Source organism: Nansenia antarctica, assembly GCF_963989245.1.
Source record: "Nansenia antarctica genome assembly, chromosome: 12".
Taxonomy (NCBI): Eukaryota; Metazoa; Chordata; class Actinopteri; order Argentiniformes; family Microstomatidae; genus Nansenia; species Nansenia antarctica.
This window is the reverse complement of record NC_137682.1, coordinates 10,355,536-10,427,624: the sequence shown is the minus strand read 5'-3', so window position 1 is coordinate 10,427,624 and position 72,089 is coordinate 10,355,536. Positions and strand designations below refer to the sequence as shown.

General features: G+C 41.7%; 3 protein-coding genes across 3 annotated transcripts in view; all 3 read right to left on the bottom strand.

Annotated features, from left to right (window-relative positions):
• The window catches only part of LOC308168848 (ropporin-1-like protein), a gene marked incomplete at both ends in the record, with an annotated part of 8,375 nt that extends 2,468 nt beyond the window's left edge, over positions 1 to 5,907 (bottom strand). Inside the window, 4 exons of the mRNA XM_080543492.1 lie at positions 3,759 to 3,934; positions 4,527 to 4,688; positions 5,368 to 5,491; positions 5,777 to 5,907. Coding sequence (XP_080399618.1) covers positions 3,759 to 3,934; positions 4,527 to 4,688; positions 5,368 to 5,491; positions 5,777 to 5,907 — 593 coding nt within the window. The remainder of the gene's footprint in view (positions 1 to 3,758; positions 3,935 to 4,526; positions 4,689 to 5,367; positions 5,492 to 5,776) is intronic.
• A 14,269-nt stretch (positions 5,908 to 20,176) lies between these two features.
• LOC308168847 (ropporin-1-like protein) lies at positions 20,177 to 28,524 on the bottom strand (the record flags this gene model as incomplete). The annotated part of the gene is made up of 5 exons (XM_080543491.1): positions 20,177 to 20,294; positions 26,380 to 26,555; positions 27,132 to 27,293; positions 27,973 to 28,096; positions 28,394 to 28,524. The coding sequence occupies 5 exons, from the start codon at positions 28,522 to 28,524 to the stop codon at positions 20,177 to 20,179; spliced, it is 711 nt and encodes a 236-aa protein (XP_080399617.1).
• A 22,646-nt stretch (positions 28,525 to 51,170) lies between these two features.
• On the bottom strand, positions 51,171 to 54,496 carry LOC308168846 (ropporin-1-like protein; the record flags this gene model as incomplete). Its single annotated transcript, XM_080543490.1, has 5 exons — positions 51,171 to 51,225; positions 52,356 to 52,531; positions 53,117 to 53,278; positions 53,957 to 54,080; positions 54,366 to 54,496. 5 exons carry the CDS (start codon positions 54,494 to 54,496, stop codon positions 51,171 to 51,173), a joined length of 648 nt encoding a protein of 215 aa, XP_080399616.1.
• Between the last annotated feature and the right edge of the window lie 17,593 nt (positions 54,497 to 72,089).

The window sequence follows — 72,089 nt, the reverse complement described above, 5'->3', positions numbered from 1 at the left end:
GAATGTTAAAGACTGCGTCTACCTTACTGCGGTTCATTTGTGGGACTGTCCAATCCCCATGTTTAATAAGACAGACCACGAGGAAAACCCCTCACTCTACTAAGCTCTTCTGCTCTAATCATTGTCCTTGAGAGAAAGAGAGAGAGAGAGAGAGAGAGAGAGAGAGAGAGAGAGAGAGAGAGAGAGAGAGAGAGAGAGAGAGAGAGAGGGAGGGAGTGTGTTAGGGATTTAGAGCTCTTCTCCACTCTCTTTGAGTTGGCTGCGGTTCAGGTTATTGTGATGCCTTGTGTTCACGCATCCCCCCCCCATTCCCTAACCCTAGAATCTGTTTCCTTCATCCCCCCCTAACCACAGATCAGATCTAGGATCAGATTGCCATACCACGAATCCTTGCCTTCAACATTAAAAACACATGAAAACATACCTGACCCTGTGGTATCACTTATTAGTGGTAACGGTAACTACATGACTTATTCTCTAAAATCACAGGCCTGCTTAACCGGACCGTTCGCTCAGTGTGTCATTATGTGATCATTAAGTCAGGGTGAACTGTCAAACTAAGGATTGTCAAATCAGTCATTGATCAAATTGATTAGGTTTAGAGTGAGGGTTATTTAAGGTTTTCAGAAAGGGTTGATCAGAAGAAGCATTGTGATTGATGTATTCAAAGCTGTGCTTTATTCGAATGAATGAATGAATGAATGGACTTTATTGTCATTGCTACAGTACAGGTACCAAACAACGAAATTTAGGAGGGGTGGCTCCCCTGGTGTTAGGAAAGGGAAGGAAAAAAAACTTTTAAAAAAAATCACAAGAAGGGAAGGAGCTGGTTTACATAAATAAAGGCTATGTACACTATCCACTGTACTATACTGTACAGATAGACGACTAGGGTTGATAAAGTAACAACAGCTCAGACACATTTTTCCTGTTTACCATATGTTGCACTAATATCCCTGCGCAAACACTGAAATTACAAAGATGTGTTTGTTATGTTACCTTGGCAACAGTGGTCGTTTTGAGAACAATATTTGTGCAGGGTAGAAATCACTAAGATATATTACGCAATAAATACTTACTGTAAGGCATTGTTTTGTTATTACTGTCCCAATTCTGTTTTGTTTTGTAACCGCTGTATAAAAGCAATAAGGCGATTGAGTCTGTGCTTTATCAGTTGCCTAACAACAGCCCTCAGCTGACTTTATTCACGATAAAGGATGGCCTCTTGTGCCTTATTGTTAATTTAAGGCCACCTTTTACGCTTCTAAGGCACCTTTGAGCATAACATTAAATGTTCATTAAATATCCATTTGTGATGAGTATTTGGATTATAGTTCTGATTCTTACAGTTCTGTTTGCTAGCTTTAATTAAAACATTTTTTCAAATCTGTGAATTGCTGTTGGTCAAAATACTCCATGAGGAGCTGAACTATGCAGTATCATAAATGCATCATTATGCTTCTGGTTATCAACCTCAATGGTCAAACTCTGTATTATGGCTCTTATGTATTATGGCTATTATGGCTCTGAGGGATATAACTTATATCTCGATTTCCACCAAAAGGTTAACGGTCAATAAAATAATAGATTGAGTGTGTATAATTGTGTCCTAATGTGTGTTAGTTGTGTAGTGTGTGTGTGTTTTCTGGGCCCTGGGCCTCTGTTCTGTTCTATCTCACTCATTAGCCAGGTGCGTGCGAACGGACCAGAGAGATACTGCCACTTTATCTCCATTTCACAAAAGTTGACAATGAATATGAGTGAATGTCACTGAGGTACGGAAAGAGAATACAACAAAGGCCTCCATTGGTATAATGCGAGCACGACAAAGAACACTCACTAACCTGTCGAGTGTGGGCTTCATTTAGAAAAGGAACACTAGCCTGTACACCTAGGCCAGTATTTCACACAATTTGTGTCTCTAATAACCAGACACGGTTATAAGTCGCCTGCCCAATCACGTCTCTTCACTACACTGGCTCCCCGCTGGTGGAATGTGCTTCCCACGGCTGTCAGAACTGCAGAGTCAGTCACTACTCATCTTCCGTCGGAGACTGAAGACCCATCTCTTCAGGCTACACCTTAACTGCTCCTCCTGAGACATCTACTACCCCCCAGCACGGGGTCTCCTGAGACACCCGCTTTTCCCCTATACGGTGTCCCCTAAGACTTCTACTGCCCTCCTTGTACTGTTTCACTGTTTCTCCAGTGTCTATATAAAAGTATTTTATTTAGTTTTTTCCTTCTATCATGGAGACTGCCAATGGCCCCGGGCCTGAGCTAGATTACTCTTCCTGTTACGACTGGTGGATTGATGATTCACTTGCTTAGTCGAATGTATTGATTGTAAGTCGCTTTGGAATAAGGCGTCTGCTAAATGCCAAAAATGTAAATGACATATCAACAGTCACATTGCTCTGTCTGAAAATGTAAAACTAACTTGACATCAACTGGCTGTGCAAATCTTTAATAAAGTTTTAAAGAAGCAATACAAAACACAACCTGGTTACACAGTATTTTACTGACGACAATTTATTTGTTGGATAAGTATGGTCTTTTTTCTTTCTGATACTCTCCCTACTTTTTGCGGTTGTAGAAATTGGCCACCTGGATCATACCATTCTGTTTAGTGCTGTAAATCACAAAAACAATCACATTAGGCATAATAATAAAACAGTATTTTACATACAATTCATTCATTCTGATGACAACTATCATCTGAGACTGGCCCTAAAATGACGAGCACTTGTTTACAATTGTTCTATACAGTGTTTGATTACTAAGTTGATCAACTCACAACTGGCCATAGAATTAGGCCATTCAGGGTGACATTGAGCACCTTTTATAACGTAATTGTAGTGGTGTAGTTATCCCCTGTCATGCCCTATATGGTGCAGATAATGTATGCTCTCTCTATCCGTGAACGTGTGGATCTGAGGGGATTACATTCTGCCTCTCTCCCAGCCCCTCCCCTAACGCGTCATGGTTCCGTCTGACCACCAGAGGGCAGCAGAGACTGCCCAAGAGAACGGCACTCAGGTCAGGTTTTATAATTGGTGTGTTTTCAGTTGTCTCTTTGCTGTCTAATGATCACAAGGTTGGCAGATCAGCGGTTCGAGCCCCGGCTGGCCACATGTCAAAGTGTCCTCACACTGAACCCCGAAATTGCTCCCAGTGAGCGGGCCAGTGCCTTGCATGGCAGCTTGCCGCCATTGGTGTGTGAATGTGTGTGTGAATGGGTGAATCAATGGGAGGCTGTTGTAAAGCGCTTTGGAGCAGCAAAAAAGGCGCTATATAAGTGCAGTCCATTTACCGTTTACTAGAATGTCAGAGGTACGTAAAGCAGACGTCTCCTCTCAGAGCACATGGTATATAGAATACTAGAATAGTAGAATTGTGATAGTGGCAAATCGGCGGTTCGAGCCCCGGCTGGCCACATGTCGAAGTGTCCTTGGGCAAGACACTGAAGTCAGTGACTGAACCCCAAATTGCTCCCAGCGAGCGGGGTGGCCGGCGCCTTGCATGGTAGCTTGCCGCCATTGGTGTGTGAATGTGTGTGTGAATGGGTGAATGAGAGGCCTTTGTAAAGCGCTTTGGATAAAGGCGCTATATAAGTGCAGTCCATTTACCATTTAGAAGGTCAAATATGGACAGACAAATATAGCGACAGATAGATGGATGGCTGGATGGATGGATGGGTCGGTGGATGTAGACAGACAGACAGAAACAAAGTAGATACAGAGTAGATCTACACTCACGCTGGCTCCTGCAGGTTGTGTAGGAAGTTGTCTATCTGGTCCTGGGGAATGTCTCCGTCCAGGTGTGCTAGGTAGGTGTAGAGACCCACAAAGGTGTCCAAGGGGATTCGGGCCGCACCCCCCTCCTCGTCCTCTGTCAGGATCTCACACGCAAACTTCAGGGCGCTGACGATTGTCTGAACGACACAAGCATATGGCACACACACACACGCATGCACGCACACACACACACACACACACACACACACACACACACACACACACACACACACACAAAGAGAAAAGCCCAGGGCATCAAGACAGTGCATGACTGCCATCATGCGGTGAATAGTAGAACTACACCACAGTCACTAGTCCAGTGTTCTCAAAGTCCTTGAGCTTTGTCTTAAGACAGACAGCGTATGTACTGTATGTTGACAGAGAGTTAATGCACCGCAGGTCACACTAGAATAATAATATAGCTGTTATAGGCTAACACAATAGCCCCTTCTCAATAGTTAGACAATCTGTCCTCGCCTCGATTCCTCTGTACTCAATTCCTCTGTGACCCAGAAACCAATAAGTGGTGTTCACCATATTTAAGATCATATCAATTGTCCTACAGGGCACCAAAGAAACTGTAAACTCAAGTGTTGCTCTCAGACCTTGACGATGACCTCTTGGCTTATTGGTAGATGCTTAGGTCATCCTTGTGGGAGACCTGGGTTCACAACCCCCCCCCCCCCCCCCCCCAACCCAAACCCATAATTATTTTCCTGAGCGACTCACCCCTCCCAGTGCACTGCAGCCCAGAGCGAAGAACTGCATCCAGTCGATGTTAGCGCTGAAGTTCCCCAGAATCAGCAGAGTGTCCAGCTGCTCCACGGGCAAACACAGCCCTCGCCACTTCTGCTGCAGTTCCTCCTTGGTGGTCGTCTCTTTAAGGGCAAGCTGCCCGGAGAATAGAATGGAATGGAATGGAATGATAAGACTGGGACTTTGTGGAAATGTTGTGCATTTAACTTTACATTGAAGACTCTTTATGGATCTAAAACTTGTTTAAAAGTTTAGCTATGAAAATGTCATCGCCAATGTTTATGGAAATGTTGATTATTGTAATGTAGTGTTGCAGTGGATGCCATCAGCTCAGAAAGAAAGATCATGGCCGACCCCTTCCACCCCGGCCACGGCCTCCTCACCCTGCTTCCCTCTGGAAGAAGGTTGCGGCTGCCTAAGGCACTGAAGGCCCGCCACAGGCTCAGTTTCTTCCCCTCAGCCGCCAGGCTGCTAAATGACTCTGGCTTCCCCCTCCCCCCCGCCTCCAAGTCTTCCCAGGACTGAACATGCACTAGACCTTGTATAACTCTGCACTGCACTTTATTTACAGCACTATCCATGCACTGTCTGTCCTGTGTTGTCCTGTTTTTGCCTGTTTTTGCATTTGTATTGTACTTGTTTTGTTCATATATATGTGAAAAAAGCATAAATGCACCTTCTGTAATGCCAAAGCAAATTCCTATATGTGTCAAGCATAATGGCAATAAACGTTATCTGAATCTGAATCTGAATCAGCTCAACACAAAAAAAGTTGATTCTTTTTTTTTTCTATGTGTGTTCTGTTAGTCAGTACCTGTTTGTGTAGGACTTTGAGCAGGCCTGGGGTCAGTCCTGTGTCTGTCTTCTGTGTGGCAATGGGCATTTCCAGCCTCTCCTTGGCAGGGAGAGTGTCTCCATTGGACAGTGCAGTGAAGTATCTGAGGGTGCAGAGACACGTAAGTCTTCTAACATCTTCCCCTATACAGTACCAGCTTGTCAGCAAACCCAATCATCTCACATCTTTCCCTTTACCTGCTTGTCAGCAAACCCAATCATCTCACATCTTTCCCTTTACCTGCTTGTCAGCCACCCAATCATCTCACCCCCCCCTATAAATGCTTGGTAGCCACCCAATCATCTATAGCTGACACATATTTAGTCACCTCTCAGGCCTGTTAATGTAAGCTGTCCTCCGGGGAGGAAGGACCACAGTGGGTACTTACGCAGCTGACCACTGCAGCACGTCCTTGGGCTGCGTTCTGATAGCTGCTTTGGTGAACTGTTTCAGGATGTCTGGCAGCTCTGGGGGAATGTTGATTTGCTGGGCACAATACATAGTGTCTGGAGGGGGCATTGCTGTAGTTCAAAGTAAACAATAATACATAGTAAATGGTCTGCACTTTCATAGTGCCTTTATCTAAAGCGCTTTACAACGGCTTCTCATTCACCCGTTGACACACACATTCACACACACATTCACGGCAAGCTACCATGCAAGGTGCCACTCACTGGGAGCAATTTGGGGTTCAGTGTCTTGCCCAAGGACACTTCGATATGTGGCCAGCCAGATTGAACCGCCAATCTGCCAACCTTGTGATCATTAGACCGCAGCTCTACCTCCTGAGCCACAGCCGCCCCCTCTTTGTTCAGTGCTCATTCTGGTGGCAGGCAGCATTGAGATGTCCTTCTGGTCTCTCCAGGCTAGTTGAAAGCGTTAGTTCGCCATTAGTTAACATTAGTGTACGTTATTTGCATAGATTCGCATATTATTTCCTATTGGTTGATTCGGATACTCTCCGTGTGGGAAAGTCCTCTTATAATCTTTCTACAACAACTTTCCAAGTCGGAAATGTCCAAGTTTCGTAGTTCCAAGATGTCATGGACGCCACCATAAATTCCAACTCTTGAGCCTCAAACCGTCCTTGAGTGGACAAGATGTTTCCACTTCAGAATACATTCAACATTTATTTTGCAGACGCTTTTAATCCAAAGCGACTTACTTTTACAGATTACAGGGACATCATTCCCCCTGGAGTAACTGAGTGCTAAGTGCCTTACACAAGGGCACACTAGTGGTGGTGTTTCAGGCGGGATTTGAACTCACAACCTTCCGATCACCAGTCCAACTCACTATCCACTAGTAAGTCAGTAAATCTTGGGCAGATCCTTTTTTCCCCCAAACATTCCTATTGCAGTCACTCTGGTACATGATATTCATCTCTACAGGTGTCTAATAGGTACTTTTTAGCTAACTGTAACCTGACCATCCTTTTTAAGGATAACTAGTTATTTGCACATTGCAGTGAAGTGTCTGTAGTTTGACTGGTGACATTCTGCAGATGGTAGTCTCTCTGACACATTCACTCCTACCTGCTGGAGAGTGTTCCTGATTCCTGAATCCTGATTGATTTTGGCTATGGTTTTGGCTATGTTTCTGATAGTTGACAGGGTTCGACGTTAAGGTTTTTTCCTACTTGCCCTGTTTTCCCTACTTGCCCTGCAGGGCAAGTACTTCTCAAATCTACTTGCCCCATCTACATTTTGACTTGCCCTGCCTACCGTTGCCGGCTGTGCGGCGCATAGATTTCTCTCACAACATACTTCTAACTAAGATCCGTTGCCTGTTGATTGTGTGTAAATCGCTACAGAACACACGTTTCTTTAAAAATGTTGTTCATTAGCTATATTACATCAATCATTATATTTAATAGTAGATGACAATTGGTTCCAACTATTAACTTATTTGTAGCATTGGACGGGTAAAAGCAATGTGGCAGAAATGTAACCTGTCAATCAGTAGTCATTTCAGATCAGTGAAATGATAAGTGCTATTTCAGAGTATTCAGACAGGGCCAATTACACCCTCCATGCCCTCTCTGTACAGGTGAGCCACATGTTGAATGCCGGGTCACAGTTCACATTAGGGGTGGGTAACTCACGATACAATAATAACCGTATGATATTTTGCGCCCCGATACCGATGGTATCACGATATAGCGATGCGATATTCGATACATTGTTAGACTAGTCATCAACGATACATCACAATATCTGTGTTGACTGAAGAAAAAATACCATTATAAAGGCAAAAAGCAGGAATTATGTTTTTTATTAATTCACTTTGTTGTTGCTGGTAAACAATAAATTGTTGTTGTTGCTGGCAAACAATAAATTAGGCCTAGCCTACATCTTTCTTACTCGTCTCTACACAAACACTGACTGCCACTTGTCCATGTGTGACTGCCATTATACAAAATAAAGTGCCAAAAGGCCAAACTGCCCAGAAAGCTGGAGTTAAAATGTTTAAGGAAGGACTATTATCTATTGTATCTATGTGAAGACTAATGTACATGTCCTATTTAGAAAAGAGGCTACAGAGCAGCTATGTATGCTATACATACTGATAATATTAAATTATGCATTTTACTTATTAAAATATATTTTCTGTTGTCTCATTAAAGAGATGAAGAGTAGCGTCATAATATAATTACCAAATTACCATATAATAAACCAATGGGGGACTTATTCTGAAATTTAAAAACAAATCGGACTTTTATTCTGAAAATATTTTGGGGGGACTTTTATTCTGAAACATTTTGGGGGGGACTTTTATTCTGAAATAAAAATGTTCAGACTTTTATTCTGAAATCAAAAGAATGTCATACTTTTATTCTGAAATATTTTGGGGGGGGACTTTTATTCTGAAATATTTTGGGGGGGACTTGATTTGTCAGAAACACAAGCCAATTGTCCCATTACTCTTGGGTACCCTAAAATATGCATAGAAGTGTTATAATTTTGTAATAGCCTAAATGACAATTCTTGCACTTTGTATGACATTCCTCGAGATTGAAACTCACTTTGTATTCTAGAAGTGTTGCTGAATACAGAGGTAGAGATTTCGGTAGAGTCCATTATATGTCCCCTATGCAGCAGGATTTCATTATGGCTATTAACACACAATACATTGAGAGGCAGTTAAGCAGTCTAAGCAGTTAGAGGAGTGTCCGCCGGGAGGTCGTGGGTTCGATCCCCGGCCATGACTATAACAATGCTACCCGATGCCTCCCTGCTTGGCACTGTCGGCATTACGGGTTGGATTGGGGTCAGATTTGGATGGGGGGTAACATGGGGGTAACATCCCAGCGTCATGTCCAGGGTGTGCACTTGTACATCAATCCGCCTCAGGCTAGGGCAAACAGGAGATAGCCTCCTGCCCTATGAGCCATCAGGCTCGAGAACCATCGGTTCTCTTACTTGACTTATTTAGTATGTCTAAATGCTTAAACAGCTTTAACGTGGACGTTGAACAACAGAATAGCAAACGTTAAATGACACAGATTAAATAAGGTATGCATTTCCATATCTTGGCTGAAGACGTAATGTAAGTGGAGAGGAGATTGATCGGGACTGCGGGAGTTTCCAATGACGTCATAATCACAACAGTCGAGATGACATAATAACGTCACAATCAAATGTGGGTTTATAAAAGGCAATCGAGCCAGTTTGATGTCAGTATCACAAGGATATCACAAGGTAAGCGCCTGTGGACGTTAGCTTACTGTGTGTGTGTGTGTGTGTGTGTGTGTGTGTGTGTGTGTGTGTGTGTGTGTGTTTTATTTGGAAGAAATCCTCATTTACATACAACCGAGCTAAGTGGCCGGAGCCACAACTTCACTATACTCACAACTGCACTATACTTCCGAGGATGCGGGAGATCTTAAAAAACAACAAGAATCGTCTTACGATTTCTAAGTTCATTTATAATGGGGCGGCTGTGGCGCAGGAGGTAGAGTGGCCGTCTAATGATCACAAGGTTGGCAGATCGGTGGTTCGAGCCCCAGCTGGCCACATGTCGAAGTGTCCTTGGGCAAGACACTGAACCCCAAAATTGCTCCCAGTGAGCGGGCCAGCGCCTTGCGTGGTAGCTTTCCGCCATTGGTGTGTGAATGTGTGGATGGGTGAATGAGAGGCCGTTGTAAAGCGTTTTGGAGCATTCTTGGAGCAGCAAAAAGGCGCTATATACATGTAAGTGCAGTCCATTTACCATTTATACCATAGTTTAGGCAAAGCAGCGTCGCGCTACTATCATGACATACCTGATGGTCCCAACTTAGGGTTGTAGCGATCTTGTTTTATAACAAGCAACACGTTTGTTGTGTGTATACTGTAGCCTACAGTCGTCAATTTAGACCAAATGAAACACCATTACCTGCTGCAGACATGTCGATCGTCGCTGGAACAAAAATAAATCCGTCTTTACAACGTGTTCTGCGAGGGAGCTGGTGAGCGACAGGCTGGACGACTCACCTCATCGTTACATAGCAACCTAATGTTTGGATGCGAATACCTACGTCGCTTAGCAACAGTGAGCACGCTGGTGGTCTCGTGTCTGTGTTCATAAAAGCATCTACGTGCATTGACATCGCAGGTCGAAGTGACACAATGTCGTGACGTTAGAATTCTAAGGTTCTATCTCCATTTTTGTCAAAATTGAGTTTTTTTTACATAATCTGATCCATTAGGTGTTTATTAATGCCTGTGTGGTGTTATTTTTTAAAATGTTGACATTTTTTAGTTAGTAATTCATAAAATACAAAGGTTCCATCTCTCAAAACGTAATGGAATGTAAAAACTTTGACGCTCTGAACTACCCTAAACGGAGATAGAACCTTATCATTCTAAACCAGGGCTGGACTGGGACAACAATTAGGCCCTGCCATGTGGCTCAGACCGGCCCAACACAATCGGTCCGACACCGCCGATCAACATGCTGGCAGTCTGTTGAATATACCATTTGTAAAACCCCTTATGTAGCTCAAGCCCCTCTTGCCTATCACCTTCACCACATCCACAACACACTCCAAAACCTGGCGTTTCTTTCTTACTTGCTGCCTATGAGCAGACATCTGACTGCCAGCAAACTTGCTCTGGATATCTCCTTTTCTACTTCTTAGAAAATAGGCTTCAGCACACTTTCGGTGTGTAGCACTCTTTTCATGCTCCTCCACATTCTGTTGCGCACGTCTCCATCCTGTCATTCCAGTAATAAATGTTCTGGGGTCAGTGCTATTGCCAAATGCCATACAGACAAAACAAAACAATGTATGCTGTTCTTCACAATATGTGAGCCACTTCCTACTGGTGCCATCTGCACATGTGAAATACTTTTGTGCCGCTGTATTTTTGGTTCTCTGCTGAGGGTGGTCATCTAAAAAGTGATCTAGCATGGAAGGCTCAGGACAGGCAAAGTAATTGAAGTCCTGAACGTGGCACTCTGTTTCCTCTGTTTCCTCTGTTTCCTCTGTTTCATCTTTTTCTCTCTCCTTTTCCTCTCTTTCCCTGACACTCTGCTTTTCTGGGGAGGGCAGCAGCAGCGCAACCTGGTTCAACAAGACATGGACAGAGAAGTAAACTAACTGGTTGTCAAAATCAGCAAAGTTCTCATTTACATGTACACACAGGTTGCATGATTGCATTATGTTACACCAGAAGCCCAGTCATTTCAAATGGAAGGTTGCAAGACAACATTATTGGGTTGCAGACTGCATGAGTTTTATTTCTCCATGCAATAAAAAGCATTCATTAGTTCTGAACTATTTTCAAATAAAAAGTATTATTAACACCCATTGTTGGTATTGCATTTATGTCAGTGACAGTGATACCTCAACTTGCTAGCTAGCAACAAAATAGAAAGTCACAAAATGCAGAACACCCCCATCTAACGTTAGCTATAGAGTCCACAGCCAAGCAGCACTAACGTTACACCACGAGAGAGATCATTGTGTGTGCATGAATTCCAGCCAAGTCCTGGTGAAGCGCAATGCAATCATGCTGCCTGTACGGGTTAGCATAAGTCATAAGACATTCTCTGCTGCTGCTCCCTTAATCTGGCCAATGCAAGCGACTAACATAACTTTGCTTTTGTAAAACCAAGTAACAACATTGCTTACCTCTCTAGCTGTGTCCTCTGTCTCCTCCTCAATTGCTAACGGCACATCAGTGCTAACGTTAGTTAGCGGTAAATATTTTGCTGTGGCAGCCGCAGCTGTAGTAGGCCTAGCCCCCACAGTCGATGCAGAGAACATCTGTCAGTTTCTGACATTTTGAGGCATCCTCTGCTAGCTTCTTACTTTTTTTCTCCCTAATTTTCTGGGCACCCCCTTTCACTATCTTATCTACGGACATGACACTGTACTTGGGTTGTCGGCCGAGGGATCAGAGTGGGGGAGGGGGCCGATGGACAGCAGGGCCTAAGCATGTGATTGGGCCAGCCCATGTGTTAGTATAAACGGGGGCCGCCGCTTGATTCAGCGCTAGTTGATGCCGCGCTATTTTGGGCCGCGCTAGTTTGGGCTCGGCCGCGCTAGTTATTATTATTATTATTTTTATTTTATTATTTTTTTGGGGGGGGGGGGGTCAGGCGGCCCGACCGGCCCAAAACTAGCGCGGCCCATCTGCCAGCGGGCAGAAAGATTGTATGGCCAGTCCAGCGGTGTTCTAAACTCACAATGTGTTAATGTGTGGAGGGATCTTTGACATCATGGCAACACTTTGATTGAAGTATGTGTGCGCATTGGCATTCATTCATTCATATTAGGCTACTAACAAATTGTAATAAACGTGGATCCACCCAAATAGGGTGGAAGACCAATGTCAGCGAATAAACCAACGCCACGCTTATTTAAAACATGTTTTATTATTATTATTAAGTGCAGTACGTTAAAATTCATAGGGTGACAATAATTGAAGCGATGAAGAACCCACGCAATATCATAACCAACAGTTTTACACTCACTAAATACCTACAGTTTGTTAGAACACTTGGGTGGGGGGTCGTTAACATTTAACATTTTTGGCATTTGGCAGACACCTTTATCCAAAGCGACTTACAACAAATACAAATATATTTTACAAAAAATGTGTCCAAGTAAGTGAATCATCTATCCATCAGTCAAGTAATCTCTGCTTAATGGGGCAGGTTTGAGAGCAACTGGATTGTCTAATAATGTGATTAGTCCCATGTGTAATGGTTTTTAGGCCAGGCACCACACACTAATATGCTTTGTTTAACTTTACTAATATCAGAATTAAATTTGACATTTGACACAATACAGATGACTTTTAGAATTATACGTTTATTTTTTGACGTTTGCATATCACGAGAATCACACCAATCTTTCTGATAACACACTGTTAGACATACTGAGAACAGGTTCTCAAAATATTGTTATGTCATGGATTTTCTTTTCTTCATAATTTCACACATATATTTGATGCATATTTTGCATAGATTTACAGATAAAATGCCACATCAAATAAAAATAACACAAGTTATAAAAAGAAAAAAAAAGAAGCCTCTGGACAAGTCCTAGGAGACAGTTATAATAATGTAAATGTGCCTCCTTTGAAGGCTAAGACAAATTACTTGTGCCTCCAATTAAAGCTACAGGCGTGTCGTTGATCCACTGCACTTGAAGTACCTAATTGAAGCTCCACCATGTTCCTCCTCAAATTTCTTCTTCACCTCCTCCAGTTTCTTAAGATATACTTCGCTTCCTATGTCCCTCATGCTCTCAATCAGGAAGTCCAGATGCTCTGCAGTGGACAGTGAAATACCCAAGCCAGTCGTTTCCAGTTCAAGAATAAGCTTGTAGCATTCCATCAGCAGTTTGGCTTTCTTCTCTTTGTCAACCTCCAACTTGTTCTCCTGTTCCTGAATCAGTGCTTCTTTTTCAGCAATTCCATAGTTTTGGGCCAAATCTTCACCTGTCACGGTAACAGTCTTTTTCTTGATTACCCATATAGAATCGGCTTTGACATGATTAGAATAGTGACACTTCTTTGAACAAACAGTGCAGTAAAATCCTGTCATCGCACTACACCATGAGAGATCTTTTACCCACCAGCATCCTGGGTAATGACAGTTCTCCGTACAAATATTGCAAATGGTGGCAAGACTGGTTATTTGTTGTTTCTCCTTCACATATATTTCAGACGACATTGTAAATGTTTTCAAGTCATCCTGATGGGCCTTCAAGGCTATTTGAATCTTCTCATGTTCTTTCTGCGTCAGATCCATCAAGTTGACACGTTCCACTAGGTTGTTGACACAAGACGTCAGCAGTTTGTGGTGCCTCATTACACCTTCAGTCATCTTCACGCTCTGGGGTTCTATGTTACTTAGGAATTCTGAGAACTCTTTCATACCATCCATCGACGTATCCCAGTTATTCTTCAAGGCCTTTTCTTTTGTTGTTGTCTCCTGAACATTTGTGCAGGCATCTCTACAGTTGTTGAACTGGAAGAAAACGGCTTTATTGGAATGGTCTTTAGCCAATGGTATTTTAGCATCTGTCAAGGCCTGCAGAGCATCAGTTGGTTGCAGGCCAGAAGAATATGTCAAAAGGGCTACAATGTTATTCTCCATGTCTTTACCAAACAAAGATACAACTGCTGCAACTATGTACTTCTGTCTGTCACTGAGTCGATTAGTACTCTCCTTCATCACAAAGGCAACTGCATCAATTTCTCTAACTCCATTCTCAGATTTAAACAGCTGATACAATTGTTCCTCAACTACTTTGTCTTCGTTGATCCCACGGGTGTCTCCGTACCCCGGAGTGTCAATGATGGTGAGAGAGTACGGGACTCTACCGCCCTCAAATCCAAAGATCTCATAAACAGTGACTGCTGATGTTTGGCTTTCAGATGGACTTGTTTTCTCGTCTTCGATGACCTCAAACCAGACATCGTCGTCCCACTCTACTCCCAAGACATAGTTGACCATGGCATTGATCAGAGTCGACTTCCCTGTTCCTGTTTCTCCCACTATCAGTACGGTTTTGTTAATCTTACTGGGATCCTTCTCTCCAATGGTCCTTCTTCTTAGTTTGGACTCTGATTCAGGTTTACCATCTAGACAATCCTTCTTTGGTAAGAGCTGATATCGAGCAGGAGGTCCTTCTTGCACTAGCTTGCTCTTCAAAAGAATGTCTCTAAATTTGCCTGATATGCCACTAATCCTGTGTAACAAAATGAAGATAAGTTATCAAAGCAAATACATTGATTGATTATCGATGAAGTCATCAATTACATGTCAACATTTGGAATAACAGTGCAATGTGCTGACTGCCACTCACATGTTTGCCATGTTGATCTCTGGTCGTGACCCACAGGAGATGCTGTTGACTAGAGGCTGGGTGCTGTGAAATTAGAACAGATACAGTCAGAGATATAAACTACGGTAACATTTTAGAATGTCTAGGTTATTTACCAATTGTCAATCGTGTGACTTGACAGGGTTAGATAAATCAACGCAATGCAGAGTACCAGGCAGTTTCAGTTAGCTCTCAGACATTGGATTTTTAAGAGACCGCCAATCAACATTGACCAATGAAAAGTATGGGTAGGAATGAATATATCATATACGTGTTGCAGCTAAGGTTGTGCTATGACCATGTCTAAAGCCAGATTGGTGCACATTTAGAATGAGACTAGCCTAATACTTTGGAAAGGCAAGGTAGCATGGATATTGGGCAATAGGCTAGGTGCACGATCTCCACTACTTCCTGAAAGGCACCTTGCATGAACATATCCTGTCTCACTCTATTGGTTTAATTGATTAATCAGCTGTGCAGTAAACTGTTGGAACACACAGTGCACAGCTGATTAATCAATTAAACCAATAGAGTGAGACAGGATATGTTCATGCAAGGTGCCTTTCAGGAAGTAGTGGAGATCGTGCACCTAGCCTATTGTATGTAGCATCTACTACATCACAAGTCGAAAATGTTTGAAATTAAATCAAAGATTTGTTAGGAGGTGACCAATCATCTCTCATCGATCCAGCTGAGGACTGGGAGAGGGGAGGGTAGTCTGACCATGCTCCGCCAAACCACCATTTCTCTCAAATAAATATCCTGCTGAAATAAAATGGTGGTTAATGGCATTGGACTTACCTACCTGTGCTCCAGGTGTGTGATCAGTCAGTCAGTGCTGCAATCAGTCAAAGAGGGAGTGAGAGAGGTGATGATCGGTGATGGTGAGATATATAGTGTCCAGAAACTGCCCATCTCAGCAGGAGAAGATCCCACCCACCCTGGAACTACAGTCCCTCCTCCCACCAAGCCAGCTGACTTCAGAGATAAGACAGATGTTTCTTCAGCAGAATGTGGAGGTGATATCATTGTATGCTGTAGCATTACGATTTCATTTCATTACAGGGCCTAGCCCAAACCAAGAAAACACAGACCCAGAGCATAAGTGTCCACATAGTTTTGGCTAATGGTGCATTCAAGTACTCCTCTGAAACTCTGATGTACATGAATTGTCTTAATTTAGGTGTTCCTAAGAGCAAATGATCGCAGCATGTGATGTCCACTGTAGCTTTGGGAACAAACAGGAGTGCTTGTGTGCTTCATTGTGTCCTTTGTCCGATTAGCGTTACCTGATTGCTGTGTAAGCATTCTAATCATGTTGTTGAAAATGTAATCATGATACCAGTCAACCGTGACTGTGTTTAGGCCCTAATTAAATCAGTTGTAGACAGTGGGTTGACAAGATAATGCAAACATAAGCATGTTATTGTGTGGCAATAATCTATATAGAGTTAGAGTCGTTTGCACATTGTCATAAATCTATATCTTAGACTTCTCTTAATGTTACTTGTTACAACGCTGTTGTAATATTTAACCCCTATAGGTATTTCTTTTGATTTAATCATAAAAAAACTAAAATAGAACGGGAGACAATTATCGATTTATTATTAGTATTATGATGATGATGATGATTATTATTATTAGCAGTATTGGAGTAGTGATAGTAGTAGTAATAATAATAATAATAATAATGGTCCAATTCGGTTGTTAAGTCGTGACGTGTTTCCGGGTCCAACGTTGGCTGAGGCGCTCTCTTCGAAATGCCGCAGTAATAATAATAATTCATTATATTTGTATACCGATTTTCCAAGGCTCAAAGACACTGACAATATGGGAAAAACGGGAAAGTGCTGTGTCCCTTGTTGTGTGAATAGATTAGAGTCTAAAAAACGATTGAACTGTCATTCTACAGCTTTAGTACACTGGTACTCTGGTGCAGGGAATTTTTGTTTTGGACCCGGAAATTGCTAAACGTCACGCGTGACGTCAGACTTAATCAGAAACTGCCCATCTCAGCAGGAGAATATCCCACCCACCCTGGAACTACAGTCCCTCCTCCCACCAAGCCAGCTGACTTCAGAGACAAGACAGATGTTTCTTCAGCAGAATGTGGAGGTGATATCATTGTATGCTGTAGCATTACGATTTCATTTCATTACAGGGCCTAGCCCAAACCAAGAAAACACAGACCCAGAGCATAAGTGTCCACATAGTTTTGGCTAATGGTGCATTCAAGTACTCCTCTGAAACTCTGATGTACATGAATTGTCTTAATTTAGGTGTTCCTAAGAGCAAATGATCGCAGCATGTGATGTCCACTGTAGCTTTGGGAACAAACAGGAGTGCTTGTGTGCTTCATTGTGTCCTTTATCCGATTAGCGTTACCTGATTGCTGTGTAAGCATTCTAATCATGTTGTTGAAAATGTAATCATGATACCAGTCAACCGTGACTGTGTTTAGGCCCTAATTAAATCAGTTGTAGACAGTGGGTTGACAAGATAATGCAAACATAAGCATGTTATTGTGTGGCAATAATCTATATAGAGTTAGAGTCGTTTGCACATTGTCATAAATCTATATCTTAGACTTCTCTAAATGTTACTTGTTACAACGCTGTTGTAATATTTAACCCCTATAGGTATTTCTTTTGATTTAATCATAAAAAAACTAAAATAGAACGGGAGACAATTATCGATTTATTATTAGTATTATGATGATGATGATGATTATTATTATTAGCAGTATTGGAGTAGTGATAGTAGTAGTAATAATAATAATAATAATAATAATAATAATAATAATAATGGTCCAATTCGGTTGTTAAGTCGTGACGTGTTTCCGGGTCCAACGTTGGCTGAGGCGCTCTCTTCGAAATGCCGCAGTAATAATAATAATTCATTATATTTGTATACCGCTTTTCCGAGGCTCAAAGACACTGACAATATGGGGAAAACGGGAAAGTGCTGTGTCCCTTGTTGTATGAATAGATTAGAGTCTAAAAAACGATTGAACTGTCATTCTACAGCTTTAGTACACTGGTACTCTGGTGCAGGGAATTTTTGTTTTGGACCCGGAAATTGCTAAACGTCACGCGTGACGTCAGACTTAACCAGAAACTGCCCATCTCAGCAGGAGAAGATCCCACCCACCCTGGAACTACAGTCCCTCCTCCCACCAAGCCAGCTGACTTCAGAGATAAGACAGATGTTTCTTCAGCAGAATGTGGAGGTGATATCATTGTATGCTGTAGCATTACGATTTCATTTCATTACAGGGCCTAGCCCAAACCAAGAAAACACAGACCCAGAGCATAAGTGTCCACATAGTTTTGGCTAATGGTGCATTCAAGTACTCCTCTGAAACTCTGATGTACATGAATTGTCTTAATTTAGGTGTTCCTAAGAGCAAATGATCGCAGCATGTGATGTCCACTGTAGCTTTGGGAACAAACAGGAGTGCTTGTGTGCTTCATTGTGTCCTTTATCCGATTAGCGTTACCTGATTGCTGTGTAAGCCTTCTAATCATGTTGTTGAAAATGTAATCATGATACCAGTCAACCGTGACTGTGTTTAGGCCCTAATTAAATCAGTTGTAGACAGTGGGTTGACAAGATAACGCAAACATAAGCATGTTATTGTGTGGCAATAATCTATATAGAGTTAGAGTCGTTTGCACATTGTCATAAATCTATATCTTAGACTTCTCTTAATGTTACTTGTTACAACGCTGTTGTAATATTTAACCCCTATAGGTATTTATTTTTATTTAATCATAAAAAATAAATAAAAAATAGAACAATTATCGGGAGACAATTATCGATTTATTATTACAGTTTTTTTCAATTGCTAAAACACATTTCACAAAACTTTCCTCCATTTTCACAAAACTCTAAACACAACACACTTTTCTAAAGCTACATAAACAAAACCACACCTTCTCTCTTCAAAACTCAAACTTTCACACCAAAACAGCTGCTCAAAGCCTTCAAAAATGTAAACACTATAAGCATCATTACAGACTACAACAAAACAACTGAAAACACAATGTTCAGTGTGTGAGAATGTTCTTTTTTTTTCACAACTGCCAAAGCACATTTTTAGAAACCTTACAGTATCTGTTCTCAGAATATATCACTGTAGAGTATTGGGCATTCATAGATTTGTGTGTTTCATATGAACAGTATGTAAATCTACAGAAAATACAGTATGTATGTTACGGTACATGTGGGAAAACTAGGGTTAGGTTAGGTGCTAGGGTGACTTGGTACATGCTGGCATGTCTAACCCTAACCCTAACCTTAACCCTAACCCTAACCCTACCCCTAATCTTAACCCTAGCACCCTAGCACCTAACCCTAACCCTAGTTTTCCCACATGTACCGTATTCCCACATGTACCGTAACATGTACACTACTGTACTGTATCACAACTCAATGCAAACACTACAGAGGATCCATTACACACAACAATACTCACTGAAAACAATGTTCAGGGTGTGATGTTTTTTTATTTTATTTATGGAACTATACCACACACACACACACACACACACACACACCGTTTCCTGGGACACATCATACGGGATGACCTGGCCTGGAAGGACAACACTAAAGGCACCATCAAGAGGGCACAACAGCGGCTATACACCCTGAGATGCCTCAAGAAACAACACAGCAAGCAGGAGATGCTGGTGGCCTTCTACCACGGCGCAGTGGAGAGCATCCTCACCTTCGGCATCTCCAACTGGTACCACAGCTGCACGGCAGCGGAGAGAAACGATCTACAGAGAGTCGTGAGAACAGCACAGGGGATCACCGGCGCCACCCTCCCCTCTCTGAAGGAGCTGTACGAAACACGCTGTCTCAGGAGGGCCTCCAAGATCTCCAAGGACCCGACCCACCCTGGGCACGAACACTTTGTCAAGCTGCCCTCGAACAGGAGGTACAGGACCCCGGCCGCTAGGACAAACAGACTGAAGGACAGCTTCTACCACAGGGCCGTCAAGGCCCTGAACACAGAAAAGGCCTAAGTTCTGGGTCCAGGACAAGTCCGGACGGATTGTAATGGCAGCTAGTGCTGAGGCACAAACATGTACATTTTCGTAGTATTTACTGTTGTCCCAGTACCCGTGTCAAATGGATATCTAGTAAATGCATATGTATCTATCACACACATTCCCTTGGTTGACTGGTCTTGACATAAGGCCTCTGATTTGAAAATCTTCTGCCCTGTGCTGAAGTTGTGGTACTGTATAGCGGTAACGCTCCTGATTTAAAAACATGACCTGCAAGTTGCATAGGATCCAGATCAAATCCTACCCCCCCCTCCCTCTCTCTGTCTGTCTTTCCCATCTCTCCTTCCATTCTGTCTGAATAAACTGAAAAGATACTCAAGGTGTAATGGATGTTCACTCTCCATAAACAAAAACAAAAAAGAAAGCCTTATCCCCTGGTTTGGACTGTCTACTCAGCCCTCGTGGTAGCGTTGGGACGAGTGTCGTCCACAGCCCTGGGTCCGGTCATGTCATCAACACTGTGACCAGTGAAGTTATCCGGCCGCACCATCCCTTCCTGACGTTTCCTGGAAGAAAACAGAAAAACATCTGTGAGACCAAACATTGCCTATGACTAATAGCTCTACACTACTCTACATTCTACAACAGCTACTTACTATGGGGTCAGAGTAGAGATTCTCAGCTTTCATTCCAGGTTGTAATTCCTTAGATTGGGTTTCAAGGCTCCAAAGGTATTGGAAAAGACAATCCTGAGCATGCAATAACTGCCTGAAGTTTGCGACCCAGTGACCCCACCAGACAGTCTCTGGTGTTGCTCTGCGACCATCTTCAGTTATTTGATTGTGTTTCGGTATTTTTCGGGTATTGTTTAGCAAACTCTAACCTCATCATCCTGAGGGTAACTAGTTGTTTGCGCCTTGCAGTGAAGCCTCTCGCAATTTGTCTGGTGACGTATTTGGCAAGTGGTAGTCTCTGACACAATCGCTTCTACCTCCTGGAGAGGGTTCTGTTCCTGATCTCTGGGGACAGTTGTGTTGGTTTCTTCTTAATTATGGTGACGATTCGATTCTGCGTTCATACACTGGAGAAGTCTTCCTTGGCCTACCAGTCCATTTGCGATTGCTGGGCTCACCAGTGCTTTCTTTATTTTTTTAACGATTGATTTTAGTCTAATTCTAAGGTTTTGGCTGTGTTTCTGATAGATTTTTGCTGATATTTCAGCCTGCATGCTCCTGGAACAAACTCCCTGAAGAAATCAAACAGGCCCAAACCCTTAAAATATTTAAATCTAAGCTAAAAACCTTCATGTTTTGCACCAGTTATGATTAAACACAAACACTTCTACCAATGTCTTTTTTCCATTAACTATTGTCTTTTTAAATGTTTTATCTATTTACTTCTTATATTTGCTTTTATTCATTGTAATTTTTATTTTCCTATGCTCCTCTTGCTGTATTTTTAAATAATGCATGTAAAGCACTTTGAATTGCCCCTGTTGTATGAAATGTGCTATACAAATAAACTTGCCTTGCCTTGCCTTGCCTTCATAATGGCTTCTTTGACTTTCATTGATGTCTCTTTGGTCCTCGTGTTGACAGACACCAAATGCAGACCGCAAAGGCAAATGCAAAGCCTAGACTCAAAACTAGACACTCTCTTATGCCTGCACAAATGATGTGATGGAACACGCTTGACTATCCAGAAACACCTGTCAAACCAATTTTCCAATACTTTGGGTTCCCTGAAATAGGGGGGACTATGCATAACAAGGGTTGTAATTTCTATGTTGTAATTTCATACCCTGGTATTCTGTTGTTCTCCCTGCTCTCTTGCTCTTTCTTTCCTTCATATCCTCTCCTCCTTTTCATGTCTTCCTTCCTTCTCTACTGTATACTTTAACTATACCATTATACTATTATACTCTTAGTGCTCTAAACTCCCTCACATAGTGTTTGTGTTCTATCCGGGCCCTGTCCACTCGTTCTCTGCCTCCCTCCCACCCTCCCTCCGTCCTTCCCTCACACCATTCTGTTATAGTCGTCATCCCTCTAGACATGCTATTTCTCAGAGACAGACCCAATAAAAGAGAGGCTGTTGTGCAATAGTCTCTCACCCTTTATTTACCAGCTCTGCTTCAGCTGGGCTATTTACCCAGTGTTTACTAAGAAACGATGCGGTAGCTATGTGGTAACAAGGGGTACTTTCTGGTGCTTACCAGAAAGGATTCTGCAGAACTGGTAACTACCTGGTACTAAATGGCACTAAATGGCACAAGAACTAGCGAGCATAATTAAAATGCTATTATCAGGTCGTAATGTTTTTAAGTACTATACCTGATTAATAATATTGTGCTGTAAAATAAAGGGTTATCCTATAATCTTATCCAGAGCCACAGTGGTAACTCACGTCAATACTGAGGAGCCACAGAAAGAGAGACAGAGATCCAGTTATCCAGCTGAAGGTTCTTGTTAGGTGCCATGCAGATGTGTTTGGTGCAACACAAAAAAAACAGGGCTGAAAGGATTACTGAAATCAAGTTCACTGATAAATATTAAACAAATATGAAAATATTAGGAGAGGAATACGATTATGATTATTTGAGTACAACAAATCGTGAATTTCAGATCAGATCGCTGCTTTGTTACTCTATATGGGTGGAGTATCATATTTAGCATTCATTAGTTGAGGGATCTGATGATGAAATCCCCTGTGCCCTCCCATTTTCTTCTCTGAGGCCCACAATCCTGGACTTGGCCCCAGAATGAGGGGGACTATGGGGGGGGTTAGTGATGTTTCCCCTCCCTACTCCTAAAGCCTGTTGCCAAAGCCTTGAGGAAATGCACAATCCCCCAGATCTTATTTCCTATCCTGCCTTGTCTCCAGTCTCGTGGCACACGTCCACACCATGACAACCTGAACAGAATGTTAAAGACTGCGTCTACCTTACTGCGGTTCATTTGTGGGACTGTCCAATCCCCATGTTTAATAAGACAGACCACGAGGAAAACCCCTCACTCTACTAAGCTCTTCTGCTCTAATCATTGTCCTTGAGAGAAAGAGAGAGAGAGAGAGAGAGAGAGAGAGAGAGAGAGAGAGAGAGAGAGAGAGAGAGAGAGAGAGAGAGAGAGAGGGAGGGAGTGTGTTAGGGATTTAGAGCTCTTCTCCACTCTCTTTGAGTTGGCTGCGGTTCAGGTTATTGTGATGCCTTGTGTTCACGCATCCCCCCCCCATTCCCTAACCCTAGAATCTGTTTCCTTCATCCCCCCCTAACCACAGATCAGATCTAGGATCAGATTGCCATACCACGAATCCTTGCCTTCAACATTAAAAACACATGAAAACATACCTGACCCTGTGGTATCACTTATTAGTGGTAACGGTAACTACATGACTTATTCTCTAAAATCACAGGCCTGCTTAACCGGACCGTTCGCTCAGTGTGTCATTATGTGATCATTAAGTCAGGGTGAACTGTCAAACTAAGGATTGTCAAATCAGTCATTGATCAAATTGATTAGGTTTAGAGTGAGGGTTATTTAAGGTTTTCAGAAAGGGTTGATCAGAAGAAGCATTGTGATTGATGTATTCAAAGCTGTGCTTTATTCGAATGAATGAATGAATGAATGAATGGACTTTATTGTCATTGCTACAGTACAGGTACCAAACAACGAAATTTAGGAGGGGTGGCTCCCCTGGTGTTAGGAAAGGGAAAAAAAAAAACAAGAAGGGAAGGAGCTGGTTTACATAAATAAAGGCTATGTACACAATCCACTGTACTATACTGTACAGATAGACGACTAGGGTTGATAAAGTAACAACAGCTCAGACACATTTTTCCTGTTTACCATATGTTGCACTAATATCCCTGCGCAAACACTGGAATTACAAAGATGTGTTTGTTATGTTACCTTGGCAACAGTGGTCGTTTTGAGAACAATATTTGTGCAGGGTAGAAATCACTAAGATATATTACGCAATAAATACTTACTGTAAGGCATTGTTTTGTTATTACTGTCCCAATTCTGTTTTGTTTTGTAACCGCTGTATAAAAGCAATAAGGCGATTGAGTCTGTGCTTTATCAGTTGCCTAACAACAGCCCTCAGCTGACTTTATTCACGATAAAGGATGGCCTCTTGTGCCTTATTGTTAATTTAAGGCCACCTTTTACGCTTCTAAGGCACCTTTGAGCATATCATTTATCCATTCGTGAGTATTTGGATTATAGTTCTGATTCTCACAGTTCTGTTTGCTAGCTTTAATAAATAAAAAAAATCAAATCTGTGAATTGCTGTTGGTCAAAATACTCCATGAGGAGCTGAACTATGCAGTATCATGTAAATGCATCATTACGCTTCTGGTTATCAACCTCAATGGTCAAACTCTGTATTATGGCTCTTATATATTATGGCTATTATGGCTCTGAGGGATATAACTTATATCTCGATTTCCACCAAAAGGTTAACGGTCAATAAAATAATAGATTGAGTGTGTATAATTGTGTCCTAATGTGTGTTAGTTGTGTAGTGTGTGTGTTTTCTGGGCCCTGGGCCTCTGTTCTGTTCTATCTCACTCATTAGCCAGGTGCGTGCGAACGGACCAGAGAGATACCGCCACTTTATCTCCATTTCACAAAAGTTGACAATGAATATGAGTGAATGTCACTGAGGTACGGAAAGAGAATACAACAAAGGCCTCCATTGGTATAATGCGAGCACGACAAAGAACACTCACTAACCTGTCGAGTGTGGGCTTCATTTAGAAAAGGAACACTAGCCTGTACACCTAGGCCAGTATTTCACACAATTTGTGTCTCTTATAACCAGACACGGTTATAAGTCGCCTGCCCAATCACGTCTCTTCACTACACTGGCTCCCCGCTGGTGGAATGTGCTTCCCACGGCTGTCAGAACTGCAGAGTCAGTCACTACTCTTCTTCCGTCGGAGACTGAAGACCGATCTCTTCAGGCTACACCTTAACTGCTCCTCCTGAGACATCTACTACCCCCCAGCACGGGGTCTCCTGAGACACCCGCTTTTCCCCTATACGGTGTCCCCTAAGACTTCTACTGCCCTCCTTGTACTGTTTCACTGTTTCTCCAGTGTCTATATAAAAGTATTTTATTTAGTTTTTTCCTTCTATCATGGAGACTGCCAATGGCCCCGGGCCTGAGCTAGATTACTCTTCCTGTTACGACTGGTGGATTGATGATTCACTTGCTTAGTCGAATGTATTGATTGTAAGTCGCTTTGGAATAAGGCGTCTGCTAAATGCCAAAAATGTAAATGTAAAATGACATATCAACAGTCACATTGCTCTGTCTGAAAATGTAAAACTAACTTGACATCAACTGGCTGTGCAAATCTTTAATAAAGTTTTAAAGAAGCAATACAAAAACACAACCTGGTTACACAGTATTTTACTGACGACAATTTATTTGTTGGATAAGTATAGTCTTTTTTCTTTCTGATACTCTCCCTACTTTTTGCGGTTGTAGAAATTGGCCACCTGGATCATACCATTCTGTTTAGTGCTGTAAATCACAAAAACAATCACATTAGGCATAATAATAAAACAGTATTTTACATACAATTCATTCATTCTGATGACAACTATCATCTGAGACTGGCCCTAAAATGACGAGCACTTGTTTACAATTGTTCTATACAGTGTTTGATAACTAAGTTGATCAACTCACAACTGGCCATAGAATTAGGCCATTCAGGGTGACATTGAGCACCTTTTATAACGTAATTGTAGTGGTGTAGTTATCCCCTGTCATGCCCTATATGGTGCAGATAATGTATGCTCTCTCTATCCGTGAACGTGTGGATCTGAGGGGATTACATTCTGCCTCTCTCCCAGCCCCTCCCCTAACGCGTCATGGTTCCGTCTGACCACCAGAGGGCAGCAGAGACTGCCCAAGAGAACGGCACTCAGGTCAGGTTTTATAATTGGTGTGTTTTCAGTTGTCTCTTTGCTGTCTAATGATCACAAGGTTGGCAGATCAGCGGTTCAAGCCCCGGCTGGCCACATGTCAAAGTGTCCTCACACTGAACCCCGAAATTGCTCCCAGTGAGTGGGCCAGTGCCTTGCATGGCAGCTTGCCGCCATTGGTGTGTGAATGTGTGTGTGAATGGGTGAATCAATGGGAGGCTGTTGTAAAGCGCTTTGGAGCAGCAAAAAAGGCGCTATATAAGTGCAGTCCATTTACCGTTTACTAGAATGTCACAGGTACGTAAAGCAGACGTCTCCTCTCAGAGCACATGGTATATAGAATACAAGAATAGTAGAATTGTGATAGTGGCAAATCGGCGGTTCGAGCCCCGGCTGGCCACATGTCGAAGTGTCCTTGGGCAAGACACTGAAGTCAGTGACTGAACCCCAAATTGCTCCCAGTGAGTGGGGTGGCCGGCGCCTTGCATGGTAGCTTGCCGCCATTGGTGTGTGAATGTGTGTGTGTGAATGGGTGAATGAGAGGCCGTTGTAAAGCGCTTTGGATAAAGGCGTGCAGTCCATTTACCATTTAGAAGGTCAAATATGGACAGACAAATATAGCGACAGATAGATGGATGGCTGGATGGATGGATGGGTCTGTGGATGTAGACAGACAGACAGAAACAAAGTAGATACAGAGTAGATCTACACTCACGCTGGCTCCTGCAGGTTGTGTAGGAAGTTGTCTATCTGGTCCTGGGGAATGTCTCCGTCCAGGTGTGCTAGGTAGGTGTAGAGACCCACAAAGGTGTCCAAGGGGATTCGGGCCGCACCCCCCTCCTCGTCCTCTGTCAGGATCTCACACGCAAACTTCAGGGCGCTGACGATTGTCTGAACGACACAAGCATATGGCACACACACACACACACACACACACACACGCATGCACGCACACACACACACACACACAAACACACGCACACAAAGAGAAAAGCCCAGGGCATCAAGACAGTGCATGACTGCCATCATGCGGTGAATAGTAGAACTACACCACAGTCACTAGTCCAGTGTTCTCAAAGTCCTTGAGCTTTGTCTTAAGACAGACAGCGTATGTACTGTATGTTGACAGAGAGTTAATGCACCGCAGGTCACACTAGAATAATAATATAGCTGTTATAGGCTAACACAATAGCCCCTTCTCAATAGTTAGACAATCTGTCCTCGCCTCGATTCCTCTGTACTCAATTCCTCTGTGACCCAGAAACCAATAAGTGGTGTTCACCATATTTAAGATCATATCGATTGTCCTACAGGGCATCAAAGAAACTGTAAACTCAAGTGTTGCTCTCAGACCTTGACGATGACCTCTTGGCTTATTGGTAGATGCTTAGGTCATCCTTGTGGGAGACCTGGGTTCACAACCCCCCCCCCAACCCAAACCCAGAATTATTTTCCTGAGCGACTCACCCCTCCCAGTGCACTGCAGCCCAGAGCGAAGAACTGCATCCAGTCGATGTTAGCGCTGAAGTTCCCCAGAATCAGCAGAGTGTCCAGCTGCTCCACGGGCAAACACAGCCCTCGCCACTTCTGCTGCAGTTCCTCCTTGGTGGTCGTCTCTTTAAGGGCAAGCTGCCCGGAGAATAGAATGGAATGGAATGGAATGATAAAACTGGGACTTTGTGGAAATGTTGTGCATTTAACTTTACATTGAAGACTCTTTATGGATCTAAAACTTGTTTAAAAGTTTAGCTATGAAAATGTCATCGCCAATGTTTATGGAAATGTTGATTATTGTAATGTAGTGTTGCAGTGGATGCCATCAGCTCAGAAAGAAAGATCATGGCCGACCCCTTCCACCCCGGCCACGGCCTCCTCACCCTGCTTCCCTCTGGAAGAAGGTTGCGGCTGCCTAAGGCACTGAAGGCCCGCCACAGGCTCAGTTTCTTCCCCTCAGCCGCCAGGCTGCTAAATGACTCTGGCTTCCCCCTCCCCCCCGCCTCCAAGTCTGCCCAGGACTGAACATGCACTAGACCTTGTATAACTCTGCACTGCACTTTATTTACAGCACTATCCATGCACTGTCTGTCCTGTGTTGTCCTGTTTTTGCCTGTTTTTGCATTTGTATTGTACTTGTTTTGTTCATATATATGTGAAAAAAGCATAAATGCACCTTCTGTAATGCCAAAGCAAATTCCTATATGTGTCAAGCATAATGGCAATAAACGTTATCTGAATCTGAATCTGAATCAGCTCAACACAAAAAAAGTTGATTCTTTTTTTTTTCTATGTGTGTTCTGTTAGTCAGTACCTGTTTGTGTAGGACTTTGAGCAGGCCTGGGGTCAGTCCTGTGTCTGTCTTCTGTGTGGCAATGGGCATTTCCAGCCTCTCCTTGGCAGGGAGAGTGTCTCCATTGGACAGTGCAGTGAAGTATCTGAGGGTGCAGAGACACGTAAGTCTTCTAACATCTTCCCCTATACAGTATCAGCTTGTCAGCAAACCCAATCATCTCACATCTTTCCCTATACAGTACCAGCTTGTCAGCAAACCCAATCATCTCACATCTTTCCCTTTACCTGCTTGTCAGCCACCCAATCATCTCACATCTTCCCCTATACATTACCTGCTTGGTAGCCACCCAATCATCTATAGCTGACACATATTTAGTCACCTCTCAGGCCTGTTAATGTAAGCTGTCCTCCGGGGAGGAAGGACCACAGTGGGTACTTACGCAGCTGACCACTGCAGCACGTCCTGGGGCTGCGTTCTGATAGCTGCTTTGGTGAACTGTTTCAGGATGTCTGGCAGCTCTGGGGGAATGTTGATTTGCTGGGCACAATACATAGTGTCTGGAGGGGGCATTGCTGTAGTTCAAAGTAAACAATAATACATAGTAAATGGTCTGCACTTTCATAGTGCCTTTATCTAAAGCGCTTTACAACGGCTTCTCATTCACCCGTTGACACACACATTCACACACACATTCACACACACATTCACGGCAAGCTACCATGCAAGGTGCCACTCACTGGGAGCAATTTGGGGTTCAGTGTCTTGCCCAAGGACACTTCGATATGTGGCCAGCCAGATTGAACCGCCAATCTGCCAACCTTGTGATCATTAGACCGCAGCTCTACCTCCTGAGCCACAGCCGCCCCCTCTTTGTTCAGTGCTCACTCTGGTGGCAGGCAGCATTGAGATGTCCTTCTGGTCTCTCCAGGCTGGTTGAAAGCGTTAGTTCGCCATTAGTTAACATTAGTGTACGTTATTTGCATAGATTCGCATATTATTTCCTATTGGTTGAGAAAGTCCTGGGAAAGTCCTCTTATAATCTTTCTACAACAACTTTCCAAGTCGGAAATGTCCAAGTTTCGTAGTTCCAAGATGTCATGGACGCCACCATAAATTCCAACTCTTGAGCCTCAAACCGTCCTTGAGTGGACAAGATGTTTCCACTTCAGAATACATTCAACATTTATTTTGCAGACGCTTTTAATCCAAAGCGACTTACTTTTACAGATTACAGGGACATCATTCCCCCTGGAGTAACTGAGTGCTAAGTGCCTTACACAAGGGCACACTAGTAGTGGTGTGGTTTCAGGCGGGATTTGAACTCACAACCTTCCGATCACCAGTCCAACTCACTATCCACTAGTAAGTCAGTAAATCTTGGGCAGATCCTTTTTTCCCCCAAACATTCCTATTGCAGTCACTCTGGTACATGATATTCATCTCTACAGGTGTCTTAGGTACTTTTTAGCTAACTGTAACCTGACCATCCTTTTTAATGAATGAATGAATGAATGAATGAATGGACTTTATTGTCATTGCTACAGTACAGGTACCAAACAACGAAATTTAGGAGGGGTGGCTCCCCTGGTGTTAGGAAAGGAAAATAAAAAATAAAAAAAAAATAAAAAAAAATCACAAGAAGGGAAGGAGCTGGTTTACATAAATAAAGGCTATTTAAGGATAACTAGTTGTCTGCACCTTGCAGTGAAGTGTCTGTAGTTTGACTGGTGACATTCTGCAGATGGTAGTCTCTCTGACACATTCACTCCTACCTGCTGGAGAGTGTTCCTGATTCCTGATTGATTTTGGCTATGGTTTTGGCTGTTTCTGATAGTTGACAGGGTTCGACGTTAAGGTTTTTTCCTACTTGCCCTGTTTTCCCTACTTGCCCTGCAGGGCAAGTACTTCTCAAATCTACTTGCCCCATCTACATTTTGACTTGCCCTGCCTACCGTTGCCGGCTGTGCGGCGCATAGATTTCTCTCACAACATACTTCTAACTAAGATCCGTTGCCTGTTGATTGTGTGTAAATCGCTACAGAACACACGTTTCTTTAAAAATGTTGTTCATTAGCTATATTACATCAATCATTATATTTAATAGTAGATGACAATTGGTTCCAACTATTAACTTATTTGTAGCATTGGACGGGTAAAAGCAATGTGGCAGAAATGTAACCTGTCAATCAGTAGTCATTTCAGATCAGTGAAATGATCAGTGCTATTTCAGAGTATTCATTCAGACAGGGCCAATTACACCCTCCGTGCCCTCTCTGTACAGGTGAGCCACATGTTTAATGCCGGGTCACAGTTCACATTAGGGGTGGGTAACTCACGATACAATAATAACCGTATGATATTTTGCGCCCCGATACCGATGGTATCACGATATAGCGATGCGATATTCGATACATTGTAAGACTAGTCATCAACGATACATCACAATATCTGTGTTGACTGAAGAAAAAATACCATTATAAAGGCAAAAAGCAGGAATTATGTTTTTTATTAATTCACTTTGTTGTTGCTGGTTGTGAACAATGAAACAAACAATAAATTAGGCCTAGCCTACATCTTTCTTACTCGTCTCTACACAAACACTGACTGCCACTTGTCCATGTGTGACTGCCATCATACAAAATAAAGTGCCAAAAGGCCAAACTGCCCAGAAAGCTGGAGTTAAAATGTTTAAGGAAGGACTATTATCTATTGTATCTATGTGAAGACTAATGTACATGTCCTATTTAGAAAAGAGGCTACAGAGCAGCTATGTATGCTATACATACTGATAATATTAAATTATGCATTTTACTTATTAAAATATATTTTCTGTTGTCTCATTAAAGAGATGAAGAGTAGCGTCATAATATAATTACCAAATTACCATATAATAAACCAATGGAACATTTACCTACAACTTCAAGTGGGATACCATAGAACTTACAGCAAGATATGAATAACATATGCACGATTCCATGACCCCACTTGAAAAAAAGAAATGTTAACACATTGGTAGCACTATCTGGCACAGTGGTAGCACTATCTGCCGGGGGGGGGTTTATTCAGAAATATTTTTGGGGGGACTTTTATTCTGAAATGTTTTTTGGGGGACTTATTCTGAAATAAATCAAAAAATCTGACTTTTATTCTGAAAATATTTTTGGGGGACTTTTATTCTGAAACATTTTTGGGGGGACTTTTATTCTGAAATAAAAATCTTCAGACTTTTATTCTGAAATCAAAAGAATGTCATACTTTTATTCTGAAATATTTGGGGGGGGGGGACTTTTATTCTGACATTTTTGGGGGGGACTTTTATTCTGAAATATTTGGGGGGGGACTTGATTTGTCAGAAACACAAGCCAATTGTCCCATTACTCTTGGGTACCCTAAAATATGCATAGAAGTGTTATAATTTTGTAATAGCCTAAATGACAATTCTTGCACTTTGTATGACATTCCTCAAGATTGAAACTCACTTTGTATTCTAGAAGTGTTGCTGAATACAGAGGTAGAGATTTCGGTAGAGTCCATTATATGTCCCCTATGCAGCAGGATTTCATTATGGCTATTAACACACATAATACATTGAGAGGATTAAAAGCAGTTAGAGGAGTGTCCGCCGGGAGGTCGTGGGTTCGATCCCCGGCCATGACTATAACAATGCTACCCGATGCCTCCCTGCTTGGCACTGTCGGCATTACGGGTTGGATTGGGGTCAGATTTGGATGGGGGGTAACATGGGGGTAACATCCCAGCGTCATGTCCAGGGTGTGCACTTGTACATCAATCCGCCTCAGGCTAGGGCAAACAGGAGATAGCCTCTTGCCCTATGAGCCATCAGGCTCGAGAACCATCGGTTCTCTTACTTGACTTATTTAGTATGTCTAAATGCTTAAACAGCTTTAACGTGGACGCTTTTATTTGGAAGAAATCCTCATTTACATACAACCGAGCTAAGTGGCCGGAGCCACAACTTCACGCAAACGTTAAATGACACAGATTAAATAAGGTATGCATTTCCATATCTTGGCTGAAGACGTAATGTAAGTGGAGAGGAGATTGATCGGGACTGCGGGAGTTTCCAATGACGTCATAATCACAACAGTCGAGATGACATAATAACGTCACAATCAAATGTGGGTTTATAAAAGGCAATCGAGCCAGTTTGATGGCAGTATCACAAGGATATCACAAGGTAAGCGCCTGTGGACGTTAGCGTACTTGTGTGTGTGTGTGTGTGTGTGTGTGTGTGTGTGTGTGTGTGTGTGTGTGTGTGTGTGTGTGTGTGTGTGTGTGTGTGTGTGTGCGTGCGTGCGTGCGTGTGTGTGTGTGTTTTATTTGGAAGAAATCCTCATTTACATACAACCGAGCTAAGTGGCCGGAGCCACAACTTCACTATACTCACAACTGCACTATACTTCCGAGGATGCGGGAGATCTTAAAAAACAACAAGAATCGTCTTACGATTTCTAAGTTCATTTATAATGGGGCGGCTGTGGCGCAGGAGGTAGAGTGGCCGTCTAATGATCACAAGGTTGGCAGATCGGCGGTTCGAGCCCCAGCTGGCCACATGTCGAAGTGTCCTTGGGCAAGACACTGAACCCCAAAATTGCTCCCAGTGAGCGGGCCAGCGCCTTGCGTGGTAGCTTTCCGCCATTGGTGTGTGAATGTGTGGATGGGTGAATGAGAGGCCGTTGTAAAGCGTTTTGGAGCATTCTTGGAGCAGCAAAAAGGCGCTATATACATGTAAGTGCAGTCCATTTACCATTTATACCATAGTTTAGGCAAAGCAGCGTCGCGCTACTATCATGACATAACTGATGGTCCCAACTTAGGGTTGTAGCGATCTTGTTTTATAACAAGCAACACGTTTGTTGTGTGTATACTGTAGCCTACAGTCGTCAATTTAGACCAAATGAAACACCATTACCTGCTGCAGACATGTCGATCGTCGCTGGAACAAAATAAATCCGTCTTTACAACGTGTTCTGCGAGGGAGCTGGTGAGCGACAGGCTGGACGACTCACCTCATCGTTACATAGCAACCTAATGTTTGGATGCGAATACCTACGTCGCTTAGCAACAGTGAGCACGCTGGTGGTCTCGTGTCTGTGTTCATAAAAGCATCTACGTGCATTGACATCGCAGGTCGAAGTGACACAATGTCGTGACGTTAGAATTATAAGGTTCTATCTCCATTTTTGTCAAAATTGAGTTTTTTTTTTTTACATAATCTGATCCATTAGGTGTTTATTAATGCCTGTGTGGTGTTATTTTGTTTAAATGTTGACATTTTTTAGTTAGTAATTAATAAAATACAAAGGTTCCATCTCACAAAACGTAATGGAATGTAAAAACTTTGACGCTCTGAACTACCCTAAACGGAGATAGAACCTTATCATTCTAAACTCACGATGTGTTAATGTGTGGAGGGATCTTTGACATTTCCATTAGGCTACTAACAAATTGTAATAAACGTGGATCCACCCAAATAGGGCGGAAGACCAATGTCAGCGTATAAACCAACGCCACGCTTATTTAAAACATGTTTTATTATTATTATTAAGTGCAGTACGTTAAAATTCATAGGGTGACAACAATTGAAGCGATGAAGAACCCACGCAATATCATAACCAACAGTTTTACACTGACTAAATACCTACAGTTTGTTAGAAAACTTGGGTGGGGGGGTCGTTAACATTTAACATTTTTGGCATTTGGCAGACACCTTTATCCAAAGCGACTTACAACAAATACAAATATATTTTACAAAAAATTTGTCTAAGTAAGTTAATCATCTATCCATCAGTCAAGTAATCTCTGCTTAATGGGGCAGGTTTGAGAGCAACTGGATTGTCTAATAATGTGATTAGTCCCATGTGTAATGGTTTTTAGGCCAGGCACCACACACTAATATGCTTTGTTTAACTTTACTAATATCAGAATGAAACTTGACATTTGACACAATACAGATGACTTTTAGAATTATACGTTTATTTTTTTACATTTGCATATCACGAGAATCACACCAATCTTTCTGATAACACACTGTTAGACATACTGAGAACAGGTTCTCAAAATATTGTTATGTCATGGATTTTCTTTTCTTCATAATTTCACACATATATTTGATGCATATTTTGCATAGATTTACAGATAAAATGCCACATCAAATAAAAATAACACAAGTTATAAAAAGAAAAAAAAAAGAAGCCTCTGGACAAGTCCTAGGAGACAGTTATAATAATGTAAATGTGCCTCCTTTGAAGGCTAAGACAAATTACTTGTTTGAAGGCTAAAACAAAGGACTTGTGCCTCCAATTAAAGCTACAGGCGTGTCGTTGATCCACTGCACTTGAAGTACCTAATTGAAGCTCCACCATGTTCCTCCTCAAATGTCTTCTTCACCTCCTCCAGTTTCTTAAGATATACTTCGCTTCCTATGTCCCTCATGCTCTCAATCAGGAAGTCCAGATGCTCTGCAGTGGACAGTGAAATACCCAAGCCAGTCGTTTCCAGTTCAAGAATAAGCTTGTAGCATTCCATCAGCAGTTTGGCTTTCTTCTCTTTGTCAACCTCCAACTTGTTCTCCTGTTCCTGAATCAGTGCTTCTTTTTCAGCAATTCCATAGTTTTGGGCCAAATCTTCACCTGTCACGGTAACAGTCTTTTTCTTGATTACCCATATAGAATCGGCTTTGACATGATTAGAATAGTGACACTTCTTTGAACAAACAGTGCAGTAAAATCCTGTCATCGCACTACACCATGAGAGATCTTTTACCCACCAGCATCCTGGGTAATGACAGTTCTCCGTACAAATATTGCAAATGGTGGCAAGACTGGTTATTTGTTGTTTCTCCTTCACATATATTTCAGACGACATTGTAAATGTTTTCAAGTCATCCTGATGGGCCTTCAAGGCTATTTGAATCTTCTCATGTTCTTTCTGCGTCAGATCCATCAAGTTGACACGTTCCACTAGGTTGTTGACACAAGACGTCAGCAGTTTGTGGTGCCTCATTACACCTTCAGTCATCTTCACGCTCTGGGGTTCTATGTTACTTAAGAATTCTGAGAACTCTTTCATACCATCCATCGACGTATCCCAGTTATTCTTCAAGGCCTTTTCTTTCGTTGTTGTCTCCTGAACATTTGTGCAGGCATCTCTACAGTTGTTGAACTGGAAGAAAACTGCTTTATTGGAATGGTCTTTAGCCAATGGTATTTTAGCATCGTTCAAGGCCTGCAGAGCATCAGTTGGTTGCAGGCCAGAAGAATATGTCAAAAGGGCTACAATGTTGTTCTCCATGTCTTTACCAAACAAAGATACAACTGCTGCAACTATGTACTTCTGTCTGTCACTGAGTCGATTAGTACTCTCCTTCATCACAAAGGCAACTGCATCAATTTCTCTAACTCCATTCTCAGATTTAAACAGCTGATGCAATTGTTCCTCAACTACTTTGTCTTCGTTGATCCCACGGGTGTCTCCGTACCCCGGAGTGTCAATGATGGTGAGAGAGTACGGGACTCTACCGCCCTCAAATCCAAAGATCTCATAAACAGTGACTGCTGATGTTTGGCTTTCAGATGGACTTGTTTTCTCGTCTTCGATGATGTCAAACCAGACATCGTCGTCCCACTCTACTCCCAAGACATAGTTGACCATGGCATTGATCAGAGTCGACTTCCCTGTTCCTGTTTCTCCCACTATCAGTACGGTTTTGTTAATCTTACTGGGATCCTTCTCTCCAATGGTCCTTCTTCTTAGTTTGGACTCAGGTTTACCATCTAGACAATCCTTCTTTGGTAAGAGCTGATATCGAGCAGGAGGTCCTTCTTGCACTAGCTTGCTCTTCAAAATAATGTCTCTAAATTGGCCTGATATGCCACTAATCCTGTGTAACAAAATGAAGATAAGTTATCAAAGCAAATACATTGATTGATTATCGATGAAGTCATCAATTACATTTGGAATAACAGTGCAATGTGCTGACTGCCACTCACATGTTTGCCATGTTGATCTCTGGTTGTGACCGACAGGAGATGCTGTTGACTAGAGACTGGGTGCTGTGAAATTAGAACAGATACAGTCAGAGATATAAACTACATTAACATTTTAGAATGTCTAGGTTATTTACCAATTGTCAATCGTGTGACTTGACAGGGTTAGATAAATCAACACAATGCAGAGTACCAGGCAGTTTCAGTTAGCTCTCAGACATTGGATTTTTAAGAGACCGCCAATCAACATTGACCAATGAAAAGTATGGGTAGGAATGAATATGAATATGAATCCATGGAATACAATAAGATGGAGGAGTGGAGCAGGTGTGCGTGTGTGTTTCTATCTCTGTCTGAGGGGTGTTTTTGAATTGATGCAATTTTGTATTATGGTTAATTAAAATAAAAAACCCATAACTACCCAACCACAATGTCTCCAATGTGTAACACCCAGGGGCGGCGCTAGGGGGTGGCTACTGGGGCTCAAGCCCCGGATGTTTTCTGAAAAGCCCCGAATGTAAAAAAAAAAAAAAAACTCTCGTGAGTAACGTGCAGTACCGGAGTCCAACAGAGAGGCAGCAGCTGCGCGACATTAGCCTGCATACTGCGTAGCCTGCCCTGCCCTGAAGAAGAAGTGATCTCAATCAGTGCCTGACTTGCACAATTGTAAGGATGGATATCCCAAAGTTGTTTTCAACAAAACAAGCGCCAAGAACTGTTGCAGCAGCCGTATCAGCAGCTGACAACAATGACTTCACCAGCAGTGATGACATAGATGATGTTTCAGGTTTGTGAATCTTATTAGAAAGGTGACTGACTCACTGACACTACTTTTCCGGTTTGCTAATGCTAGCTGGCTATCATAACATAACGTTATGTTATAATGAAAATGAAACATAGCAAGGTACTGTTACGGTACATGGTAAGAAATCAAACAAAGGATAATACTTATTCAAATAAAGTAATATTATACTTATAATACTTATTCAAATAAAGTGAATAACAGGCTGATAGTCTTTGATATCTGCACTCTGGTTGACTGAGTAACAAGTGAAAAAGAATGATGTAACGTTAATGTTACATCTAGTAAACATGGAGTAACCACATTAAGTATGCCCTTATGGTAGTATGTATGTATACAGAACATGACTCAAATCTATCCTAAGATGTAACTCTAACTAACTAAGTTTGTTTAATGTCCCAGGGGGGATTTGATTTCACAGTACTATACACAGGCCAACAATACATGTAATATATCGTCATATAACACAGGACAAGACTCTAAATACAATATAAGTGGTGAGCACAGAGTCTGCCCTGATATACATACTGTAACATAACTAGCCTCAGCCCTTCAATTATGTAATTCTATACAAATATAAATGATGGTGACTGACAGGGGGAGCTACGTGTGCTGACCTCCCTCTGTGCCCAGAACCACCACAATTAGTTTGCTTCATTAAAGGGTGTGAATGTATATGTGTTCTCCAGTGCCTTTTGTCCGCTTTAAGGTGGTGGTAAGTTGAAGGTTGAAGGCAAAAAATTTCGGCGCGCTCCGCGCGCACATTATATTCTCCCTCTGGGCTAAGCCCCGGATCTCCTACGATCCTAAATCCGCCCCTGGTAACACCCTTTGTTATTTCCAGAAACCTGATTTAACACCATCAGTTAACACACACTGTGTTCTGTCCATTAAATAATGTTCAACCATCTACATGAAGCCTGATCCAGGCCAATTTAGACAACTTCTGAATAAGTAAGTAATAGTCGACCGTATCAAATGCCATGGAGAGATCTATAAATAAGGCAGCACACTTCTAAAGAAGGCAATTTAACACATCATATACGTGTTGCAGCTAAGGTTGTGCTATGACCATGTCTAAAGCCAGATTGGTGCACATTTAGAATGAGACTAGCCTAATACTTTGGAAAGGCAAGGTAGCATGGATATTGGGCAATTGTATGTAGCATCTACTACATCACAAGTCGAAATGGTTGAAATTAAATCAAAGATTTGTTAGGAGGTGACTAATCTCTCTCATCGATCCAGCTGAGGACTGGGAGAGGGGAGTGTAGTGTTGTGGCCTCTAATCGATTATTAATAGATTTAGTATAACCTACAAAGCACAAAGAGCTTCGATCAATTGTTTCCAAAGAGGCCTTTTATTAAGCAAAATGGTTACATGAGCGTAGCAGCCAGGAGCAAGCAGGAAGCAAAAGCCGCCCCCAACAATGGTGGGCACTCATATTTATAACTATCCTTGGTCATGAGGTCACCAATCTTGGGAACCAATCATATTATACAAATCTGTGATTACATAAGTTATGGGCCCTGTCCATACTCCGAATTGTTCACTGCGACACATATCTTGGCTCATACCCCCTGAGGAAGGAAATGGGCCTTCAAATCCAAGGGTTTGGCATGTTTGGTATTAAAACACAACAAATAGATCGATTTAAAATCTAAACTTTTGGAGTGTAGAACCAAAAGAAGAAAACATGCTTCACTGTGCCATTTCCTACACAGGGCACTGTATGCAGACACTATAATGGTGATGGCGATAGTGAATAGGAGTGTTCCTTTAACAATAAAGGATATGGAAACTGTCGACAAACAAGTCAAATGCTCAATGAGAAAATACAGAGATTATTTCATTCTAAGGAGTCACTAATTAACTACACAGACTTTTCAATTAATATCCAGTTTGATTCTCAACATTCGAACTGACATAAGGGCTAAACCTTCAACAGATTATAGAGCAGAGTTAAACAATTGTCTGATTGTATAACATCTTGGACTTACCTACCTGTGCTCCAGGTGTGTGATCAGTCAGTCAGTGCTGCAATCAGTCAAAGAGGGAGTGAGAGAGGTGATGATCGGTGATGGTGAGATATATAGTGTCCAGAAACTGCCCATCTCAGCAGGAGAAGATCCCACCCACCCTGGAACTACAGTCCCTCCTCCCACCAAGCCAGCTGACTTCAGAGATAAGACAGATGTTTCTTCAGCAGAATGTGGAGGTGATATCATTGTATGCTGTAGCATTACGATTTCATTTCATTACAGGGCCTAGCCCAAACCAAGAAAACACAGACCCAGAGCACAAGTGTCCACATAGTTTTGGCTAATGGTGCATTCAAGTACTCCTCTGAAACTCTGATGTACATGAATTGTCTTAATTTAGGTGTTCCTAAGAGCAAATGATCGCAGCATGTGATGTCCACTGTAGCTTTGGGAACAAACAGGAGTGCTTGTGTGCTTCATTGTGTCCTTTGTCCGATTAGCGTTACCTGATTGCTGTGTAAGCATTCTAATCATGTTGTTGAAAATGTAATCATGATACCAGTCAACTGTGACTGTGTTTAGTCCCTAATTAAATCAGTTGTAGACAGTGGGTTGACAAGATAATGCAAACATAAGCATGTTATTGTGTGGCAATAATCTATATAGAGTTAGAGTCGTTTGCACATTGTCATAAATCTATATCTTAGACTTCTCTTAATGTTACTTGTTACAACGCTGTTGTAATATTTAACCCCTATAGGTATTTCTTTTGATTTAATCATAAAAAAACTAAAATAGAACGGGAGACAATTATCGATTTATTATTAGTATTATGATGATGATGATGATTATTATTATTAGCAGTATTGGAGTAGTGATAGTAGTAGTAATAATAATAATAATAATAATAATAATAATAATAATAATAATGGTCCAATTCGGTTGTTAAGTCGTGACGTGTTTCCGGGTCCAACGTTGGCTGAGGCGCTCTCTTCGAAATGCCGCAGTAATAATAATAATTCATTATATTTGTATACCGATTTTCCAAGGCTCAAAGACACTGACAATATGGGAAAAACGGGAAAGTGCTGTGTCCCTTGTTGTATGAATAGATTAGAGTCTAAAAAACGATTGAACTGTCATTCTACAGCTTTAGTACACTGGTACTCTGGTGCAGGGAATTTTTGTTTTGGACCCGGAAATTGCTAAACGTCACGCGTGACGTCAGACTTAACCAGAAACTGCCCATCTCAGCAGGAGAAGATCCCACCCACCCTGGAACTACAGTCCCTCCTCCCACCAAGCCAGCTGACTTCAGAGACAAGACAGATGTTTCTTCAGCAGAATGTGGAGGTGATATCATTGTATGCTGTAGCATTACGATTTCATTTCATTACAGGGCCTAGCCCAAACCAAGAAAACACAGACCCAGAGCATAAGTGTCCACATAGTTTTGGCTAATGGTGCATTCAAGTACTCCTCTGAAACTCTGATGTACATGAATTGTCTTGTCACTCTTAGTGTTCCTAAGAGCAAATGATCGCAGCATGTGATGTCCACTGTAGCTTTGGGAACAAACAGGAGTGCTTGTGTGCTTCATTGTGTCCTTTATCCGATTAGCGTTACCTGATTGCTGTGTAAGCATTCTAATCATGTTGTTGAAAATGTAATCATGATACCAGTCAACCGTGACTGTGTTTAGGCCCTAATTAAATCAGTTGTAGACAGTGGGTTGACAAGATAACGCAAACATAAGCATGTTATTGTGTGGCAATAATCTATATAGAGTTAGAGTCGTTTGCACATTGTCATAAATCTATATCTTAGACTTCTCTTAATGTTACTTGTTACAACGCTGTTGTAATATTTAACCCCCATAGGTATTTCTTTTGATTTAATCATAAAAAAACTAAAATAGAACGGGAGACAATTATCGATTTATTATTAGTATTATGATGATGATGATTATTATTATTAGCAGTAGTAGTAGTAGTAGTAGTGATAGTAGTAGTAGTAGTAGTAATAATAATAATAATAATGGTCCAATTCGGTTGTTAAGTCGTGACGTGTTTCCGGGTCCAACGTTGGCTGAGGCGCTCTCTTCGAAATGCCGCAGTAATAATAATAATTCATTATATTTGTATACCGCTTTTCCGAGGCTCAAAGACACTGACAATATGGGAAAAACGGGAAAGTGCTGTGTCCCTTGTTGTATGAATAGATTAGAGTCTAAAAAACGATTGAACTGTCATTCTACAGCTTTAGTACACTGGTACTCTGGTGCAGGGAATTTTTGTTTTGGACCCGGAAATTGCTAAACGTCACGCGTGACGTCAGACTTAACCAGAAACTGCCCATCTCAGCAGGAGAAGATCCCACCCACCCTGGAACTACAGTCCCTCCTCCCACCAAGCCAGCTGACTTCAGAGATAAGACAGATGTTTCTTCAGCAGAATGTGGAGGTGATATCATTGTATGCTGTAGCATTACGATTTCATTTCATTACAGGGCCTAGCCCAAACCAAGAAAACACAGACCCAGAGCATAAGTGTCCACATAGTTTTGGCTAATGGTGCATTCAAGTACTCCTCTGAAACTCTGATGTACATGAATTGTCTTAGTTTACGTGTTCCTAAGAGCAAATGGTCGCAGCATGTGATGTCCACTGTACCTTTGGGAACAAACAGGAGTGCTTGTGTGCTTCATTGTGTCCTTTATCCGATTAGCGTTACCTGATTGCTGTGTAAGCATTCTAATCATGTTGTTGAAAATGTAATCATGATACCAGTCAACCGTGACTGTGTTTAGGCCCTAATTAAATCAGTTGTAGACAGTGGGTTGACAAGATAATGCAAACATAAGCATGTTATTGTGTGGCAATAATCTATATAGAGTTAGAGTCGTTTGCACATTGTCATAAATCTATATCTTAGACTTCTCTAAATGTTACTTGTTACAACGCTGTTGTAATATTTAACCCCTATAGGTATTTATTTTTATTTAATCATAAAAAAAACTAAAATAGAACAATTATCGGGAGACAATTATCGATTAATTGCTAAAACACATTTCACAAAACTTTCCTCCATTTTCCCAAAACTCTAAACACAACACACTTTTCTAAAGCTACATAAACAAAACCACACCTTCTCTCTTCAAAACTCAAACTTTCACACCAAAACAGCTGCTCAAAGCCTGCAAAAATGTAAACACTATAAGCATCATTACAGACTACAACAAAACAACTGAAAACACAATGTTCAGTGTGTGAGAATGTTCTTTTTTTTCACAACTGCCAAAGCACAATGACTCTGGCTTCCCCCTCCCCCCCGCCTCCAAGTCTGCCCAGGACTGAACATGCACTAGACCTTGTATAACTCTGCACTGCACTTTATTTACAGCACTATCCATGCACTGTCTGTCCTGTGTTGTCCTGTTTTTGCCTGTTTTTGCATTTGTATTGTACTTGTTTTGTTCATATATATGTGAAAAAAGCATAAATGCACCTTCTGTAATGCCAAAGCAAATTCCTATATGTGTCAAGCATAATGGCAATAAACGTTATCTGAATCTGAATCTGAATCAGCTCAACACAAAAAAAGTTGATTCTTTTTTTTTTCTATGTGTGTTCTGTTAGTCAGTACCTGTTTGTGTAGGACTTTGAGCAGGCCTGGGGTCAGTCCTGTGTCTGTCTTCTGTGTGGCAATGGGCATTTCCAGCCTCTCCTTGGCAGGGAGAGTGTCTCCATTGGACAGTGCAGTGAAGTATCTGAGGGTGCAGAGACACGTAAGTCTTCTAACATCTTCCCCTATACAGTACCAGCTTGTCAGCAAACCCAATCATCTCACATCTTTCCCTTTACCTGCTTGTCAGCAAACCCAATCATCTCACATCTTTCCCTTTACCTGCTTGTCAGCCACCCAATCATCTCACATCTTCCCCTATACATTACCTGCTTGGTAGCCACCCAATCATCTATAGCTGACACATATTTAGTCACCTCTCAGGCCTGTTAATGTAAGCTGTCCTCCGGGGAGGAAGGACCACAGTGAGTACTTACGCAGCTGACCACTGCAGCACGTCCTTGGGCTGCGTTCTGATAGCTGCTTTGGTGAACTGTTTCAGGATGTCTGGCAGCTCTGGGGGAATGTTGATTTGCTGGGCACAATACATAGTGTCTGGAGGGGGCATTGCTGTAGTTCAAAGTAAACAATAATACATAGTAAATGGTCTGCACTTTCATAGTGCCTTTATCTAAAGCGCTTTACAACGGCTTCTCATTCACCCGTTGACACACACATTCACACACACATTCACGGCAAGCTACCATGCAAGGTGCCACTCACTGGGAGCAATTTGGGGTTCAGTGTCTTGCCCAAGGACACTTCGATATGTGGCCAGCCAGATTGAACCGCCAATCTGCCAACCTTGTGATCATTAGACCGCAGCTCTACCTCCTGAGCCACAGCCGCCCCCTCTTTGTTCAGTGCTCACTCTGGTGGCAGGCAGCATTGAGATGTCCTTCTGGTCTCTCCAGGCTAGTTGAAAGCGTTAGTTCGCCATTAGTTAACATTAGTGTACGTTATTTGCATAGATTCGCATATTATTTCCTATTGGTTGAGAAAGTCCTGGGAAAGTCCTCTTATAATCTTTCTACAACAACTTTCCAAGTCGGAAATGTCCAAGTTTCGTAGTTCCAAGATGTCATGGACGCCACCATAAATTCCAACTCTTGAGCCTCAAACCGTCCTTGAGTGGACAAGATGTTTCCACTTCAGAATACATTCAACATTTATTTTGCAGACGCTTTTAATCCAAAGCGACTTACTTTTACAGATTACAGGGACATCATTCCCCCTGGAGTAACTGAGTGCTAAGTGCCTTACACAAGGGCACACTAGTGGTAGTGTTTCAGGCGGGATTTGAACTCACAACCTTCCGATCACCAGTCCAACTCACTATCCACTAGTAAGTCAGTAAATCTTGGGCAGATCCTTTTTTTCCCCAAACATTCCTATTGCAGTCACTCTGGTACATGATATTCATCTCTACAGGTGTCTTAGGTACTTTTTAGCTAACTGTAACCTGACTATCCTTTTTAAGGATAACTAGTTGTTTGCACCTCGCAGTGAAGTGTCTGTAGTTTGACTGGTGACATTCTGCAGATGGTAGTCTCTCTGACACATTCACTCCTACCTGCTGGAGAGTGTTCCTGATTCCTGATTGATTTTGGCTATGGTTTTGGCTATGTTTCTGATAGTTGACAGGGTTCGACGTTAAGGTTTTTTCCTACTTGCCCTGTTTTCCCTACTTGCCCTGCAGGGCAAGTACTTCTCAAATCTACTTGCCCCGTCTACATTTTGACTTGCCCTGCCTACCGTTGCCGGCTGTGCGGCGCATAGATTTCTCTCACAACATACTTCTAACTAAGATCCGTTGCCTGTTGATTGTGTGTAAATCGCTACAGAACACACGTTTCTTAAAAATTTTTGTTCATTAGCTATATTACATCAATCATTATATTTAATAGTAGATGACAATTGGTTCCAACTATTAACTTATTTGTAGCATTGGACGGGTAAAAGCAATGTGGCAGAAATGTAACCTGTCAATCAGTAGTCATTTCAGATCAGTGAAATGATAAGTGCTATTTCAGAGTATTCAGACAGGGCCAATTACACCCTCCGTGCCCTCTCTGTACAGGTGAGCCACATGTTGAATGCCGGGTCACAGTTCACATTAGGGGTGGGTAACTCACGATACAATAATAACCGTATGATATTTTGCGCCCCGATACCGATGGTATCACGATATAGCGATGCGATATTCGATACATTGTAAGACTAGTAGTCATCAACGATACATCACAATATCTGTGTTGACTGAAGAAAAAATACCATTATAAAGGCAAAAAGCAGGAATTATGTTTTTTATTAATTCACGTTGTTGTTGCTGGTTGTGAACAATGAAACAAACAATAAATTAGGCCTAGCCTACATCTTTCTTACTCGTCTCTACACAAACACTGACTGCCACTTGTCCATGTGTGACTGCCATCATACAAAATAAAGTGCCAAAAGGCCAAACTGCCCAGAAAGCTGGAGTTAAAATGTTTAAGGAAGGACTATTATCTATTGTATCTATGTGAAGACTAATGTACATGTCCTATTTAGAAAAGAGGCTACAGAGCAGCTATGTATGCTATACATACTGATAATATTAAATTATGCATTTTACTTATTAAAATATATTTTCTGTTGTCTCATTAAAGAGATGAAGAGTATCGTCATAATATAATTACCAAATTACCATATAATAAACCAATGGAACATTTACCTACAACTTCAAGTGGGATACCATAGAACTTACAGCAAGATATGAATAACATATGCACGATTCCATAACCCCACTTGAAAAAAAGAAATGTTAACACATTGGTAGCACTATCTGGCACAGTGGTAGCACTATCTGCCGGGGGGGGGGGACTTAATGTCTCTCTATGTTAATATTCTGAAATGTTTTTTGGGGGACTTTTATTCTGATTTTTTTGGGGGGACTTATTCTGAAATAAAAAAAGATTCTGACTTTTATTCTGAAAATATTTTTGGGGGACTTTTATTCTGAAACATTTTTGGGGGGACTTTTATTCTGAAATCAAAAGAATGTCATACTTTTATTCTGAAATATTTTGGGGGGGACTTGATTTGTCAGAAACACAAGCCAATTGACCCATTACTCTTGGGTACCCTAAAATATGCATAGAAGTGTTATAATTTTGTAATAGCCTAAATGACAATTCTTGCACTTTGTATGACATTCCTCAAGATTGAAACTCACTTTGTATTCTAGAAGTGTTGCTGAATACAGAGGTAGAGATTTCGGTAGAGTCCATTATATGTCCCCTATGCAGCAGGATTTCATTATGGCTATTAACACACATAATACATTGAGAGGATTAAAAGCAGTTAGAGGAGTGTCCGCCGGGAGGTCGTGGGTTCGATCCCCGGCCATGACTATAACAATGCTACCCGATGCCTCCCTGCTTGGCACTGTCGGCATTACGGGTTGGATTGGGGTCAGATTTGGATGGGGGGTAACATGGGGGTAACATCCCAGCGTCATGTCCAGGGTGTGCACTTGTACATCAATCCGCCTCAGGCTAGGGCAAACAGGAGATAGCCTCCTGCCCTATGAGCCATCAGGCTCGAGAACCATCGGTTCTCTTACTTGACTTATTTAGTATGTCTAAATGCTTAAACAGCTTTAACGTGGACGCTTTTATTTGCGTTAAATGACACAGATTAAATAAGGTATGCATTTCCATATCTTGGCTGAAGACGTAATGTAAGTGGAGAGGAGATTGATCGGGACTGCGGGAGTTTCCAATGACGTCATAGTCACAACAGTCGAGATGACATAATAACTTCACAATCAAATGTGGGTTTATAAAAGGCAATCGAGCCAGTTTGATGTCAGTATCACAAGGATATCACAAGGTAAGCGCCTGTGGACGTTAGCGTACTTGTTAGCGTGTGTGTGTGTGTGTGTGTGTGTGTGTGTGTGTTTTATTTGGAAGAAATCCTCATTTACATACAACCGAGCTAAGTGGCCGGAGCCACAACTTCACAATACTCACAACTGCACTATACTTCCGAGGATGCGGGAGATCTTAAAAAACAACAAGAATCGTCTTACGATTTCTAAGTTCATTTATAATGGGGCGGCTGTGGCGCAGGAGGTAGAGTGGCCGTCTAATGATCACAAGGTTGGCAGATCGGCGGTTCGAGCCCCCAGCTGGCCACATGTCGAAGTGTCCTTGGGCAAGACACTGAACCCCAAAATTGCTCCCAGTGAGCGGGCCAGCGCCTTGCGTGGTAGCTTTCCGCCATTGGTGTGTGAATGTGTGGATGGGTGAATGAGAGGCCGTTGTAAAGCGTTTTGGAGCATTCTTGGAGCAGCAAAAAGGCGCTATATACATGTAAGTGCAGTCCATTTACCATTTATACCATAGTTTAGGCAAAGCAGCGTCGCGCTACTATCATGACATTACCTGATGGTCCCAACTTAGGGTTGTAGCGATCTTGTTTTATAACAAGCAACACGTTTGTTGTGTGTATACTGTAGCCTACAGTCGTCAATTTAGACCAAATGAAACACCATTACCTGCTGCAGACATGTCGATCGTCGCTGGAACAAAATAAATCCGTCTTTACAACGTGTTCTGCGAGGGAGCTGGTGAGCGACAGGCTGGACGACTCACCTCATCGTTACATAGCAACCTAATGTTTGGATGCGAATACCTACGTCGCTTAGCAACAGTGAGCACGCTGGTGGTCTCGTGTCTGTGTTCATAAAAGCATCTACGTGCATTGACATCGCAGGTCGAAGTGACACAATGTCGTGACGTTAGAATTCTAAGGTTCTATCTCCATTTTTGTCAAAATTGAGTTTGTTTTACATAATCTGATCCATTAGGTGTTTATTAATGCCTGTGTGGTGTTATTTTTTTAAATGTTGACATTTTTTAGTTAGTAATTCATAAAATACAAAGGTTCCATCTCACAAAACGTAATGGAATGTAAAAACTTTGACGCTTTCCATTAGGCTACTAACAAATTGTAATAAACGTGGATCCACCCAAATAGGGCGGAAGACCAATGTCAGCGTATAAACCAACGCCACGCTTATTTAAAACATGTTTTATTATTATTATTAAGTGCAGTACGTTAAAATTCATAGGGTGACAACAATTGAAGCGATGAAGAACCCACGCAATATCATAACCAACAGTTTTACACTGACTAAATACCTACAGTTTGTTAGAAAACTTGGGTGGGGGGGTCGTTAACATTTAACATTTTTGGCATTTGGCAGACACCTTTATCCAAAGCGACTTACAACAAATACAAATATATTTTACAAAAAATGTGTCCAAGTAAGTGAATCATCTATCCATCAGTCAAGTAATCTCTGCTTAATGGGGCAGGTTTGAGAGCAACTGGATTGTCTAATAATGTGATTAGTCCCATGTGTAATGGTTTTTAGGCCAGGCACCACACACTAATATGCTTTGTTTAACTTTACTAATATCAGAATGAAACTTGACATTTGACACAATACAGATGACTTTTAGAATTATACGTTTATTTTTTGACATTTGCATATCACGAGAATCACACCAATCTTTCTGATAACACACTGTTAGACATACTGAGAACAGGTTCTCAAAATATTGTTATGTCATGGATTTTCTTTTCTTCATAATTTCACACATATATTTGATGCATATTTTGCATAGATTTACAGATAAAATGCCACATCAAATAAAAATAACACAAGTTATAAAAAGAAAGAAAAAAGAAGCCTCTGGGCAAGTCCTAGGAGACAGTTCTAATAATGTAAATGTGCCTCCTTTGAAGGCTAAGACAAATTACTTGTGCCTCCAATTAAAGCTACAGGCGTGTCGTTGATCCACTGCACTTGAAGTACCTAATTGAAGCTCCACCACATTCCTCCTCAAATTTCTTCTTCACCTCCTCCAGTTTCTTAAGATATACTTCGCTTCCTATGTCCCTCATGCTCTCAATCAGGAAGTCCAGATGCTCTGCAGTGGACAGTGAAATACCCAAGCCAGTCGTTTCCAGTTCAAGAATAAGCTTGTAGCATTCCATCAGCAGTTTGGCTTTCTTCTCTTTGTCAATCTCCAACTTGTTCTCCTGTTCCTGAATCAGTGCTTCTTTTTCAGCAATTCCATAGTTTTGGGCCAAATCTTCACCTGTCACGGTAACAGTCTTTTTCTTGATTACCCATATAGAATCGGCTTTGACATGATTAGAATAGTGACACTTCTTTGAACAAACAGTGCAGTAAAATCCTGTCATCGCACTACACCATGAGAGATCTTCTACCCACCAGCATCCTGGGTAATGACAGTTCTCCGTACAAATATTGCAAATGGTGGCAAGACTGGTTATTTGTTGTTTCTCCTTCACATATATTTCAGACGACATTGTAAATGTTTTCAAGTCATCCTGATGGGCCTTCAAGGCTATTTGAATCTTCTCATGTTCTTTCTGCGTCAGATCCATCAAGTTGACACGTTCCACTAGGTTGTTGACACAAGACGTCAGCAGTTTGTGGTGCCTCATTACACCTTCAGTCATCTTCACGCTCTGGGGTTCTATGTTACTTAGGAATTCTGAGAACTCTTTCATACCATCCATCGACGTATCCCAGTTATTCTTCAAGGCCTTTTCTTTCGTTGTTGTCTCCTGAACATTTGTGCAGGCATCTCTACAGTTGTTGAACTGGAAGAAAACGGCTTTATTGGAATGGTCTTTAGCCAATGGTATTTTAGCATCTGTCAAGGCCTGCAGAGCATCAGTTGGTTGCAGGCCAGAAGAATATGTCAAAAGGGCTACAATGTTATTCTCCATGTCTTTACCAAACAAAGATACAACTGCTGCAACTATGTACTTCTGTCTGTCACTGAGTCGATTAGTACTCTCCTTCATCACAAAGGCAACTGCATCAATTTCTCTAACTCCATTCTCAGATTTAAACAGCTGACACAAATTTTCCTCAACTACTTTGTCTTCGTTGATCCCACGGGTGTCTCCGTACCCCGGAGTGTCGATGATGGTGAGAGAGTACGGGACTCTACCGCCCTCAAATCCAAAGATCTCATAAACAGTGACTGCTGATGTTTGGCTTTCAGATGGACTTGTTTTCTCGTCTTCGATGATGTCAAACCAGACATCGTCGTCCCACTCTACTCCCAAGACATAGTTGACCATGGCATTGATCAGAGTCGACTTCCCTGTTCCTGTTTCTCCCACTATCAGTACGGTTTTGTTAATCTTACTGGGATCCTTCTCTCCAATGGTCCTTCTTCTTAGTTTGGACTCAGGTTTACCATCTAGACAATCCTTCTTTGGTAAGAGCTGATATCGAGCAGGAGGTCCTTCTTGCACTAGCTTGCTCTTCAAAATAATGTCTCTAAATTGGCCTGATATGCCACTAATCCTGTGTAACAAAATGAAGATAAGTTATCAAAGCAAATACATTGATTGATTATCGATGAAGTCATCAATTACATGTCAACATTTGGAATAACAGTGCAATGTGCTGACTGCCACTCACATGTTTGCCATGTTGATCTCTGGTCGTGACCCACAGGAGATGCTGTTGACTAGAGACTGGGTGCTGTGAAATTAGAACAGATACAGTCAGAGATATAAACCACGGTAACATTTTAGAATGTCTAGGTTATTTACCAATTGTCAATCGTGTGACTTGACAGGGTTAGATAAATCAACACAATGCAGAGTACCAGGCAGTTTCAGTTAGCTCTCAGACATTGGATTTTTAAGAGACCGCCAATCAACATTGACCAATGAAAAGTATGGGTAGGAATGAGTATGAATATGAATCCATGGAATACAATAAGATGGAGGAGAGGAGCAGCCTCTCCTGGGCCCCTTTCTGGGCCCTGGGCCTCTGTTCTGTTCTATCTCACTCATTAGCCAGGTGCGTGCGAACGGACCAGAGAGATACTGCCACTTTATCTCCATTTCACAAAAGTTGACAATGAATATGAGTGAATGTCACTGAGGTACGGAAAGAGAATACAACAAAGGCCTCCATTGGTATAATGCGAGCACGACAAAGAACACTCACTAACCTGTCGAGTGTGGGCTTCATTTAGAAAAGGAACACTAGCCTGTACACCTAGGCCAGTATTTCACACAATTTGTGTCTCTTATAACCAGACACGGTTATAAGTCGCCTGCCCAATCACGTCTCTTCACTACACTGGCTCCCCGCTGGTGGAATGTGCTTCCCACGGCTGTCAGAACTGCAGAGTCAGTCACTACTCTTCTTCCGTCGGAGACTGAAGACCGATCTCTTCAGGCTACACCTTAACTGCTCCTCCTGAGACATCTACTACCCCCCAGCACGGGGTCTCCTGAGACACCCGCTTTTCCCCTATACGGTGTCCCCTAAGACTTCTACTGCCCTCCTTGTACTGTTTCACTGTTTCTCCAGTGTCTATATAAAAGTATTTTATTTAGTTTTTTCCTTCTATCATGGAGACTGCCAATGGCCCCGGGCCTGAGCTAGATTACTCTTCCTGTTACGACTGGTGGATTGATGATTCACTTGCTTAGTCGAATGTATTGATTGTAAGTCGCTTTGGAATAAGGCGTCTGCTAAATGCCAAAAATGTAAATGTAAATGACATATCAACAGTCACATTGCTCTGTCTGAAAATGTAAAACTAACTTGACATCAACTGGCTGTGCAAATCTTTAATAAAGTTTTAAAGAAGCAATACAAAACACAACCTGGTTACACAGTATTTTACTGACGACAATTTATTTGTTGGATAAGTATGGTCTTTTTTCTTTCTGATACTCTCCCTACTTTTTGCGGTTGTAGAAATTGGCCACCTGGATCATACCATTCTGTTTAGTGCTGTAAATCACAAAAACAATCACATTAGGCATAATAATAAAACAGTATTTTACATACAATTCATTCATTCTGATGACAACTATCATCTGAGACTGGCCCTAAAATGACGAGCACTTGTTTACAATTGTTCTATACAGTGTTTGATAACTAAGTTGATCAACTCACAACTGGCCATAGAATTAGGCCATTCAGGGTGACATTGAGCACCTTTTATAACGTAATTGTAGTGGTGTAGTTATCCCCTGTCATGCCCTATATGGTGCAGATAATGTATGCTCTCTCTCTATCCGTGAACGTGTGGATCTGAGGGGATTACATTCTGCCTCTCTCCCAGCCCCTCCCCTAACGCGTCATGGTTCCGTCTGACCACCAGAGGGCAGCAGAGACTGCCCAAGAGAACGGCACTCAGGTCAGGTTTTATAATTGGTGTGTTTTCAGTTGTCTCTTTGCTGTCTAATGATCACAAGGTTGGCAGATCAGCGGTTCAAGCCCCGGCTGGCCACATGTCAAAGTGTCCTCACACTGAACCCCGAAATTGCTCCCAGTGAGCGGGCCAGTGCCTTGCATGGCAGCTTGCCGCCATTGGTGTGTGAATGTGTGTGTGAATGGGTGAATCAATGGGAGGCTGTTGTAAAGCGCTTTGGATCAGCAAAAAAGGCGCTATATAAGTGCAGTCCATTTACCGTTTACTAGAATGTCAGAGGTACGTAAAGCAGACGTCTCCTCTCAGAGCACATGGTATATAGAATACTAGAATAGTAGAATTGTGATAGTGGCAAATCGGCGGTTCGAGCCCCGGCTGGCCACATGTCGAAGTGTCCTTGGGCAAGACACTGAAGTCAGTGACTGAACCCCAAATTGCTCCCAGTGAGTGGGCTGGCCGGCGCCTTGCATGGTAGCTTGCCGCCATTGGTGTGTGAATGTGTGTGTGTGAATGGGTGAATGAGAGGCCTTTGTAAAGCGCTTTGGATAAAGGCGCTATATAAGTGCAGTCCATTTACCATTTAGAAGGTCAAATATGGACAGACAAATATAGCGACAGATAGATGGATGGCTGGATGGATGGATGGGTCGGTGGATGTAGACAGACAGACAGAAACAAAGTAGATACAGAGTAGATCTACACTCACGCTGGCTCCTGCAGGTTGTGTAGGAAGTTGTCTATCTGGTCCTGGGGAATGTCTCCGTCCAGGTGTGCTAGGTAGGTGTAGAGACCCACAAAGGTGTCCAAGGGGATTCGGGCCGCACCCCCCTCCTCGTCCTCTGTCAGGATCTCACACGCAAACTTCAGGGCGCTGACGATTGTCTGAACGACACAAGCATATGGCACACACACACACACACGCATGCACGCACACACACACACACACACACACACACACAAACACACACACACAAAGAGAAAAGCCCAGGGCATCAAGACAGTGCATGACTGCCATCATGCGGTGAATAGTAGAACTACACCACAGTCACTAGTCTAGTGTTCTCAAAGTCCTTGAGCTTTGTCTTAAGACAGACAGCGTATGTACTGTATGTTGACAGAGAGTTAATGCACCGCAGGTCACACTAGAATAATAATAATATAGCTGTTATAGGCTAACACAATAGCCCCTTCTCAATAGTTAGACAATCTGTCCTCGCCTCGATTCCTCTGTACTCAATTCCTCTGTGACCCAGAAACCAATAAGTGGTGTTCACCATATTTAAGATCATATCAATTGTCCTACAGGGCATCAAAGAAACTGTAAACTCAAGTGTTGCTCTCAGACCTTGACGATGACCTCTTGGCTTATTGGTAGATGCTTAGGTCATCCTTGTGGGAGACCTGGGTTCACAACCCCCCCCCCCCCCCCCCAACCCAAACCCATAATTATTTTCCTGAGCGACTCACCCCTCCCAGTGCACTGCAGCCCAGAGCGAAGAACTGCATCCAGTCGATGTTAGCGCTGAAGTTCCCCAGAATCAGCAGAGTGTCCAGCTGCTCCACGGGCAAACACAGCCCTCGCCACTTCTGCTGCAGTTCCTCCTTGGTGGTCGTCTCTTTAAGGGCAAGCTGCCCGGAGAATAGAATGGAATGGAATGGAATGATAAAACTGGGACTTTGTGGAAATGTTGTGCATTTAACTTTACATTGAAGACTCTTTATGGATCTAAAACTTGTTTAAAAGTTTAGCTATGAAAATGTCATCGCCAATGTTTATGGAAATGTTGATTATTGTAATGTAGTGTTGCAGTGGATGCCATCAGCTCAGAAAGAAAGATCATGGCCGACCCCTTCCACCCCGGCCACGGCCTCCTCACCCTGCTTCCCTCTGGAAGAAGGTTGCGGCTGCCTAAGGCACTGAAGGCCCGCCACAGGCTCAGTTTCTTCCCCTCAGCCGCCAGGCTGCTAAATGACTCTGGCTTCCCCCTCCCCCCGCCTCCAAGTCTGCCCAGGACTGAACATGCACTAGACCTTGTATAACTCTGCACTGCACTTTATTTACAGCACTATCCATGCACTGTCTGTCCTGTGTTGTCCTGTTTTTGCCTGTTTTTGCATTTGTATTGTACTTGTTTTGTTCATATATATGTGAAAAAAGCATAAATGCACCTTCTGTAATGCCAAAGCAAATTCCTATATGTGTCAAGCATAATGGCAATAAACGTTATCTGAATCTGAATCTGAATCAGCTCAACACAAAAAAAGTTGATTCTTTTTTTTTTCTATGTGTGTTCTGTTAGTCAGTACCTGTTTGTGTAGGACTTTGAGCAGGCCTGGGGTCAGTCCTGTGTCTGTCTTCTGTGTGGCAATGGGCATTTCCAGCCTCTCCTTGGCAGGGAGAGTGTCTCCATTGGACAGTGCAGTGAAGTATCTGAGGGTGCAGAGACACGTAAGTCTTCTAACATCTTCCCCTATACAGTACCAGCTTGTCAGCAAACCCAATCATCTCACATCTTTCCCTTTACCTGCTTGTCAGCAAACCCAATCATCTCACATCTTTCCCTTTACCTGCTTGTCAGCCACCCAATCATCTCACCCCCCCCTATAAATGCTTGGTAGCCACCCAATCATCTATAGCTGACACATATTTAGTCACCTCTCAGGCCTGTTAATGTAAGCTATCCTCCGGGGAGGAAGGACCACAGTGGGTACTTACGCAGCTGACCACTGCAGCACGTCCTTGGGCTGCGTTCTGATAGCTGCTTTGGTGAACTGTTTCAGGATGTCTGGCAGCTCTGGGGGAATGTTGATTTGCTGGGCACAATACATAGTGTCTGGAGGGGGCATTGCTGTAGTTCAAAGTAAACAATAATACATAGTAAATGGTCTGCACTTTCATAGTACCTTTATCTAAAGCGCTTTACAACGGCTTCTCATTCACCCGTTGACACACACATTCACACACACATTCACACACACATTCACGGCAAGCTACCATGCAAGGTGCCACTCGACTGAGAGCAATTTGGGGTTCAGTGTGTTGCCCAAGGACACTTCGATATGTGGCCAGCCAGATTGAACCGCCAATCTGCCAACCTTGTGATCATTAGACCGCAGCTCTACCTCCTGAGCCCCAGCCGCCCCCTCTTTGTTCAGTGCTCACTCTGGTGGCAGGCAGCATTGAGATGTCCTTCTGGTCTCTCCAGGCTGGTTGAAAGCGTTAGTTCGCCATTAGTTAACATTAGTGTACGTTATTTGCATAGATTCGCATATTATTTCCTATTGGTTGATTCGGATACTCTCCGTGTGGGAAAGTCCTCTTATAATCTTTCTACAACAACTTTCCAAGTCGGAAATGTCCAAGTTTCGTAGTTCCAAGATGTCATGGACGCCACCATAAATTCCAACTCTTGAGCCTCAAACCGTCCTTGAGTGGACAAGATGTTTCCACTTCAGAATACATTCAACATTTATTTTGCAGACGCTTTTAATCCAAAGCGACTTACTTTTACAGATTACAGGGACATCATTCCCCCTGGAGTAACTGATTGCTAAGTGCCTTACACAAGGGCACACTAGTGGTGGTGTTTCAGGCGGGATTTGAACTCACAACCTTCCGATCACCAGTCCAACTCACTATCCACTAGTAAGTCAGTAAATCTTGGGCAGATCCTTTTTTTCCCCAAACATTCCTATTGCAGTCACTCTGGTACATGATATTCATCTCTACAGGTGTCTTAGGTACTTTTTAGCTAACTGTAACCTGACCATCCTTTTTAATGAATGAATGAATGAATGAATGAATGAATGAATGAATGAATGAATGAATGAATGAATGGACTTTATTGTCATTGCTACAGTACAGGTACCAAACAACGAAATTTAGGAGGGGTGGCTCCCCTGGTGTTAGGAAAGGAAAAAAAAAAAAAACAAGAAGGGAAGGAGCTGGTTTACATAAATAAAGGCTATTTAAGGATAACTAGTTGTTTGCACCTTGCAGTGAAGTGTCTGTAGTTTGACTGGTGACATTCTGCAGATGGTAGTCTCTCTGACACATTCACTCCTACCTGCTGGAGAGTGTTCCTGATTCCTGAATCCTGATTGATTTTGGCTATGGTTTTGGCTATGTTTCTGATAGTTGACAGGGTTCGACGTTAAGGTTTTTTCCTACTTGCCCTGTTTTCCCTACTTGCCCTGCAGGGCAAGTACTTCTCAAATCTACTTGCCCCATCTACATTTTGACTTGCCCTGCCTACCGTTGCCGGCTGTGCGGCGCATAGATTTCCCTCACAACATACTTCTAACTAAGATCCGTTGCCTGTTGATTGTGTGTAAATCGCTACAGAACACACGTTTCTTAAAAAAGGTTGTTCATTAGCTATATTACATCAATCATTATATTTAATAGTAGATGACAATTGGTTCCAACTATTAACTTATTTGTAGCATTGGACGGGTAAAAGCAATGTGGCAGAAATGTAACCTGTCAATCAGTAGTCATTTCAGATCAGTGAAATGATAAGTGCTATTTCAGAGTATTCAGACAGGGCCAATTACACCCTCCGTGCCCTCTCTGTACAGGTGAGACACATGTTTAATGCCGGGTCACAGTTCACATTAGGGGTGGGTAACTCACGATACAATAACCGTATGATATTTTGCGCCTCGATACCGATGGTATCACGATATAGCGATGCGATATTCGATACATTGTAAGACTAGTCATCAACGATACATCACAATATCTGTGTTGACTGAAGAAAAAATACCATTATAAAGGCAAAAAGCAGGAATTATGTTTTTTATTCATTCACTTTGTTGTTGCTGGTTGTGAACAATGAAACAAACAATAAATTAGGCCTAGCCTACATCTTTCTTACTCGTCTCTACACAAACACTGACTGCCACTTGTCCATGTGTGACTGCCATCATACAAAATAAAGTGCCAAAAGGCCAAACTGCCCAGAAAGCTGGAGTTAAAATGTTTAAGGAAGGACTATTATCTATTGTATCTATGTGAAGACTAATGTACATGTCCTATTTAGAAAAGAGGCTACAGAGCAGCTATGTATGCTATACATACTGATAATATTAAATTATGCATTTTACTTATTAAAATATATTTTCTGTTGTCTCATTAAAGAGATGAAGAGTAGCGTCATAATATAATTACCAAATTACCATATAATAAACCAATGGAACATTTACCTACAACTTCAAGTGGGATACCATAGAACTTACAGCAAGATATGAATAACATATGCACGATTCCATGACCCCACTTGAAAAAAAGAAATGTTAACACATTGGTAGCACTATCTGGCACAGTGGTAGCACTATCTGCCGGGGGGGGGGGGGGGGGGTTTATTCTGAAATGTTTTTGGGGGGACTTTTATTCTGATTTTTTTGGGGGGACTTATTCTGAAATAAAAAAAGATTCTGACTTTTATTCTGAAAATATTTTTGGGGGACTTTTATTCTGAAACATTTTTGGGGGGACTTTTATTCTGAAATAAAAATGTTCAGACTTTTATTCTGAAATCAAAAGAATGTCATACTTTTATTCTGAAATATTTTTGGGGGGACTTGATTTGTCAGAAACACAAGCCAATTGACCCATTACTCTTGGGTACCCTAAAATATGCATAGAAGTGTTATAATTTTGTAATAGCCTAAATGACAATTCTTGCACTTTGTATGACATTCCTCAAGATTGAAACTCACTTTGTAGTCTAGAAGTGTTGCTGAATACAGAGGTAGAGATTTCGGTAGAGTCCATTATATGTCCCCTATGCAGCAGGATTTCATTATGGCTATTAACACACATAATACATTGAGAGGATTAAAAGCAGTTAGAGGAGTGTCCGCCGGGAGGTCGTGGGTTCGATTTCCGGCCATGACTATAACAATGCTACCCGATGCCTCCCTGCTTGGCACTGTCGGCATTACGGGTTGGATTGGGGTCAGATTTGGATGGGGGGTAACATGGGGGTAACATCCCAGCGTCATGTCCAGGGTGTGCACTTGTACATCAATCCGCCTCAGGCTAGGGCAAACAGGAGATAGCCTCCTGCCCTATGAGCCATCAGGCTCGAGAACCATCACTCTTACTTGACTTATTTAGTATGTCTAAATGCTTAAACAGCTTTAACGTGGACGCTTTTATTTGCGTTAAATGACACAGATTAAATAAGGTATGCATTTCCATATCTTGGCTGAAGACGTAATGTAAGTGGAGAGGAGATTGATCGGGACTGCGGGAGTTTCCAATGACGTCATAGTCACAACAGTCGAAATGACATAATAACGTCACAATCAAATGTGGGTTTATAAAAGGCAATCGAGCCAGGTTGATGTCAGTATCACAAGGATATCACAAGGTAAGCACCTGTGGACGTTAGCGTACGCGTGTGTGTGTGTGTGTGTGTGTGTGTGTGTGTGTGTGTGTGTGTGTGTGTGTGTTTTATTTGGAAGAAATCCTCATTTACATACAACCGAGCTAAGTGGCCGGAGCCACAACTTCACTATACTCACAACTGCACTATACTTCCGAGGATGCGGGAGATCTTAAAAAAACAACAAGAATCGTCTTACGATTTCTAAGTTCATTTATAATGGGGCGGCTGTGGCGCAGGAGGTAGAGTGGCCGTCTAATGATCACAAGGTTGGCAGATCGGCGGTTCGAGCCCCAGCTGGCCACATGTCGAAGTGTCCTTGGGCAAGACACTGAACCCCAAAATTGCTCCCAGTGAGCGGGCCAGCGCCTTGCGTGGTAGCTTTCCGCCATTGGTGTGTGAATGTGTGGATGGGTGAATGAGAGGCCGTTTTGGAGCATTCTTGGAGCAGCAAAAAGGCGCTATATACATAAGTGCAGTCCATTTACCATTTATACCATAGTTTAGGCAAAGCAGCGTCGCGCTACTATCATGACATACCTGATGGTCCCAACTTAGGGTTGTAGCGATCTTGTTTTATAACAAGCAACACGTTTGTTGTGTGTATACTGTAGCCTACAGTCGTCAATTTAGACCAAATGAAACACCATTACCTGCTGCAGACATGTCGATCGTCGCTGGAACAAAATAAATCCGTCTTTACAACGTGTTCTGCGAGGGAGCTGGTGAGCGACAGGCTGGACGACTCACCTCATCGTTACATAGCAACCTAATGTTTGGATGCGAATACCTACGTCGCTTAGTAACAGTGAGCACGCTGGTGGTCTCGTGTCTGTGTTCATAAAAGCATCTACGTGCATTGACATCGCAGGTCGAAGTGACACAATGTCGTGACGTTAGAATTATAAGGTTCTATCTCCATTTTGTCAAAATTGAGTTTTTTTTACATAATCTGATCCATTAGGTGTTTATTAATGCCTGTGTGGTGTTATTTTTAAAAATGTTGACATTGTTTAGTTAGTAATTAATAAAATACAAAGGTTCCATCTCACAAAACGTAATGGAATATAAAAACTTTGACGCTCTGAACTACCCTAAACGGAGATAGAACCTTATCATTCTAAACTCACGATGTGTTAATGTGTGGAGGGATCTTTGACATCATGGCAACACTTTGATTGAAGTATGTGTGCGCATTGGCATTCATTCATTCATACAGATTCATTTCACACCACGACAAACATGTGTTTCCAGTTTTATTCTTTGAACAACAGAATAGCAAACGTTAAATGACACAGATTAAATAAGGTATGCATTTCCATATCTTGGCTGAAGAAGTAATGTAAGTGGAGAGGAGATTGATCGGGACTGCGGGAGTTTCCAATGACGTCATAGGCTACTAACAAATTGTAATAAACGTGGATACACCCAAATAGGGTGGAAGACCAATGTCAGCGTATAAACCAACGCCACGCTTATTTAAAACATGTTTTATTATTATTATTAAGTGCAGTACGTTAAAATTCATAGGGTGACAACAATTGAAGCGATGAAGAACCCACGCAATATCATAACCAACAGTTTTACACTGACTAAATACCTACAGTTTGTTAGAAAACTTGGGTGGGGGGGTTGTTAACATTTAACATTTTTGGCATTTGGCAGACACCTTTATCCAAAGCGACTTACAACAAATACAAATATATTTTACAAAAAATGTGTCCAAGTAAGTGAATCATCTATCCATCAGTCAAGTAATCTCTGCTTAATGGGGCAGGTTTGAGAGCAACTGGATTGTCTAATAATGTGATTAGTCCCATGTGTAATGGTTTTTAGGCCAGGCACCACACACTAATATGCTTTGTTTAACTTTACTAATATCAGAATGAAACTTGACATTTGACACAATACAGATGACTTTTAGAATTATACGTTTATTTTTTTTGACATTTGCATATCACGAGAATCACACCAATCTTTCTGATAACACACTGTTAGACATACTGAGAACAGGTTCTCAAAATATTGTTATGTCATGGATTTTCTTTTCTTCATAATTTCACACATATATTTGATGCATATTTTGCATAGATTTACAGATAAAATGCCACATCAAATAAAAATAACACAAGTTATAAAAAGAAAAAAAAAAGAAGCCTCTGGACAAGTCCTAGGAGACAGTTCTAATAATGTAAATGTGCCTCCTTTGAAGGCTAAGACAAATTACTTGTGCCTCCAATTAAAGCTACAGGCGTGTCGTTGATCCACTGCACTTGAAGTACCTAATTGAAGCTCCACCACATTCCTCCTCAAATTTCTTCTTCACCTCCTCCAGTTTCTTAAGATATACTTCGCTTCCTATGTCCCTCATGCTCTCAATCAGGAAGTCCAGATGCTCTGCAGTGGACAGTGAAATACCCAAGCCAGTCGTTTCCAGTTCAAGAATAAGCTTGTAGCATTCCATCAGCAGTTTGGCTTTCTTCTCTTTGTCAATCTCCAACTTGTTCTCCTGTTCCTGAATCAGTGCTTCTTTTTCAGCAATTCCATAGTTTTGGGCCAAATCTTCACCTGTCACGGTAACAGTCTTTTTCTTGATTACCCATATAGAATCGGCTTTGACATGATTAGAATAGTGACACTTCTTTGAACAAACAGTGCAGTAAAATCCTGTCATCGCACTACACCATGAGAGATCTTTTACCCACCAGCATCCTGGGTAATGACAGTTCTCCGTACAAATATTGCAAATGGTGGCAAGACTGGTTATTTGTTGTTTCTCCTTCACATATATTTCAGACGACATTGTAAATGTTTTCAAGTCATCCTGATGGGCCTTCAAGGCTATTTGAATCTTCTCATGTTCTTTCTGCGTCAGATCCATCAAGTTGACACGTTCCACTAGGTTGTTGACACAAGACGTCAGCAGTTTGTGGTGCCTCATTACACCTTCAGTCATTTTCACGCTCTGGGGTTCTATGTTACTTAGGAATTCTGAGAACTCTTTCATACCATCCATCGACGTATCCCAGTTATTCTTCAAGGCCTTTTCTTTCGTTGTTGTCTCCTGAACATTTGTGCAGGCATCTCTACAGTTGTTGAACTGGAAGAAAACGGCTTTATTGGAATGGTCTTTAGCCAATGGTATTTTAGCATCTGTCAAGGCCTGCAGAGCATCAGTTGGTTGCAGGCCAGAAGAATATGTCAAAAGGGCTACAATGTTATTCTCCATGTCTTTACCAAACAAAGATACAACTGCTGCAACTATGTACTTCTGTCTGTCACTGAGTCGATTAGTACTCTCCTTCATCACAAAGGCAACTGCATCAATTTCTCTAACTCCATTCTCAGATTTAAACAGCTGACACAAATTTTCCTCAACTACTTTGTCTTCGTTGATCCCACGGGTGTCTCCGTACCCCGGAGTGTCGATGATGGTGAGAGAGTACGGGACTCTACCGCCCTCAAATCCAAAGATCTCATAAACAGTGACTGCTGATGTTTGGCTTTCAGATGGACTTGTTTTCTCGTCTTCGATGATGTCAAACCAGACATCGTCGTCCCACTCTACTCCCAAGACATAGTTGACCATGGCATTGATCAGAGTCGACTTCCCTGTTCCTGTTTCTCCCACTATCAGTACGGTTTTGTTAATCTTACTGGGATCCTTCTCTCCAATGGTCCTTCTTCTTAGTTTGGACTCAGGTTTACCATCTAGACAATCCTTCTTTGGTAAGAGCTGATATCGAGCAGGAGGTCCTTCTTGCACTAGCTTGCTCTTCAAAATAATGTCTCTAAATTGGCCTGATATGCCACTAATCCTGTGTAACAAAATGAAGATAAGTTATCAAAGCAAATACATTGATTGATTATCGATGAAGTCATCAATTACATGTCAACATTTGGAATAACAGTGCAATGTGCTGACTGCCACTCACATGTTTGCCATGTTGATCTCTGGTCGTGACCCACAGGAGATGCTGTTGACTAGAGACTGGGTGCTGTGAAATTAGAACAGATACAGTCAGAGATATAAACCACGGTAACATTTTAGAATGTCTAGGTTATTTACCAATTGTCAATCGTGTGACTTGACAGGGTTAGATAAATCAACACAATGCAGAGTACCAGGCAGTTTCAGTTAGCTCTCAGACATTGGATTTTTAAGAGACCGCCAATCAACATTGATCAATGAAAAGTATGGGTAGGAATGAGTATGAATATGAATCCATGGAATACAATAAGATGGAGGAGAGGAGCAGGTGTGCGTGTGTGTTTTCAAGAGGATCAAGAGAGCAGGTAATCCAAGGGTTTGGCATGTTTGGTATTAAAACACAACAAATAGATCGATTTAAAATCTAAACTTTTGGAGTGTAGAACCAAAAGAAGAAAACATGCTTCACTGTGCCATTTCCTACACAGGGCACTGTATGCAGACACTATAATGGTGATGGAGATAGTGAATATGAGTGTTCCTTTAACAATAAAGGATATGGAAACTGTCAAATGCTCAATGAGAAAATACAGAGATTATTTCATTCTAAGGAGTCACTAATTAACTACACAGACTTTTCAATTAATATCCAGTTTGATTCTCAACATTCGAACTGACATAAGGGCTAAACCTTCAACAGATTATAGAGCAGAGTTAAACGATTGTCTGATTGTATAACATCTTGGACTTACCTACCTGTGCTCCAGGTGTGTGATCAGTCAGTCAGTGCTGCAATCAGTCAAAGAGGGAGTGAGAGAGGTGATGATCGGTGATGGTGAGATATATAGTGTCCAGAAACTGCCCATCTCAGCAGGAGAAGATCCCACCCACCCTGGAACTACAGTCCCTCCTCCCACCAAGCCAGCTGACTTCAGAGATAAGACAGATGTTTCTTCAGCAGAATGTGGAGGTGATATCATTGTATGCTGTAGCATTACGATTTCATTTCATTACAGGGCCTAGCCCAAACCAAGAAAACACAGACCCAGAGCACAAGTGTCCACATAGTTTTGGCTAATGGTGCATTCAAGTACTCCTCTGAAACTCTGATGTACATGAATTGTCTTAATTTAGGTGTTCCTAAGAGCAAATGATCGCAGCATGTGATGTCCACTGTAGCTTTGGGAACAAACAGGAGTGCTTGTGTGCTTCATTGTGTCCTTTGTCCGATTAGCGTTACCTGATTGCTGTGTAAGCATTCTAATCATGTTGTTGAAAATGTAATCATGATACCAGTCAACTGTGACTGTGTTTAGGCCCTAATTAAATCAGTTGTAGACAGTGGGTTGACAAGATAATGCAAACATAAGCATGTTATTGTGTGGCAATAATCTATATAGAGTTAGAGTCGTTTGCACATTGTCATAAATCTATATCTTAGACTTCTCTTAATGTTACTTGTTACAACGCTGTTGTAATATTTAACCCCTATAGGTATTTCTTTTGATTTAATCATAAAAAAACTAAAATAGAACGGGAGACAATTATCGATTTATTATTAGTATTATGATGATGATGATGATGATTATTATTAGCAGTATTGGAGTAGTGATAGTAGTAGTAATAATAATAATAATAATAATAATAATAATAATAATAATAATAATGGTCCAATTCGGTTGTTAAGTCGTGACGTGTTTCCGGGTCCAACGTTGGCTGAGGCGCTCTCTTCGAAATGCCGCAGTAATAATAATAATTCATTATATTTGTATACCGATTTTCCAAGGCTCAAAGACACTGACAATATGGGAAAAACGGGAAAGTGCTGTGTCCCTTGTTGTATGAATAGATTAGAGTCTAAAAAACGATTGAACTGTCATTCTACAGCTTTAGTACACTGGTACTCTGGTGCAGGGAATTTTTGTTTTGGACCCGGAAATTGCTAAACGTCACGCGTGACGTCAGACTTAACCAGAAACTGCCCATCTCAGCAGGAGAAGATCCCACCCACCCTGGAACTACAGTCCCTCCTCCCAACAAGCCAGCTGACTTCAGAGATAAGACAGATGTTTCTTCAGCAGAATGTGGAGGTGATATCATTGTATGCTGTAGCATTACGATTTCATTTCATTACAGGGCCTAGCCCAAACCAAGAAAACACAGACCCAGAGCATAAGTGTCCACATAGTTTTGGCTAATGGTGCATTCAAGTACTCCTCTGAAACTCTGATGTACATGAATTGTCTTAGTTTACGTGTTCCTAAGAGCAAATGATCGCAGCATGTGATGTCCACTGTACCTTTGGGAACAAACAGGAGTGCTTGTGTGCTTCATTGTGTCCTTTATCCGATTAGCGTTACCTGATTGCTGTGTAAGCCTTCTAATCATGTTGTTGAAAATGTAATCATGATACCAGTCAACCGTGACTGTGTTTAGGCCCTAATTAAATCAGTTGTAGACAGTGGGTTGACAAGATAACGCAAACATAAGCATGTTATTGTGTGGCAATAATCTATATAGAGTTAGAGTCGTTTGCACATTGTCATAAATCTATATATTAGACTTCTCTAAATGTTACTTGTTACAACGCTGTTGTAATATTTAACCCCTATAGGTATTTATTTTGATTTAATCATAAAAAAACTAAAATAGAACGGGAGACAATTATCGATTCATTATTAGTATTATGATGATCATAATGATTATTATTATTAGCAGTAGTAGTAGTAGTGATAATAATAATAATAATAATAATGGTCCAATTCGGTTGTTAAGTCGTGACGTGTTTCCGGGTCCAACGTTGGCTGAGGCGCTCTCTTCGAAATGCCGCAGTAATAATAATAATTCATTATATTTGTATACCGCTTTTCCGAGGCTCAAAGACACTGACAATATGGGAAAAACGGGAAAGTGCTGTGTCCCTTGTTGTATGAATAGATTAGAGTCTAAAAAACGATTGAACTGTCATTCTACAGCTTTAGTACACTGGTACTCTGGTGCAGGGAATTTTTGTTTTGGACCCGGAAATTGCTAAACGTCACGTGTGACGTCAGACTTAACCAGAAACTGCCCATCTCAGCAGGAGAAGATCCCACCCACCCTGGAACTACAGTCCCTCCTCCCACCAAGCCAGCTGACTTCAGAGATAAGACAGATGTTTCTTCAGCAGAATGTGGAGGTGATATCATTGTATGCTGTAGCATTACGATTTCATTTCATTACAGGGCCTAGCCCAAACCAAGAAAACACAGACCCAGAGCATAACCCTAGATGTGATGCCCATGGTGACCTCCCAGTTCTAGTTGAGGTTGAGCCGGAGCAGGTAGTTTGCACACGTTCACAGAGTGCTCAAGTTCCATCAGTTGTCACGAGATGTGGGAGGAGTGTTAGGAACCCAAATAGGCTTATTTGTGAGATGTCAGGGCAGATGCTTAAAGGGAGTACTGAGCCTTTCATAGGTTCTGCATTTAGTTTCATTGCGGCGTCTATGTAGGGGCGTAGTGCATCCAGTTTTTTTAATTTTTTTATTTTGCTTCCGGTCTGAGTCGTGACCTAGAGTCATGAGATTCTCTTGTAAGGGCAAAGTTATGTACAACTGTGGGATGTAGATGGCATCTCTTTCTCCTCTGTGATAAGTACGGGTTTTGGTACCAATCTGTCCTTACACACTTCTTATGGAAGAATTTATAATGTTGAGTTTTGGTACATCAGTGCTCGAGATCCACGTTTTTTTTTTTTTTTGTCATTTGTTTGTTTTTTCGCTCCTGTTTTTTTTTTTTTTTACTGTCCTCCAGTTTTCATGCTGTTGCCCCATTTTAGTATAATTTAAGGGGGGTGTATGTAACGGAGTAGAAAGTTCAAAGTTCAATTATAGCTAAAATAGAGCTAAACTGCGCCCTCTAGGGGTTTAATGACGTGGTGTATCCGTAGGGGTATATCCGGGGTGTATCCGTGACCCGGATGCCGTGTAAATACAGCTGGACAGTGCAATAGCACGGGATGTAACGTGTTCTCCCTCAGTTCATCCTTAACCACTGATGCGAATTTAGCTCGATGACCCTGCAAGTCCCGTGTCCAGAATTTGATGCACTGTTTTCTACAGAATAAATGAACGTGAGCCATCCAGCTGAGAGTGATTCATGCAAAGATACACCCCGTCACACTAGCCTATGCGATGAAGAAACAGCGGTAATTTATAAGTAATAAATTTGAGAGCATGGCAACGGTGGACAACCTGCAGTCGGAGCTGAAAAGCTTAGCAAGCCAGTGGGACAAGCTGAAAACATCACCACTAGAAGAATATGTGACCAGGACAGTGGAAGAGGGACCCGATGGAGGAAAGGAAGAGGACATGGAGATCATCACCAAAAGTTGTCCCTGCTGCAAAGAGTGCCCGCTGTGCTGCTACCAAATTCTGCAGAGATTCAACATGCTCACAGATGCATACCCCCTGCTTGGACTTGCATACAAGATCTTGCTGACATTGTCAATAACCCAGGTGGCCTGCGAGCGATCATTCTCAACACTTAAGTACATAAAAAGCAGACTGAGGAGCAGCCTGTCTTCCAGCAAACTGGAAGCCTTCATGTTGATGGCCACTGTGGCTTTGGACACAGACACTGTCATTGACAAAGTGGCAGAGAAGAGTGAGCTCATGAGGAAACTGCTGTTGTACTAAGGTTAGAGAATATTAAAATACAATTATTCTAATAATTTAGCAGCTTTTTAGACTGAAGATAATTTGATCATGTGACTCACTCATTGTTATCCCCAGTTCCCCACCTCTCTAAGGATGCCCTGTATGGTTCATTGTCCATTGTTGTTGAGACTAGTATCCAGAGGGCCATGCAGCCTTTTCCACTAAGTGAGTATACAGTACAGTAGCTGTCAGGGTTTTTTTCTCAATTTTCTGGAAGATGCTCTGATCATCTGAATCTGTCACATGATAATGTACAATTTACAATTTTGAATTAATTATCTGTCTCTCTCTCCCTCTCTCTCCATCATGAGATGGCATTATTGTTATAGTTTGTTGAAGTGGCTGTTTTCCAGATATGCTGCTATCTCTACATTGTTCTACAGTAAGTAAAAAGGTACTAATAATGATGCAATTATTACTACTACTACTAAATGATCATGTCTTAGTCTCACCCTTGTCTCTGTCTCTGTTTCTCTCTCTCTCAAAGGTTGCCGTTGCCGTTTGTCAGAAAAATTTCACTGGACTTCACAGTCTTTCTTTTTTATTTAGCAGTGAGTTCACAGTCTATGATGCATTTATTACTAGTACTTAAATATTTGAATTTATTATATATTATTTAATATAATAAAACATTTGAAATTATTCTTTGGCTTCTGGTGCTTTTTCTTTGATAACGTTTTACTTCTACTATACTTGAGTCAAGTATGGAGATTGTGTACCCCATGGCCACCACCGCCAGTCAAGAGTGAGTGAGTACACTGGTTTTTTTGATTGATTGATTGAAAACATTATTAGAAGATTTGCAGAAGTAGGTACATGAAAGTACATATTACATACAAGGTCAACTAACAGGATAAAAACCCAAGAAAGCCACTGGCTTATTTCAATTGGGGTCCTTGATACTTGATGGTCAACTTGCACTGGTACCATTGCTTACTGCATGTACCGTAGTCGTCTTTGTAGTGGTTTGGGGGAATACTACAGTTTGTCATATGACTGTACAGCACAGTATATAAGACGAGTATATAAGGCAAGTATTTTTGTGCTGGTGGGTGTGGTCCGACCGATTGGGGTGGGCCTGTCTGGGCCAAAAATGCCAGGGCCTAATTTTCGTCCCAGTCCAGCCCTGGTTTCCATTAGGCTACTAACAAATTGTAATAAACGTGGATCCACCCAAATAGGGTGGAAGACCAATGTCAGCGTATAAACCAACGCCACGCTTATTTAAAACATGTTTTATTATTATTATTAAATGCAGTACGTTAAAATTCATAGGGTGACAACAATTGAAGCGATGAAGAACCCACGCAATATCATAACCAACAGTTTTACACTGACTAAATACCTACAGTTTGTTAGAAAACTTGGGTGGGGGGGTCGTTAACATTTAACATTTTTGGCATTTGGCAGACACCTTTATCCAAAGCGACTTACAACAAATACAAATATATTTTACAAAAAATGTGTCTAAGTAAGTGAATCATCTATCCATCAGTCAAGTAATCTCTGCTTAATGGGGCAGGTTTGAGAGCAACTGGATTGTCTAATAATGTGATTAGTCCCATGTGTAATGGTTTTTAGGCCAGGCACCACACACTATTATGCTTTGTTTAACTTTACTAATATCAGAATGAAACTTGACATTTGACACAATACAGATGATTATACGTTTATTTTTTGACATTTGCATATCACGAGAATCACACCAATCTTTCTGATAACACACTGTTAGACATACTGAGAACAGGTTCTCAAAATATTGTTATGTCATGGATTTTCTTTTCTTCATAATTTCACACATATATTTGATGCATATTTTGCATAGATTTACAGATAAAATGCCACATCAAATAAAAATAACACAAGTTATAAAAAGAAAAAAAAAGAAGCCTCTGGACAAGTCCTAGGAGACAGTTATAATAATGTAAATGTGCCTCCTTTGAAGGCTAAGACAAATTACTTGTGCCTCCAATTAAAGCTACAGGCGTGTCGTTGATCCACTGCACTTGAAGTACCTAATTGAAGCTCCACCATGTTCCTCCTCAAATTTCTTCTTCACCTCCTCCAGTTTCTTAAGATATACTTCGCTTCCTATGTCCCTCATGCTCTCAATCAGGAAGTCCAGATGCTCTGCAGTGGACAGTGAAATACCCAAGCCAGTCGTTTCCAGTTCAAGAATAAGCTTGTAGCATTCCATCAGCAGTTTGGCTTTCTTCTCTTTGTCAACCTCCAACTTGTTCTCCTGTTCCTGAATCAGTGCTTCTTTTTCAGCAATTCCATAGTTTTGGGCCAAATCTTCACCTGTCACGGTAACAGTCTTTTTCTTGATTACCCATATAGAATCGGCTTTGACATGATTAGAATAGTGACACTTCTTTGAACAAACAGTGCAGTAAAATCCTGTCATCGCACTACACCATGAGAGATCTTTTACCCACCAGCATCCTGGGTAATGACAGTTCTCCGTACAAATATTGCAAATGGTGGCAAGACTGGTTATTTGTTGTTTCTCCTTCACATATATTTCAGACGACATTGTAAATGTTTTCAAGTCATCCTGATGGGCCTTCAAGGCTATTTGAATCTTCTCATGTTCTTTCTGCGTCAGATCCATCAAGTTGACACGTTCCACTAGGTTGTTGACACAAGACGTCAGCAGTTTGTGGTGCCTCATTACACCTTCAGTCATCTTCACGCTCTGGGGTTCTATGTTACTTAGGAATTCTGAGAACTCTTTCATACCATCCATCGACGTATCCCAGTTATTCTTCAAGGCCTTTTCTTTTGTTGTTGTCTCCTGAACATTTGTGCAGGCATCTCTACAGTTGTTGAACTGGAAGAAAACGGCTTTATTGGAATGGTCTTTAGCCAATGGTATTTTAGCATCTGTCAAGGCCTGCAGAGCATCAGTTGGTTGCAGGCCAGAAGAATATGTCAAAAGGGCTACAATGTTATTCTCCATGTCTTTACCAAACAAAGATACAACTGCTGCAACTATGTACTTCTGTCTGTCACTGAGTCGATTAGTACTCTCCTTCATCACAAAGGCAACTGCATCAATTTCTCTAACTCCATTCTCAGATTTAAACAGCTGATACAATTGTTCCTCAACTACTTTGTCTTCGTTGATCCCACGGGTGTCTCCGTACCCCGGAGTGTCAATGATGGTGAGAGAGTACGGGACTCTACCGCCCTCAAATCCAAAGATCTCATAAACAGTGACTGCTGATGTTTGGCTTTCAGATGGACTTGTTTTCTCGTCTTCGATGACCTCAAACCAGACATCGTCGTCCCACTCTACTCCCAAGACATAGTTGACCATGGCATTGATCAGAGTCGACTTCCCTGTTCCTGTTTCTCCCACTATCAGTACGGTTTTGTTAATCTTACTGGGATCCTTCTCTCCAATGGTCCTTCTTCTTAGTTTGGACTCTGATTCAGGTTTACCATCTAGACAATCCTTCTTTGGTAAGAGCTGATATCGAGCAGGAGGTCCTTCTTGCACTAGCTTGCTCTTCAAAAGAATGTCTCTAAATTTGCCTGATATGCCACTAATCCTGTGTAACAAAATGAAGATAAGTTATCAAAGCAAATACATTGATTGATTATCGATGAAGTCATCAATTACATGTCAACATTTGGAATAACAGTGCAATGTGCTGACTGCCACTCACATGTTTGCCATGTTGATCTCTGGTCGTGACCCACAGGAGATGCTGTTGACTAGAGGCTGGGTGCTGTGAAATTAGAACAGATACAGTCAGAGATATAAACTACGGTAACATTTTAGAATGTCTAGGTTATTTACCAATTGTCAATCGTGTGACTTGACAGGGTTAGATAAATCAACGCAATGCAGAGTACCAGGCAGTTTCAGTTAGCTCTCAGACATTGGATTTTTAAGAGACCGCCAATCAACATTGACCAATGAAAAGTATGGGTAGGAATGAATATATCATATACGTGTTGCAGCTAAGGTTGTGCTATGACCATGTCTAAAGCCAGATTGGTGCACATTTAGAATGAGACTAGCCTAATACTTTGGAAAGGCAAGGTAGCATGGATATTGGGCAATAGGCTAGGTGCACGATCTCCACTACTTCCTGAAAGGCACCTTGCATGAACATATCCTGTCTCACTCTATTGGTTTAATTGATTAATCAGCTGTGCAGTAAACTGTTGGAACACACAGTGCACAGCTGATTAATCAATTAAACCAATAGAGTGAGACAGGATATGTTCATGCAAGGTGCCTTTCAGGAAGTAGTGGAGATCGTGCACCTAGCCTATTGTATGTAGCATCTACTACATCACAAGTCGAAAATGTTTGAAATTAAATCAAAGATTTGTTAGGAGGTGACTAATCATCTCTCATCGATCCAGCTGAGGACCGGGAGAGGGGAGGGTAGTCTGACCATGCTCAGGCAATCCACCATTTCTCTCAAATAAATATCCTGCTGAAATAAAATGGTGGTTAATGGCATTGGACTTACCTACCTGTGCTCCAGGTGTGTGATCAGTCAGTCAGTGCTGCAATCAGTCAAAGAGGGAGTGAGAGAGGTGATGATCGGTGATGGTGAGATATATAGTGTCCAGAAACTGCCCATCTCAGCAGGAGAAGATCCCACCCACCCTGGAACTACAGTCCCTCCTCCCACCAAGCCAGCTGACTTCAGAGACAAGACAGATGTTTCTTCAGCAGAATGTGGAGGTGATATCATTGTATGCTGTAGCATTACGATTTCATTTCATTACAGGGCCTAGCCCAAACCAAGAAAACACAGACCCAGAGCATAAGTGTCCACATAGTTTTGGCTAATGGTGCATTCAAGTACTCCTCTGAAACTCTGATGTACATGAATTGTCTTAATTTAGGTGTTCCTAAGAGCAAATGATCGCAGCATGTGATGTCCACTGTAGCTTTGGGAACAAACAGGAGTGCTTGTGTGCTTCATTGTGTCCTTTATCCGATTAGCGTTACCTGATTGCTGTGTAAGCATTCTAATCATGTTGTTGAAAATGTAATCATGATACCAGTCAACCGTGACTGTGTTTAGGCCCTAATTAAATCAGTTGTAGACAGTGGGTTGACAAGATAATGCAAACATAAGCATGTTATTGTGTGGCAATAATCTATATAGAGTTAGAGTCGTTTGCACATTGTCATAAATCTATATCTTAGACTTCTCTAAATGTTACTTGTTACAACGATGTTGTAATATTTAACCCCTATAGGTATTTCTTTTGATTTAATCATAAAAAAACTAAAATAGAACGGGAGACAATTATCGATTTATTATTAGTATTATGATGATGATGATGATTATTATTATTAGCAGTATTGGAGTAGTGATAGTAGTAGTAATAATAATAATAATAATAATAATAATAATAATAATAATGGTCCAATTCGGT